Source organism: Neomonachus schauinslandi, chromosome 16, assembly GCF_002201575.2.
Source record: "Neomonachus schauinslandi chromosome 16, ASM220157v2, whole genome shotgun sequence".
NCBI classification, from domain to species: domain Eukaryota; kingdom Metazoa; phylum Chordata; class Mammalia; order Carnivora; family Phocidae; genus Neomonachus; species Neomonachus schauinslandi.
The window spans coordinates 33,523,224-33,593,597 of record NC_058418.1 but is presented as its reverse complement, the minus strand read 5'-3'; the positions used below and the strand labels follow the sequence as shown (position 1 = coordinate 33,593,597).

The window sequence follows — 70,374 nt, the reverse complement described above, 5'->3', positions numbered from 1 at the left end:
CCGCGGGAGGCCTGCTTCTCCCTCTCCCACTCCCCCTGCTTGTGTTCCCTCTCTCGCTGTGTCTCTCTCTGTCAAATAAATAAATAAAATCTTTTTAAAAAATTGATTGTAATGATGGTTATACAACTCTGTGAATATATTAAAAACCACTGAATTGTACATTTTGTGTTTTTTTAAGTTTTTTTTTTTTTTTGTAATCTCTACACCCAATGTAGGGCTCAAACTGCTGACCCCAAAATCAAGAGTCATGCACTCTTCCAACTGAGCCAGCCAGGCACCCTGACTGTACACTTTAAAAGGGTGAATTATATATTATGTGAAGATACTTCAATAATGCTGTTCAAAAAATTAAAGTCAAAACTCTCTTTTCATGCAAATCCTGTCATTTGGAGGCTGTGAACCATCCTCTGATCTAAACTTTGTGCTCAGAAAGTCTTTTCAAAATCAAGAGGAGACATATTCTCAAGGCAAAAACAAGTATAATAAATATCTTCTGCTTCCTAATTGTGCCATTTGTTTGTTTAACTCAAAGGAAGCATCTACAGAAATGCAGGCCAAGAATCCAGTAACTTGTGATAACTCTCAGCTGGAATTTACATTATCCAATTAACCTCAATGCTGGCAAAAACTATCCCTTTGTTTTGTTTCGTGGGGAGAAGTGGAGTCTCTCAGAGGTGGGGAAAATAACGACCTGTTGATTCGATGCGTTTTGTGTTAGATTAGCAAGACTGTGAAGACATGTCCTTGGGTCTCAGGTTGACTACGTTTTGCTAAGATAGGAAGGAATCCCACAAGGACACATAGGCCTGGGGCTATTTATGCTGGATTCATCACTAAGTCATCCTTCTAACAAAAGCAAATTACCTCCTATGTTGTACAAGGCCCTAAAGAAATTAGACAAGTTAGGGGTGCCTGGGTGGCTCAGTGGGTTAAACACCCAGTTCTTGATCTCAGCTCAGGTCTTTGATCATAGGGTCATGAGTTCAAACCCCACATTGCGCTCCATGCTGGGCATGGAGCCTACTTTAAAAAAAGAAAGAAATTAGACAAGTGAATCTAAGGGCCAGCCAATACTGAAGTCAAAAAGTTAGCAAGATGGCACCTCCCAGGGAAGACTTGTCTTGGATGACTTGCTCAAAAATGAGCATAGGCAATCATGATGACACACAACATTTTTGAGGGCTTTCACATACTACAGTCTCACGTGATACTCCTCTTAGTTACGGTTAGGAAACAGTTTTAATTACATTTATTTGCACATGAGGAGATGGAGTTTCAGAAACAACAGGATCATACAGCAGACAGGGATTAGCTTTTGCAGACATGGAGCTCTTAGTTCAAATGCCATTAATACAACTTATTAGCTTTCTGATTTATTGCAAGTTTTGAAACTTTCCTGAGTTTCAGTCTCCTCAACTACTAGCGATAATGATAACACATCTCTTATAGGCTTGTGTGAAATAGAGGAGAATTTATTCACACACACGTGCACATGCACATGTATGCAGGAGCGTGCACACACACACACACACACAATGAGAGGCACTTAAACAGAGTTTAGCAATTGGTTACTAAACTGTGGCTTCTGGAGTCAAGACTACTTCAGTTAAAATTGCAGGCCTGCCATGTGCCAAAGCTCACAAATTTAAGAAGTATGGCTTATCATACCACATTTCCTTACCTACAAAATGGGGACAATAGTAGTAGCTGCTCATAGGTTTGTTGTGAAATTTAAAGATGATAAAGGCATATAAAGTTCATAATAAATAGTCAATAAATTATGGAGATAAAAAGGATAGTGATAATAAAGGCAATGATTGTCTTAATTCTCAAACAATTGGTTCAGGGTCACATAACAGGTAAGGTAAAAGCAGGTTCCAATTCTAGGTCTTCTAACCTTAAATACTGATGTCTTTCCATTATTAGACAAGATTGCAAGGTCAAGAGCAAGGATACGAAATATTTTCAGATTCCAAGAAGGCTTTGGTGGCCGAAAATACTTCAACAACATTCAGGAAACAATAGATAACTTAAAAAAAAGAGAGAGAGAGAAGGGAACACTTCTTAACTCATTGAATGAGACCCATATTGTTGCCCTGATTCCAAAACTAGATAAAGACATGACGAAAAAAAGAAAACTAAAGATCAATCTCTTTTAGGAATATAGATGTAAAAATCCTCAACTAAATACTAGCAAAGTGAACCCAACAGCACATAAAAATAATTATACACTATGACCAAATGAGATTTATCCCAGGAATATAAGATCAGTTCAAAATACAAAAACCAATCAATATGGGACGCCTGGGTGGCTCAGTCGGTTAAGCGTCTGCCTTCGGCTCAGGTCATGATCCCAGCGTCCTGGGATCAAGTCCCGCATCAGGCTCCCTGCTCTTTGGGAGCCTGCTTCTCCCTCTGCCTCTCTCTCTCTCTGTCTCTCATGAATAAATAAATTAAAAAAAAAAAACCAATCAATATAATATACCATAGCCACAAAATAAAAACAAAACTACATAACCATCTTAAGAGATTCAGAAAAGGGCGCCTGGGTGGCTCAGATGGTTAAGCGTCTGCCTTCGGCTCAGGTCATGATCCCAGGGTCCTGGGATCGAGTCCCACATCGGGCTCCCTGCTCGGCGGGAGGCCTGCTTCTCCCTCTGACCCTCCTCCCTCTCAAGCTCTCTCTCTATCATTCTCTCTCTCTCAATAAATAAATAAAAATCCTTTAAAAAAAAAAGAGATTCAGAAAAAACATTTGACAAAATCCAACACCCTTTCATGATAAAAAAAAAAAAAAACTCAACAAACCAGGAAGAGAAGGAAACTTCCTCGACCTCATTAACAGCATATTTGAAAAATCTACTTAATGGTGAAAGACTGAAAACTTTCCCCCCAAGATCAAGAACAAGAATGTCCACTCTTGCCCCTTCTATTCAACATTGTACAAAATAGTACCAGAGCAATTAAGCAAGGAAAAGAAATAAAGACATCCAGATCAGAAAGACATGATAGGATCTTATACTTAAAAAACACCAAAGAATCCACTAAAACACTATAAGGGCTAATAAGCAAATTTAGCAGGTTGCAGGATACAAGATCAATACAAAAAACTAGCTGTATTTCTATATGCTAGCAATGAACAACCTAAAGATGAAATTAAGAGAATAACTTCACCTATAATAGATCAAAAAGAATAAAATACTTAGGAACAAATCTAATCAAATAAAAGCAAGGCTTATACACTGAAAACTACAAAACATTGTTGAGGGCGCCTGGGTGGCTCAGTTGGTTAAGCGACTGCCTTCGGCTCAGGTCATGATCCTGGAGTCCCGGGATCGAGTCCCGCATCGGACTCCCTGCTCGGCGGGGGGTCTGCTTCTCCCTCTGACCCTCCTCCCTCTCATGCTCTCTGTCTCTCATTCTCTCTCTCAAAATAAAAAAAAAAATTGTTGAAATTAAAGAATATCTAATAAATGGGAAGAAATCCCATCTTTGTGGATCAGAAAACTTAATATTGTTCAGATGGCAATCCTCTCCAACCTGATTTAACAGAACAGGTTCAATGCAATCCCTACCAAAATCTCAGCTGGCTTCTTTGCATCAATTAATAAGCTGGTCCTAAAATTCATAAGGAAATTCAAGGGACCTAAAATATCCAAAACATCATGAAAAGGAATGTTTGGAGGACTCACACTGCTTATTTTCAAAGCTTACTACAAAGCCACAGAAATAAAGACTGTGTGGTACTGGCATAAAAACAGACATAGATCAAGGGAAGAGCATTAAGAGCCCTGAGATAAGTCCATAAATCTATGAACAACTGTTTTCCCACAACCATGCCAAGACCACTTAATGGGGAAAGAATAGTCTTTTCAACAAATAATGCTGGGACATCTGGAGAGTCATATACAAAGGAATGCATTTGGACCTCTACTACACACCATACACAAAAATTAACTCAAAATGGATCAAAGGTAGGGCACCTGGGTGGCTCAGTCGGCAAAGTGTCAGACTCTTAATTTTGGCTCAGGTCATGATCTCAGAGTCGTGGGATTGAGCCCCAAGTCGGGCTCCGTGTTCAGTGTGGAGTCTGCTTGTCTCTCTCCCTCTGCTCCTCCCCCTCCTCTCTCTCCCTCTCAAATAAATAAAATTAAATCTTTTTTTAAAAAAATGGCGCACCTGGGTGGCTCAGTGAGTTAAGCATCTGACTTCGGCTCAGGTCATAATCTCAGGGTTCGAGGATTGAGACCCACATCAGGCTCCAAGTTCAGCGGGGTGTCTGCTTCTCTCCCTATCCTTCTGCATCTCCCCCAGCTTGTGCTCTCTTTGTCTCTCTCTCAAATAAATAAAATCTTTTTTTAAAAAAAATGGATCAAAGGCCTAAATGATAAAACTCTTAAAATAAAACAGGGATAAATCTCTGTGACCTTGGATTATAAAATGGTTTCTTAAATACAGCACCAAAAGTACAAGAAACAAAAGAAAAAATAAATTGGACTTCATCAAAATTTAAAACTTCCGTGCTTCAAAGGACACCATCAAGATAGAGTAAAGATGACCCACAGAATATTTGCAAGTCATATATCTGATAAGGTCAAGTATCCACAGCGTATAAAGGATTCTTTTTTTTTTAAGATTTTATTTATTCATTTGAGAGAGAGAGAGAACACACGAGCAGGGGGGACAGGCAGAGGGAGAAGCAGATTCCCTGCTGAGCAGGGAGCCAGACATGGGGCTCGATCCCAGGACCTGGTGATCATGACCTCAGCCAAAGGCAAACACTTAACAGACTGAGCCATTCAGTTGCCCCATGGATTCTTATACCTCAACAATAAAAAGAGAAATAATCAACTTTTTAGATGGGTAAAAGATACTTCCAAAGAAGATACGCAAATGACCAATAAACACACGAAAAGATACTCAATATCATTATTCAGGAAATGCACAGCTAAACCACGATAAGACACATCTTTACACCCACTAAGATGGCCATAATTTTCTGAAAAAAGAAGAAGTGGTGAGGATGTGGAAAAATTCAAACCTTCATACATTGCTGGTGGGAATATAAAATGGCGGTGCCACTGTGGGACACAGTCTGGCAGTTCCTCAAAAAGTTAAACACAGGGTAACCATATGGCCCAGCAATTCCACTCCTGGGTGTACCTCCAGGAGAAATGAGACATGATCATACAAAAACTTGCACATGAATATTCATAACAGCATTTATTTATAATAGCCAAAGAGTGGAAACAACCCAACGTCCATCAACTGATAGATGGATAAACAAAATGTGGTATACATAATGGAATATTTGGCCCCAAAAAGAAATGAGGTGCAGATGTATGCAGCACCATGAATGAACTTCGGAAACATTAGTGAGAGAAGCCAGACACACAAGACATGTATTGTATGAGGGGATGTGGGAAGGGAATGGAGATGACTGCTGATGGTTGGGGGTTTCTATCTGGGGTGATGAAAATGTTCTGGAATTAGATGGTGGTGACAGTCATACAATCTTGTGAATATGCTGAAAACAACTGAATTGTACACTTTCAAATGGCTCATTTATGGTATGTGAATGGCATGTGAATTATATCTCAATTTTAAAAAGAGAGACAATGGAAGCTAACATTAAGGCCAGCATGGGAGGCCTTCCTCATGGCTAGCATGAGAACTCTGAGGCTTTAACCATGTTTCCAGGGAAGCTATATTGCAAAGCCAGTGTGGTCTGTTTTGTGCAAAATAGTTGTGCACTCATACACCTTTATTCCTCCCTTGACCCCTAGCATTAGGTGGTCATTCACATCTCTAGTAGAGAATGCTTTGTCTAGGTCATTCACTCATTAATTTATTTTCCAGTACTTTCACTTGTACAAAGTTAAACAGTTTATATGTTAAGCTTCAATGTCCATATCATTGTTGGGAGACAAGTCTCCCTGGAATTCTCACTTTCTGCACGACCTGGGCCTTTTGAGCCAAAGATATGTTTGAATAGCAAACAGCCTTAGAAGTTGGAGATAAGTTCCCTCCTGAGAGATTTGGATATTACCTCCCCAGAGATGTCCCAGAGTAGTAAAGATAAGCCTTCTCTCTCCCTGGGAGATTCACTCACATTCCAGGGTAATGAGTAATCTCTCCCTCCAGAGGGGAAGATGGACAGGTCATCAGTTTCCTAATTTTAGGGTTCTTCTTCTGTGAGGCACCCCACTCCATGTGCAGGTAACACCCAGCTCTCATCACATTTCCCTGAGGAACCTGGAACATGAGGAAGTGTTGCCCCGGATCCTGGTTTTTCTGTGAGTAATAAATCTGTGTCGCTGACCCAGGGGTCTCTTGTTTTCTGTCAGTATGTATGTAAAATTGTGCCAGTCTGGAGAGTCTGGGTGGCTCAGTCATTAACTGTCTGCCTTCGGCTCAGGTCATGATTCCAGGGTCCTGGGATCGAGCTCCGCATTAGGCTCCCTGCTCGGCGGGAAGCCTGCTTCTCCCTCTCCCACTCCTTGTGTTCCTGCTCTCGCTATCTCTCTCTCTGTGAAATAAATAAATAAAATATTTTTTAAAAAAATTGTGCCAGGCCAGTTTGTAAGCTTGTAAGTAAGGTAAAATCTCAGACTTCCACAATTTCTAACTCAGTGTTTTATAAAACGGGGAATTTATTCATAATAGCCAAAGCGCGGAAACAACCCAACGTCCATCAACTGATAGATGGATAAACAAAATGTGGTATACATAATGGAATATTATTTGGCCCCAATGCTTATCCCTTAAGGGTTTGAATCAAACCATGGGAATAATGCACTTAGCTTATTATTTGTCAGTCACTGTGCCTTATTGTATTTATTAATTACTAAAAACACAAAGTTAGGGGCACAGCAGACAACAAGAAAGGGATTTGGTTCTTGGATTTCTGTCTGAAAACATGAGTTTGAGCTCTGGTTCCACCACTAACCAGATTTGTGACGAAGGACAGGTCATCTCTCTCTCTCTCAGACCTTTGTGTTCTCATCTGCAAAAGTAGAATACTGGAAAAGGTTAACATTTAAAAGATGCTTTCCTAGAAGCATTAAACTCATGAGATTATTCTAGGCGGGGAAAGGGTTCTGTGGATACAGACATTGTCTGGGAGACTTTGCATCTGATAAGTCTCCCCTAAAAATCTCTAAGGCGGGGCACCTGCGTGGCTCAGTTGGTTAGGCGACTGCCTTCGGCTCAGGTCATGATCCTGGAGTCCCGGGATCGAGTCCCGCATCGGGCTCCCTGCTCGGCAGGGAGTCTGCTTCTCCCTCTGACCCTCCCCCCTCTCATGTACTCTCTCTCTCTCTCTCATTCTCGCTCTCTCAAATAAATAAATAAATAAATCTTAAAAAAAAAAATCTGTAAGGCACAGAGTAAAAAGTCAGAGAGACCTGAAGAAAAGAAACCTGTTTGATTTGAAGTAAGCCAAAGTTTCCAAAATGTCATTTAAGCACAGACCCTTTCTTCCTCATGATAGCGAACTATCAGCCCACGGATTGTACTGTAGAAAATGCTGGACTAGGTGATCTAAGAGTCTTTCAAAGGTCAACAACCTTTTTTCCTCTCTATCATCATTTACCCTTATGTTTCTTTCTGTAGTTTCAAGCTCAGGTGTGGGAGGCAATGATCTTGTGGACCAGAAATCACACAGCACAGGCAACTAACAGGTCCATATTGACAAAGAGCCACCCAAGTCAAACACACACCCATCAGCGAGCACACAAAAGAAGACAGTCATATTGAAAATTTATTTTTTTTTAAGATTTATTTATTTAGGGGCGCCTGGGTGGCTCAGTCGTTAAGCGTCTGCCTTCGGCTCAGGTCAGGATCCCAGGGTCCTGGGATCAAGCCCCACATCAGGCTCCCTGCTCCCCAGGAAGCCTGCTTCTCCCTCTCCTACTCCCCCTGCTTGTGTTCCCTCTCTCGCTGTGTCTCTCTCTGTCAAATAAATACATAAAATCTAAAAAAAAAAAAAAAAAAAAAAAAGATTTATTTATTTAGTGGAGACTCCCTGCTGAGCTGGGAGCCCGGCTGAAGGCAGATGCCCAACCATCTGAGCCACCCAAGTGCCCCCATATTAGAAGTTTATAAATAAACTGTCCAACATTCTTACTGCCACCAAACACCCTTTGGTTTTCCACCATTCTTGGGAATGCCATTTCTTTAGTAATCAGATTGGGGGTGGGGGGTGGGGGGACATGTAATCATGAAGCTTTGTCCTGCCTTCTAAACAGCGATATCCAATAAGAATAATGGTCTGGAATCTGGAAGCTTTGGATTCTAATTCTGCCTACACCATGAACTCACTCCTGATTTGAAGCGAGTCATCCTCCTTATCAAATCATGCATTTTTTTCCATCTTGGAAGTGAGGGAGTTGAGCTAGGGGGTCTCTGTGTTCTCATGCAGTTTGAGATTACTGCTTTGTTCTGAAGAAATGGCATTTCTTCTTTTTAAGATTTTATTTATTTATTTGTCAGAGAGAGAGCACAAGTAGGCAGAGCGGCAGGCAGAGGGCGAAGGAGAGAAGCAGACTCCCCACGGAGCAGAGAGCCTGACGCCGAGGCTCAATCCCAGGACCCTGGGATCATGACCTGAGCCAAAGGCAGACGCTCAACCGTCTGAGCCACCCAGGCACCCCAAAATGGCATTTCTTTTGATCCAGCAGTTCCACAGTCAGTGCAGCCTTCTGGAGCAGCAGCCTTCTGGTCCTGTGCGTATGCATTAGCCTCGTAGCTTCCAACGTGCAAAGCTGGAAATGTGGAACAGCTCAAGCCCATCTGGGCCTTTTCAAAAAGGCTGCATCATACCTCTCGTGGTCAGTGCCCACACTGACGTCACTCTTACTCGTTGGGAAATGCTCTCTCCAGTTTGGGGGACAGCCTGTGTCTACTAAATCAATGGCCTGGATTGCTGTGATCCTGACATTTTCCTTTTTTTAATAACTTTTTAAATGACAAAAACACTCATTTAAGTTGTGTGAAGGAGTTGACTTCAACCTCCAAAAGCAGTGAGAGCTACACCTGGGCCTCGAAGGGGGAGGCCAGACACATGGCTTAGATTAAGGCAAAAGAACGGTTTCAAGTTTGAAGTTCAAGTTTGTTCTTTTGTGTGTGTGTGGCTCTGTCAGGGCCTTAGCATGATTAAAGCACAGCTTACTTGGGGGAACTAAATGATATGAATGTATACATTGGCTTCTACTTCTCTGAACTGTGCTGAGGAGCTCAAATGCGCTTAATCACTGAGCACGGGGAATCTCTCCCCGGGGCAGCTTCCAGACTTGGCTTTGAGGTCACTGACTGCACCCTCTCCCTGCCCTCCCTACTGTCAGCTGAGTGAGGCCTGGGGCTTGTCTGAATCCCCTAAGTCACCTTGTCAGGGCCACAACACTTGCAGAGAGAGGAACAAGGAAGACCTGGTTGGTTCTGACATCACTGATCTGTGACCTTGAGCCAGCCATGTGACCTCTCTGAGCCTCACACACTCTTTCCCTATAAAACGGGGCTGATAATCCTGCCATGAAAACCTCATCAGACTGCTGGTGGGACATCTCTTGCCCCTCTCCAGCTCATGTGATATCTGGGAGCATCTTGACGTTGTCCATCTACCTCGTCCCTGGTATCTTCCAGACTTGACAAGTGCTGTGCCATCATCCATGCAATGCCCTTCCTTTTTTTTTTTCCCCCTTAATAAACTTTCACTCATTCTTCTAGAATCAGGGCAAGTGTTTCCTCCTCCAAGTGATTTTTCTTGACATCCCAGGCTGATTGTCTCTGTTCTGCATTCCTCTGGCAGGAGTAGGACCTGTGTTTACATTTGCTACTGCACTTAGAGAACCCGAGATCACAGTTTCCACCTTTAAGATGCTCACAGACAGATGCAACATGTTCTTTTTATAATTGGCCTTTTTTTTGCAATGTCCCCTCAGGTGGCTAATACGAGTCTAGGCACGTAATGGGGCCACCAAGAGAGTACAAGGACCCAAGGGGTGTGGGGGCAGCACTGGCGTTGTCCAAGACATGGGAGCCCAGCCCCCTGCCTCTCTTCACGGTCGGCAGATCCCGCAAGGCCTCTCAAGGGTGATATGGAAGCGATTGGGCTCTATCTCGAGGAGCCTCTGAAGAGTTTTAAGCCAAGTGAGAGATGGGATTGGCCATATGTTTTAGAAGGATCCCATTGGCTACTATATGGAGAATGTATAGAAGGAGCAAGACTAGAGTCAAACAGTCCAGTGAGTGGCTGTTGGTGTGACTCAGCACAGGGCTGATGGTGCTGGTCATGTGGACGGCAAGAGGCAGTTGGCTTCCATTTCCTGTAATAATGAGAAAGCTGGGGCTGAAACCAGCTCTGCCCCTCCTCACCTATGGACTTCAGAGAGTGCCAACTTCATAGCCTCATTGTGAAGAATATGTGAGGGAATAAATGTTTTAGTAGTGGTGGTCTGCCAGGCATGTTCTGGAGGTCAACATGTTCTGGAGGTCAACTGGGGAATATGGGAGGTGAGGGAGAGCCAGATCAAGGATGACTCTTGGATTTCTGGCTTAAGGAAATTGGCAGATAAGTCAGAAATGACTCAACTATGAGCATGTCAGGTCTTGGGATAGGTAGGAGCAGGACATACTTGGGATCTGTGGGTGGAATGTGTTTAGGCCCTCAGATCTCAGCCCTGGCTCTGATCCCTGGTCCTCACTCCCATGGGCAGGGCAGGGTGGATGCAGCATAGGCAGCCAGGAGGGATGGAACTGACTGGAAAGAACAATAGGTCAATTAACTGAAAGGCTAGGCCCTATCAAGAGGTGCTCTGGATGGCCCCGAGTAAATCACTTAGCCGTCACGCGTGTGAAGGGGGGGGGGGACATCTGTGTCCCAGCCTGGTTTCCCAGACACTGCAAGCTGGAAAGGACAGATGATGACATTGAAATATCTCTTCATTCGAGGTCCCACTCATGTGCTATCTCTTCCACGTCACCTCTCCTGGTTCCCCAGCCAGCAGCAACCATTCTCAACTCTGGACGCCTAAAACCTGCATCTGCTGAGTACTTACAAGGCCCCTGCCCACACAGGTGCTCCTTGCCCCGTGAGCTGTTCTGCGCCCCCTTGCTGCAAGCGGCCAGTACCAGCCCGGGGCAAGTCCAGAACCCCGCAGCTCCTGCTGTCATGATCCTAGCCAACAGGGGAGCTAGCTGGTTCTCCTTCGAGTGAAAAGTCCAAGTGTGAAGCAGAACCAAGAGAAATCAAGGCATTCCCGCACAATAGGGCTGTACAACAGAGGAGCCACAGGTGGACACCATTAATAAAGTATTTTTAAATCATTTATTAAAATCCTTAGCGTTATCAGGTGGAGAAGGGTGGATGTACTTTTCCAGAGTAATTTCAGATACGCAGAAAAGTGTCTGCAGCCACGCTGTGAGCCAGTGGGAGAGATTTCCAGAGGGTCCACGTGTCAGAGACCAGGATACTCTGGGGGGGGCTCCAGAGATGCTCTCCCACCCCGAGGAGGGCCCCAGTCACCAGAAACTACCCACTCTTGCCTCCTGCTAGGAGGAGGCTGACGGTGGCAGGGCGCTGCCCTCCCCTAGACATCCCCCAGCCGTTCTTCTGAGGCTTTGCATTTCTCCTGGGGCAGGCTGGGCAGAGAGGGCAAGGGTCGGGAGGATACAAAAGACTCCGGGCAGTCCAAAGAAAGGGCTACCTCTTCAGATGAGAGTGGCCCTCTCGACCAGCACTATCCCTTCTCCACCCAAGGCCGCCGAGGCAGCCCAGCACCCCCTACCCTGGCTAAGCTGGCCTCCTCTGTCCTCCTCAGGGACGGGGGGCCACAGAGCTTCTTGCCTGATGGGTTCGAAAGCTGGCACACAACCAGTCCCCACCACTGCCACATACCGAATACCCGCATGCAAACGGGCACACACAGACACCCTCAGAGACACACACCACTCACTTCCACATATGCACACAAAAGCCAAACACAGGGTCACACTCAAACACAATCACCCCAAGTGCACATGCATGCCCTCCATAAACACCAAAGACAGGCATGTGTATCTACAGCTATACACACACACACACACACACACACACACACACACACACACAGAGGTACTTCGAATATTCTCTCCTTAGAGGTTCTATATACAGTTATGTACCAGATGCTGTGAGGTGCTGCTCAGGTCCCCTGGCCCCTCTTTCCACTGCAGCATTCATTTGCCCAGGCAAGGTCACTCAGCGGGATGGGGTGAGAGGGAGTCTGGGAGGGGGAGTCGATGCAGAGGTATAAAAGCCAGGCCCCATTGCCCCAGTTCAGGACAACTCTTTGGGGCCATTACAGTCTCAGATCCTTATTACTGCTGTTGGCACAGCTTCTCCTTCTACCCAATCCTGCCTCCTTCAACCATCCAGGCGTTGATCATCAGAGGGCTCCCCAAAAGAGCCATGAGTCTTTGCAGAACTCTCCCTTTCTTTCGGGGTCTTCCATCCTCTAGACTGGGGGAAACCAACTCTTTTCTGCCTGCAGCCTGACGGCTGACCCACGGCATCTATCCTCTAGCTTGGATTCCTGGGCAGGTGACCAGAGGGCTGACTCAGGGCTGGGAACAGATTTAGGATCCTCCCAAATATCTGTAATTGGTGCTGAAATTGGTAAAAGGAATCTACCCTTCATCCGTGCTTTTAATTCTAGTCTTAATCCCCAGCTGGCTATGTAACCTGAAGCAATTCTTCCCTCTCTGGCCTCAGAATTTCCATGTATGTAGTGGGAAGCCTGGAGATGGGGACACAGCTTCCTGGGACACCTATAAAGGGCTGGCAAGGTATGGTTTAGATCTGTGCTACTCAAAATGTGGTCCACTGGCCAGCAGCATTGGCTTCACCTAGAAGCTTATTAGAAGAGCAGAACTGCAGGCCCCTCCCACGACCTGCTGAATCAGAATCTGCATTTTAATAAGACCCCTGGGTGGTGCTGATGCACACTACAGTGTGAGAAGCACTGTCCTAAATGAGCTCTGAAAATCTTTTCAGTTTCTAGAGTTCTAGAAGTTATGACTTTAACAGCACTGGAGTAGAGAACGTGGGGCTTTGGATTGAGAGGAGTTATTAATTTGCCAGTGAAACTTTTTCTTTGTCAATCCCTGTTGACACGAGATAGCTCCCTGCTAGAACTGAGTCCTCCCCCCTGGGCCCTCCTTGGGCTCCCTCTCCTCCATCTGATCTTTACCATGTTCTGTCTCCTCCTCTTAGCGCCTTTCAAAAATAGCTAGTGTGGGGCGCCTGGGTGGCTCAGTCGGTTAAGCTCTGCCTTTGGCTCAGGTCATGATCTCAGGGTCCTGGGATCAAGCCCCACATGGGGTTCCCTGCTCAGTGGGGAGCCTTGCTTCTCCTTCTCCCTTTCCCCTTTCCCCCTGCTCATGCTCCTGCACTCCCTCTTGCTCTCTCTCAAATAAATAAATAAAATCTTTAAAAAATTAAAAAATTAAATATCTAGATAGATAGAGTGAACCCTTTGCACTGTTATCTTTTATCTTTGCCCCTTCCTTGAGACTCCTGCCTGGACTGGAGACATGTCGCTAAAGTTGTTGCTACCACCTCAGAATACTGGGCGATGGCCACACCCAGGGAGCTCCAAGTCATAAGCCGGAAGGACCTGGGTCCTTGAGGACTTTGTGGGCAGAAATGCCGTGCCAGCCCCGGACTACTTATCTCTGGATTTTTATGTCAGAGAAGTAAATTTTATCTCCTTCAAGCCAATTATTTGGGGTCTCTATTACTTGTAGACAACCCCAATTTTAACTGATATATTGGCAATTATTTTGAACCCCTTTTCCACCTCTTCCTGCATCTACTCACCAAACCCTTTTTATCTACCTCATCGATATATCCCAGATCTGTAACCTTTTTTCCGAAATTGCTACTTCCACCTGAACTCAGGCAATCAGAATTTCTTGCCTGGATTACTGCATCAGCCTTCTCTCTACTTCATAAGAGTTGTCCCTCCCCATCTATCTTTCCTACCAGTAACTCAAATTAGCTGTCGTATGAGAAAGTTCAATATATATATTACAGAAACCAGTATAACAAATAAACACACCCAAAATGATGACTGTTGTTAATATTATCTGTAATTTTTTATGAAGCAAATATGACAAAGTTGTGCCATCCCCTCCACAAGGGCAAACACCCTATTATCCCCTCCTGATCCTGTATTTTTTTCAAACTTATACATACTTTAACGAATGAATATATGAAATGATTTTGCATATGTTAAATTTGACGTAAAGGGTTCTGCAGCTTGCTTTTTTAATGTTTTTGAGGTTTATCTATGTTGATGCCTATAAATTGAGCTCATTCAGGGGCTCCTGGGTCTTTCAGTTACTGGATATAAAAGTAAACTAGTGGGACGCCTGGGTCGCTCAGTTGGTTAAGTGTCTGCCTTTGGCTCAGGTCATGATCGCAGGGTGCTGGGATCGAGCCCCGCATCGGGCTCCCTGCTCAGCAGGGAGCCTGTTTCTCCCTCTCCCTCTGCTCCTCCCCCTGCTTGTACTCTCTCTCTCTGTCAAATAAATAAATAAAATCTTTTTTAAAAATTGAGCTCATTCACATTAGTAGTTCTATAGCGCTCCATTATGTGAGTATAACAGCACATCTGTTTAACTGTTGATGAGCCACTCGGTTGTTTCCTGTGTTTTTCTTTTGTAAACAATGCTTCACTAACATCCTATATATGTGTGAGGTCTCCAAGATCTATACTTCGAAGTATAATTGCTGGGTCTTAAAGATAGTAATTGTTATGGGTTGAAATGCATCCCCCCAAAGTATAGGTTTAAGTTCCAACCCCAGGTACCTGTGAATGTGACTAATTTGCAAGATGCCAGCAACCTTGGTTACTGGCAACTTAAGATGAAACCATTAAGGTGGGCCCTGATCCAATGTGAGTCATGTCCTACAAGAAAAAAAGAGACCCAGCCATACACACAGGGAAGAAAATACCATGTGAAGACAGAGGCAGAGATTGAATGATGTATCTACAAGCCAAGGAACTGCTTGCTGGCAAGGATTGCTGGCAACTGTCAGAAGCTGGAAGAGAGGCAGGGAACAGATTCCCGTCCCAGAGACTCCAGAAGGAATGAACCCTACTGACACCTCAATTTTGGGCTTCTAGCCTCCAGAACTGTAAAAGAATAAGTTTCTGTTGTTTTAAATCACCCAGTTTGTGGTACTTTGTTAGAGCAGCTAATCTAGTGGTGGAATCCAAAGTTGTGGCCTGGGGGAGCACAGTTTGAGTTCAGGGAGAGAGCAAGTGAGTCTGAGTCTGAGACAGTTAGCTGGGGCTAGACTGGGAAGGGCCTAGAATATGACCTTGGATAGGTGTTTGGATTTATTCATTCAGGCAATGAGATACCACAGGAAATAAATTAAATCGGGGGCGCCTGGGTGGCTCAGTTGGTTGGGCGACTGCCTTCGGCTCAAGTCATGATCCTGGAGTCCTGGGATCGAGTCCCACATCGGGCTCCCTGCTCTGTGGGAGGCCTGCTTCTCCCTCTGACCCTATCCCCTCTCATGCTGTTTCTCTCTCTCTCTCTCTCAAATAAATAAATAAATAAAATCTTTAAAAATAAATAAATAAGAAATAAATTAAATCGGCAAGGGACACAGCTCTACTTGGGATTTTTAGAAGTGTCAGAGAAACAGCCGTTCTTTAGAGCGGACTTGTTTGAATCGTTCTTCAACTTCTGATATCTCAAATTCACTCACTTTTTCCTTTAAAAGTGATTAATCCCTTCCACACACAACTGCAAGAATTTGACAAACTCGAGTTTGTCATTAGTAACCACGGGTTATCTTGTGCTACTAAACCAGGCTGTTTTTAGACATAATCGGCTAATCTCACTTAATCCTCACAAATACCCCCACGGGACCCGCCCGTTATCCTCTACAAACAGGGATTAAAGAAACTCAGGAGGAAGGCGAGGTGATTTGCCCTTAGGGAAATATCCAGCTAAAGATTGAGGACCGGCAACCTTGGTTACTGGCAGTAAGGCAGGAGGCAAATTACTTAGCCTACACCAGCCTACATTTTCCCAGCTTTCAAACTGGCACGATAGCAGCTCTATTGTCCGGTCCGTCGTGATTAAACGAAAGCTTTTCAGGCGCTGCGAACCGCGAAAAACGGCGCGGTCACCGTTCTCAGGAACCACGTGGTCCCGGGGATGCCAACTCCGCGGCGAGCCCACACACACCGCTCGGTGCAGGAGGCCCCGCCAGGGTGCGCTGTAACGACCCTCGGGCCGGCGGGCGGCCGCTCTAGCCGCCCCCGGGGAAGTCGCTGTCCTTACCTTCAGCCGGAGCCCGCGCCTCCGTGTCTACGGCCGCTGGCCCTGCGCTCCGTCTTGCTGCGACCCACTGCCTTCTTGCCGCCCACCATGGCCCTGCTGCACTCCGGCCGCGTCCTGTCCGGGGTCGCCGCCGCTTTCCACCCGGGCCTCGCTGCTGCGGCTTCTGCCAGAGCCAGGTAAGCAGGGGAGACCGAGGCGGAACTGGGGACAACAGGCCTGCCCAGCCGGGTTGCGGACGCCCCAGGACATCTCCCCGCCGCCCCCAAGCACAAGCGCGAGCACCACGCACACACTTTCTCTGACACCCGCTCGGCTTCCCTGGGGGCTGATAATTGAGCGTCGGCGCCTCAAAGTGACCGTCGGGGTCCTACATCCCTCCCCTCCCTTGCCCCCAGGACCGTAGGAGAGCGCGCCAACGCGTTCCCCCGGGGTTAGGAAGTGTGGCCCTCTACGGCACCCGGACTCCCATTCAGGGGTGGGGGGGTCACGAGACGCGGATTCGGCGCCGTGGGGGTGGGGGTGGGGTGGCGAGGGGAGAACACACGGGGCTGCGGTGCCGGCCGGCCTGGGGCCGATTGGCCGCGCAGCCGAAACTGCCTCGCGCCGATTGGCCGCGCAGCCGAAACTGCCTCGCGCCGATTGGCTGCGGCGCGGAGGGGCGCGGGTGCCCTTGATGGGCTACCCTGGGGCATGGCGGGGCTCACCTGTCCTGGCCTCTCTCGGCCCTGAGCAAGGCTGGCAAGGCCGCGCCGTGCTGCCGGTCGTGGGTGGGGGGATAGGAAGTACACGGCGGGAAGGCTCCTGGGGGGCTCTGGCTTTCAGACCCACCTTTCGCTTCTGCATCCCCTGACCTTGGTGTGTGGCATCCTCCCTCCCTTCCTCCCCCCCACCCCGTCCGTGTTACCGCCTGAGTCGCCGGTGACCCCTGGGCCGCGTGGCCTTTGCATAGAGAAGGGTCAAGGTGTAGTTTACCTTCTTTTTGTTTGACTGTAGGGAAGTCGCCGTTCTTCCTCTCCCCCTTGCTCTGCACTCGCTTAGTAAATAGTTTGTCGTCTCAGTTTCTCAGAGCCAGGTGCTAGACCAGATGCTAAGTCTGAGGGAGAGACAGATGTCACTCAAAAAACTGACAAATATGGGGCGCCTGGGTGGCTCCGTCGTTAAGCGGCTGCCTTCGGCTCAGGTCATGATCCCAGGGTCCTGGGATCGAGCCCCGCATCGGGCTCCCTGCTCAGCCAGGAGTCTGCTTCTCCCTCTCCCACTCCCCCCGCTCGTGTTCCCTCTCTCACTGTCTCTCTCTCTCTGTCAAATAAAATCTTTTTTAAAAAATGACAAATATGTAATTTCACACTGTGTGCTGAGTGTTGCAATAAAAAAGTACCGAGTTTAAAACGAATTAGTAATTCCTGAGGACCTGAGCCAGACAATTAATTCACTCAAGAAGGCGATTTGGGACTGTATCCTTAAGTACCACCTAATGAGGAACCTAGTGTCCAACCCACCTCCAGCCAGGTATTGACTAAAGCAGCAGACAAAGCCTTGGCCTGTTAGGCGTGCCTCGATTGTTTGCATGTCGTCTTCAAAGCCCGCAGGACAGTTTGTCCTTTACGCAGCCTCACACTGTTGGCAGTACAGTTTTGCTTGGGCTTTCACACTTTATCTCTCCCTGATTTAGCTCCTCCTTGGCCCCCTGTCAAGGTGTGCTCTTTAAGCCAGCCTATCTAGTGGACCAGAATTAGAGAGGGGTTATCATTTACGCAGCACTTTTGGAGAAGAGAAAGCGGTGTCTAAAATTATGGGCAAGAGAAAGTCTTTCAACATTGTAGTGGTCTTACAGTAATTATTGTTTTATAGATTTGGCTGGGTAGCCTAAAGCTTTACTTAAAGTGCTTGGTGAAAATCCCTATGGGTGTGACCTTTTAGTCATTGAGTTTGAGTGGCTGACTCATTTTTCTTTTCTGTCTTTTCACAATGAGAATGTAAGTTCCATGAGAGCAGAATCCTTACCGACTTTGTTCATTGATGTAAAGTCTTAAAATATTTGAGCATCTGCAGCTGAAAAGGTGTTCAGGTTTAAACAATGATGTATGATTGAGTGATAGAGCCAGATGCGGTATCTAGCCTGGGCTGGTATCTGTTCAGGTAACAAGGAAGTGAGAACCTTCACTGCTGCCACTGTAGAAGTGATCTTTAACAAAATCCAAAGGGAAAACGTTTAAAATAAACTCAACTAATTGAAGTTTCTTTTTTTTTAAACAGCTCATTTTAATACAATTCAACCTTGGCAGTCAGTATTCTGAAGAACTGAGGATTTATCCTATGAAATACTTAATTGGTGTTGGGTCATTTAAAGGGAACTCTAAGTTCAAATGTTTCGTTTAGCTGCATTTTTTAAACAGAAAGGACTCAACATTTAACCTTGTCTTGTTGACTGTGCTGTGAAAACATAGTGACGTGAAATCAAGCTTAGTCCCAGGTCAATGAAGAAAGGAAAATATGCTAATGTATTTTGATTTACAATGATCTGTTCTTAATTATCCTGATTATTTAATTTTTAGTGAAATAACTGAAGGAGAACATGATACCCTTTAGTAAGTCAGCATGCACTCGCTCTCTCTCAAATAAATAAAAATGTTAAAAAAGGGGGATACTCCTGGGTGCCTTGGTTGAGTGTTTTACTCTTGTTTTCAAGTCAGGTCATGATCTCAGGGTCATGGGATTGAACTCCGAGTCGGGCTCTGCGCTCAGTGGAGGGTCTGCTTAAAGATTCTCTCCCTCTGCCCCTCCACTCGCACGCACGTGCTCTCTTCTCTCTCTCAAATAAATAAGTAAAAATCTTAAAAAAAAAAAAAAAAGGCAGTGTGCAATAGTGGCATAATAACCAGTATTAGAAGATCACAACTGTAGTACCATCTTTGCCATTTTTAGTTCTGTGATCATGAGCAAATTAACTTCTCTTCTTATTTTAAAATAAGAATGTGAGGGAGGGGCGCCTGGGTGGCTCAGTCAGTTAAGCGTCTGCTTTCAGCTCAGGTCAGGATTCCAGGGTCCTGGGATCAAGCCCTGCATCGGGCTTCCCGCTCGGCAGGATGCCTGCTTCTTCCTCTCCCACTCCCCCTGCTTGTGTTCCCTCTCTCGCTGTGTCTCTCTCTGTGAAATAAATAAATAAAATCTTAAAAAAAAAAAAAAAAAGGAATGTGAGGGAAAGCATGTTTTTAAACTACAAAGCACCAGAGAGGTTCCCAGAAAAATTGCAAGGCATTTGAATTAGAAATGCTTATCTGGATAGTTTGTACCTAACATCTTTTGGTTTGCTAGTCAACATTGCTCAATGGCTGAGGCTTTGCACTTATGTCCAAAGTACATTGGTAGGAATCGGTTTGGAGGCCACAGGTTATCAGCATCAGTTTTGTCCCTAGAGCACTCTTGTTTTCATCTATTACTATCCCTTGAAAACATCATGGTTCTTATATTGTGGGCATAAAGTCTTTACCCTTTTAAGGAATGGAGTGATGAAGGGCACAAAGGTTCTGAACATGATTACTAATGTAGAACTAATTGAATTGAGTATCCCTGCTCCTATATTTAGATTAAGATTCAATATTATGAAATTGCTTTTAGAATTCTTAAAATATACCACTCTTGATCAGATCTCTGCCAAAAGACTCAAGGCCATGGTTTCTGAGAAAATCTCTGTGCTCAATAAACTTTTGAAAGAACTCGATGAATAAGTGTTTTTCACACCATTTAATAAGAATGGTGCCTTCTGGGGCGCCTGGGTGGCTCAGTTGGTTAAGCGACTGCCTTCGGCTCAGGTCATGATCCTGGAGTCCCAGGATCGAGTCCCGCATCGGGCTCCCTGCTCAGCAGGGAGTCTGCTTCTCCCTCTGACCCTCCTCCCTCTCATGCTCTCTGTCTCTCATTCTCTCTCTCTCAAATAAATAAATAAAATATTTAAAAAAAAAAAAAAATGGTACCTTCTGTCCTGTGGCTTGGGGCCACAGTCCTGTCGTTGTTGATTAAAGGCCTTAGAGACAGAGATATCTTTTTTAAAATGAAAATTGCTTACTGGAAGTTTTCTATAATATGTCATTGACATTCAAAGTATTCCTTTCACTCATCAGTTAATGACAGTGATGTACAGAGGCAGGTGGCTACATGTCTTCAGGGTCTGAATGAATTGTGGGTAGGAAGTAAAGGAAGCTTTCTTCAGGCCCAGGTCAGAAGTTGCTTCAAGGTATCTGTTTCATACTGTTGCTTAGACACTGGAACAACTAAGCAGCCTACATCAATGAAAAAAAGGGGGGAATTTGAGTCCTGGCAATAGAACTAGTGAGGGGAAAGGATGGTAATACTGTCTCCCAAAGCTGTAGAAAAACTAAGTAGAAATAATTGAAAAGCAAGAAAGACCTGTATTTGGTCGTAAAGTTATGACCATATGCTTCTTGAATTATCTACATACTTGCCTCACCAGTAGTTATAAATGAAAGCATAGAAGTAATAATTTAGTAGCAATGATACCAGCTAACAGCAAGCACTCACTCTGTTCCAGGCTCAGAGTTATATTTAATAACTCCTTTCATCCTTCTAACAACCCTGTACAATCGGGACTGTTATGCTCTCATTTTACAATAAGGAAAGTTGAGATTTAGAACTTAATTGGCTTGCCTGTGCTCACCCAAGCTGGTAGGCAGCTGAGCTGTTATTTGAATCCAAGCAGTTTGCCCAGTACTGACATTATCTAAGGCAAGCGAATAAAAGCCTAGGAAATCCAAAAATGGAATAATCTACCCTTCAATAACAGAATTAACTGTATGTAACAATTATAGCTACTAATACTAAGGCAGTTTTCAACGTGTCAGAAGAGCATGAATTTAACTCTGTAATGCTGTGCTAAGCCATCCAGTGTGCCTCATGGAGGAGTGAGGTGTACAAGTGCTGACTGGCCACTGACGAGTTCAACAAGAGAACCATTTTCGAGAAGGAAATTCTCACTGAGCTTGTCAGCATGGTGAGCACAGAGAACTCTCACTGTGCTGTGCTAAAACATTCGATTGGTTGAGATTGGATAAATGATTACTAAGAGAACCTGAGCTAGTTCCCTGGGTAATTTGGAACCTTGCTTCCCTAGCTTCCACCTGTCACTGCAACACCACCACTCCCCAAGCTCTTTTTCACCTTTAGCCTTTATTCTTATGCCTCTGCTGGGAATGCCTTTTTCCTCCTGTCATCCTTAGCACTCACCTCATATGTCACCTCCTCCTGGAAGCCTCCCTAATCCTATTCTTTCTCCCCCTTCCCCAGGTTATTAGGTCCTGTCGTCAAGGCTCTGAAAAATATTATGTGCTCTGAGCCTGTCTTTTTCGCTGTACATCATCCCCCACCCCAGCCTGCATTGTTTAGAACTCCCTACGGGGTCACCCCCCTGGGCTAATGTGGTAGTGAGGAGTTGTTCTACTCTTCTTTATATTCCCAGCTCTTAGCACATAGCACATTCTCAATGACTGATTTAGGAGATCATAAAGACTTTGTTTTCTGGGGCCCCTGGGTGGCTCAGATGGTTAAGCATCTGCCTTCAGCTCAGGTCATGATCCCAGGGTCCTGGGATCGAGCTCCTCGTGGGGCTCCTGCTCCGCGGGAAGCCTGCTTCTCCCTCTCCCACTCCCCCTGCTTGTGTTCCCTCTCTAGCTGTGTCTGTCAGATAAATAAAATCTTCAAAAAATTTTTTTAATTAAATCTTAAAAAAAAGATTTTGTTTTCTATAATATAAAACTATAAAAAGCTTTTTGCTTATTTGCCCTGCAGAAAAAGGGTAGAATAATCTTTTTCTCAGAACAGTAATTTACCCTGAGGTAAAGCCTCAATTTTGATACATTAATGCATCCTGCTGCCAAGAGAGTGTTTATTGGAAACATGGATGGTGCTTCTTGGGTGCCCTCTTAGAAATCTCAAAGTAGCTCTAGGTGAAAGATCACCTGAAGGTTTTATGTTTTCTATATTTAGGATTCAATTTGGGAAGGCTGAATCAAAAAAATTGTTAAATATTTGATCACTTGATTAAGATAAGATTGTGAGTGCCTGAGAATTAATCGTTGTTTATTTAATTATAATGACAACATTAAAATTAAACATAACATGACTGTAAAGCCATTTCATATGTGAGGAACTATGTTTTGTGTTTTGTTTTTTAAGGAAAAAACAAGGTTTCAGGCCCTCAACAAGTTTTAAGAATAAAAAGAATATTTTAAGAATACAAAGGGATCCAGGGCGCCTGGGTGGCTCAGTTGGTTGGCAACTGCCTTCGGCTCAGGTCATGATCCTGGAGTCCCTGGATCGAGTCCCGCATCGGGCTCCCTGCTCGGCGGGGAGCCTGCTTCTGCCTCTGACCCTCCCCCCTCTCATGTGCTCTCTCTCTCTCATTCTCTCTGTCTCAAATAAATAAATAAAATCTTTAAAAAAAAAAAAAAAAGAATAAAAAGGGATCCAAAGACCAAAATGGTTGAGGACCACTGCCTTAGGACAACACAACTTTTTTCCTTGAAAAACAAAAACATATACAAAGTTGCATTTCTCTGTGATAGTTGATCCTAGTATATTCTCAACCGCTCATTAATAATAACTTTTAACCAAAGTAACTTCCATTTTACAGACAAAACCAAGGCGAGGGCACTGATGTCAATCCTACATAAGCATTTTAGCAGACTAGTGGATGCACATAGTTCAGCTTCTACAGCCACACATATATCCCTTTTATATACTTTCTTTATATATATATATATATGTATGTACTTTTTTTTTTTCCCCCTTAAAATGACAACAAAGAACATGTTCACTAAAATGACCCAAAGCTCTGGACTTCTAGTTTCTAAAACTGTGAGAAAATAAATTTGTTGTTTAACCCCCCCAAAAAAATTTTTAATTAATAAAATGACCCAAAGCTATAACCTCTCTAGCACATATAAAAATAGGAAATAAGGGCGCCTGGGTGGCTCAGATGGTTAAGCGTCTGCCTTCGGCTCAGGTCATGATCCCAGGGTCCTGGGATCGAGTCCCGCATCGGGCTCCCTGCTCCTTGGGAGCCTGCTTCTCCCTCTGCCTCTCTCTCTCTGTCTCTCATGAATAAATAAAATCTTTAAAATAAAAAAATAAAAAATAAAAAAAATAGGAAATAAAAGTATATAAAAATTATGCTTAGTAATCAATGTGTCTGTATCCTGTCTTACTTAGAAATTATCTAGGTATCCAATAATTAAGTAACCCATTAATTAACTCATATTAGTCCAAGATTTTAAGTTACTTAAAGATCTTAGAAATTATCTTCAAGTGGACATACTACAAAATAAAATTACTCTTCTCCTAACCACCCATAACTCCAGTCTAATGAGAAGAATATCAAAGTCCAGTAGAGGGGTATCTTGCAGTATGCCTGACCAGTACTCCCCAAAACTGTCAAAGTGATCAAAAACAAGGGGTATCTGAAACTGCCACCACCAAGAACAGCCCAAGGAGACATGACAAGTAAACGCAATATGATATCTGGGTAGGCCTTTAGAACGGAAATAGGCATTGGATGAAAACTAAAGAAATCTGAATAGATTGTGGATTTAATAATGTGTCAGTATTGGTTCATTAGTTGTAACAAATGTACTCTACTAATATAAAATGTTAATAATAAGAGGAAACTCTTCAGGGGCAGCTGTTGGGAACTCTGTACTAGCTGCTCAATTTTCTGTAAATCTAAAACTGTTCTATGGGATGCCTGGGTGGCTCAGTCTAAGCATCTGACTTCAGCTCAGGTCATGATCCCAGGTTCTTGGGATTGAGCCCCACATCAGGCTCTCTGCTTAGCAGGGAATGTTTCTCCCTCTCCCTCTCTCACTCGCACTGTCAAATAAATAAATAAAATATTTTTTTAAAACTAAAAAATTTAACCTACTGGGGTGCCTGGGTGGCTCAATCTAAGGTTAAGCCTCCAACTCTTGGTTTCAGCTCAGGTGTTGATCTCAGGGTGGTGAGTTAAGGCCCAGGTTGGGCTCCATGCTGAGGGTGGAGTCCAAGAATGAATGAATGACTCTAATAAAAGAGAAAAAATAGGGGCGCCTGGGTGGCTCAGTCGGTTAAGCATTTGCCTTTGGCTCAGGTCATGATCTCAGGGTCCTGAGATAAAGCCCCATGTCTGGCTCCCTGCTCAGCAGGGAGTCTGCTTCTCCCTCTGCCCCTCCCCCCACTTGTGCTCGCTCGCTCGCTCTCGCTCACTCTCTCTCCCCCCCTCTCTCTCCTCAAATAAATCTTTAAAAAAAGGGGCACCTGGGTGGCTCAGTCGGTCAAGTGTTTGCCTTCGGCTCGGGTCATGATCTCAGGGTCCTGGGATAGAGCCCCACATCGGGCTCCCTGCTCAGCAGGGAGTCTGCTTCTCTCTCTCTCCCTCTGCTCTTCTCCCCACTCGTGTGCGCGCTCTCTCCCACTCTCTCCCTCCCCCTCTCTCTTTCTCTCTCAAATAAATAAAATCTTAAATTCATATTTAAAAAGAAAAAATATGTAATTTTTATTTTATTTTTTTTAATTCAAGTATAATTAACATACAGTGTTATATTAGTTTCAGGTGTACAGTATAACAATTCAGCAATTCTATACATAACTCAGTGGTCGTCAAGATGGGTGTGCTCTTATTCCCCTTCACCTATTTCACTCACCTCCCCCACCCACCTACCTCCCCTCTGGAAACCACCAGTTCTTTATATTTAAGAGTCTGGTTTTTTGTTTGTCTCTTTTCTTCTTTGCTCATTTGTTTTGTTCATAAATTCCACATGTGAGTGAGATTATATGGTACTTGTCTTTCTGTGACTGACTTATTACACTTAGTATTATACTCTCTGGATCCATCCATGTTGTTGCAAATGGCAAGATTTCATTCTTTTTTGTGGCTGAATAATACTCCATTCTACCACATCTTCTCTATCCATTCATCTATGGATGGAGACTTGGGCTGCTTCCTTCCATATCTTAGTTATTATAAATAACGCTGCAGTTCACATATGATGACATACATCTTTTCTAATTTTGTTTTATTTTGAGTAGATACCCAATAGTGGAATTGCTGGATCATATGGTGATTCTATTTTTAATCTTTTTTTAACTTTTTTCTTTTTCTTTTTTAAATAATCTCAACACCCAGTGTGGGGCTCAGACTCACGACCCTGAGATCAAGAGGTGCATGCTCCACTGACTGAGCCAGGCAGGCGCCCTCTATTTTTAATTTTTTGAGGAACCACCATACTCTTTTCTTTTTTTTTTTTTAATTTTTATTTATTTATTTGACAGAGAGACAGCGAGAGAGGAAACACAAGCAGGGGGAGTGGGAGAGGGAGAAGCAGGCTTCCCACCGAGCAGGGAGCCCGATGTGGGACTCGATCCCAGGACCCTGGGATCATGACCTGAGCTGAAGGCAGACGCTTAACGACTGAGCCACCCAGGCGCCCCTACCATACTCTTTTCCACAGTGGCTGCTACACCTTGGATTCCCACCAGCGGTGCATGAGGGTTCCTTTTTCTCCATAAGCCAATGTTTGTTTCTTGTGTCTTTGATTTTAGCCATTCTGACAAGTGTGAGGTGAAAATATGTCACAGTAATGATTAGTTGAACACAAATTTACATTTTTCATAATTTTAAACATTATATAGGAATAATGTTAGCTTATAGTATCAGTAAACCAGTATAAGTTTAGGAAAAACAAAGCCACAGAATAAAATGTATACTTGTATCATGCTTAACATGAATAAATAAAAGGCATAACTATTTTTATTAAATCAGTTCAGCTAGTCTCAAAGGTTTATATCACTGATGTGAACTTGAATTTTTTAAACATTTGAGTTAGTTTCTTTAAGAAAAAACTTTTGTGTAGCACATTTAAAGTACTAGAAATTCAGTCTTTATAACACAGTCAGACCAGAGCACCTTTGAGATTTTTTTTTTTTAAGTGGAGCCCAACACAGGGCTTGAACTCACAACCCTCAGATCAAGACCTGAGCTGAGATCAAAAGTCGGGCGCTTAATGAACTGAGCTACCCAGGTGCCCCAAGATTTTTATGATCTCAATTTATCAGTACCCTATAGAGCTGGAAAACATTTCACATTCAGACACTGAGAGGTAAAACAAAAAAGCCTTTCTGAATTACTGACACATAGAGATCTTATAGCTCTTTTTTTTTTTTAAGATTTTATTTATTTATTTGACAGAGAGCGAGGCAGCGAGAGAGGAAACACAAGCAGGGGGAGTGGGAGAGGGCGAAGCAGGCTCCCCGCCAAGCAGGGAGCCCAATGCGGGGGTTCAATCCCAGGACCCTGGGATCATGACCTGAGCCGAAGGCAGACACTTAACTGACTGAGCCATTCAGGCGCCCCTCTTATAGCTCTTTAGGTTTACAACTTCAGCCACAGGCCAAAAATAAATACAAAAACCTCACAGTTCTGATTTAAAAAAAGAGCTGCAAGACTTTTTTTTAAAAGATTTTATTAAATAATCTCTGTACCTAACGTGAGGCTCGAACCCACAACCCCAAGATCATGCTCCACCAGCTGAGCCAGCCGGGCACCCCAGAACTGCAAAATTCTTGATTTAAGCTTCAAATAAACAAAGTCAAACAAACAACAAACCAAATTATGTGTCATCTCTCACCCGACAGAGAATAGATCTCTGCTACGCATTTTCAGAGATTACTGAATGGTCAGATCCTAAAACCAGATTCACAATCATTGCTGCCAATGAGGACTAGCTTACTGGCCATAGCTGAACCAGAAACCAAACCCCAAATCAATAATGGGTAGGGACAAACCAGAGAAACAGTTTTTGCCTTGGGCTGCTTCCTGGAGACCCGGGTGTGGAAGGGAGTGCCCCGCCTCCAGCTGGCAGGGCTTCTGAAGCCAGCAGGATGAATGTGGGGGTGGTGCACAGCAAAGTAAACCCCAACACTCGAGTGATGTAATAGCGCATCTGGCTGGCCTACATTGTCTTGGTAGGACTGCCACATGTTCTACTCAGCATCCCCTTCAGCATTCCTGTTGTCTGGACCCTGACCAACGTCCTCCATAACTTGGCTATGTATGTCTTCTATACAGCGAAAGAGACGCCCTTTGAGACCCCTCACCAAGGAAAGCCTAGCTACGGACACACTGGGAACAGATGGACTATAGGCTCCAATGTAAATTCCTCAGCATTTCTCCTATTGTCCTCTACCTCCTGGCCAACTTCTACACATCATCTACACAGCCTAATTGCTCAGGGTACTGCTGCCAAAGTTACCCCAATTTCATGGGGTTCGTGTCTTTGGCATCAGCAAATCCTGAGGGATGGGCCTGGGGATAACACTGGACCAAAGGGCTGTGACATCCTTTCCATCTCCATATTGCCTTCTGTATCTTGAAAGTCTAAAAACTACAACTTTTCCCAACCTTTCTCTTCCCAAGGAAGAGAACAGATTGGAAAATGGGGCTCCCTGGCCCAGCCTTGCTAAGAACAGGTTTCTTTGAATCAGGAAAAGCAGGAAAGATAAGGGCCAAATCACTCTCCCCCTACAGTAGGAAGCCATATTTGGGCAGCTTGTTTGCTCATTAAGTTTTTCCAGATCTTCCACCCCCACCACCTTTCAGCTCTGTTTTGCTGTGTATTTTTCTTATAATAAAGGTAATCTGACGGGGCGCCCGGGTGGCTCAGTTGGTGAAGCGTCCAAGTCTTGATTTCGGCTCAGGGTCGTGATCTTGGTCATGAGATCGAGCCCCACATCAAGCTCGGCACTGGATGTGAAGCTTAAGATTCTCTCCCTCTCCTTCTGCCCCTCCCCTACACCCCCCCACACACTCTCTCAAAAAAAATAAAGGTAATTTTTTTTCCAAAAAAAAATAGTTGTTTTTTTTTTTAAGATGTTTTTATTTATTTATTTGTCAGCGAGAGAGAGAGAGAGAGAGCACAAGCAGGGGGAGCAGCAGGCAGAGGGAGAAGCAGGCTTCCTGCTGAACAAGGAGCCCGGACTCAATCCCAGGACGCTGGGATCATGACCTGAGCTGAAGGCAGATGCTTAACCAACTGAGCCACCCAGGCGTCCCAAAAAATAAAGTCCTATTGCCTCTTGAGATTACCTCGGGACACCAAGGAAAGATGAGGCGTACTTACCTAGCAATATAGTTCACCTGACCCAGGTGGATGACCTCCTCCCACAAGACTGTTAAGAGATAATTTTTTTAAAACATTTTTTAATTTAAATTCAATTAATTAACATATAATGTATTATTGGTTTCAGAGATGCAGGCCTATGATTCATCAGTCTTATATAACACCCAGTGTTCATCACATCATGTGCCCTCCTTAATGTCCATCACCCAGTTACCCCATCCCTCCACCCCCCTCCCCAAGGGATAGTTTTTTAAGGCAAAATCATGACTCATATAAATATAGAATAATGAACATTGTCCAGCATTTTAACTTAGTAAGTAGTGAGGAAATCAGTAGGATGTTATAAGTAGTTCTTGTTGATTTTTAATTCCTAAATACCTTGAAATTCTGTCTTCCTCTCTACCCCTACTACCTCATCCTGGTTTAGGCCCTGATCCCTTTATCTCTTTTGCTAATTAATGAACCAGTGATCCTTCTGCATCTCCTCTTAGCACTCTGCATTCAGTACCCCACCTTGTGACCAGATGGGCTCCAAAAATGCAAGGCTATTCATGTCACTCCCCTTACCTGATCAACCCGCCTCCCCCCACCCCCAAAAACAGAGAATGATTCTACATGTTCTCACTATATCCAAGATGGGACACAGTTTTTAACAAGTTCTCTAAATGCTACCCTTTAACAAGTTTGAGAACAGGATAAAACCCAGGCGCCTTGGGGGAGAAGGGGGTCACATAATACTCTTGCAGTGGTCCTTGCTTGCTTCTCTTGCATTGTCTTTTACCACTCTCGGTTTCTCACAGCCAAATTACATGAAATAGTCTTTGCCTGGGAATTTAGATCAGGTTTGGACTGTGAAAGCCTGTCCTCCCCGGGATGATTAGGGTATCCCCCTTCTCATTGCATTTGCACTAAAACCTTTGGTCTTCTGCCCTCCTCTGTGAAGTGCTTTGGCAGATTTGAGATGTCTCTGGCCATGGAAATCCAGCTACTGTGACTGATTTCTTTTATTTCTCATTTCAGCTCCTGGTGGACCCATGTGGAAATGGGGCCCCCAGATCCCATCCTGGGAGTCACAGAAGCCTTTAAGAGGGACACCAACAGCAAAAAGATGAATCTGGGAGTTGGTGCCTACCGGGATGATAATGGAAAGCCTTATGTGCTCCCTAGTGTCCGGAAGGTGAGTTTGCCATCTTTCTCCTGCCTTCTTGGGATGAATAAACTGAAGAAAGCTCCTGGAGAGTGGCAGAAAAAGTGCCAGGCTGGGAGTTAGGAGACCTGGCTTCTAGTTCTGGCACCAACTGCTTGAATCACTTGTAAAAGTGACAGATTGGAACTATGTGGTCTTTTTCAAGATTGAACTTCTGTGATCATCTATAAAGCAGGCATAGTGTCATGTTTAATCCTGAAGGTGCACAAAAGGACCAAGAGTTTAAACATTGCCTCTTGGTTATAAGAATAGCCCTTTGTGGATGAGGCTTACTGCCGTTATTTTCCATTTCTCTCATGTTGATTGCCTTAATAAGCTCTCCTACACAGGCATGCTCTGTCCCTTCTTCATACTGAACTATAGAGTAATTCGCTTTATTTTTGTTGTATTTTTATCACTAGTCTTTCTATTGGTTATCACTATAACTTCAAATAGTTAATCCCCTTAGAACAGTTTTTTAAAAGGAAGTGTGTGTTTCCTTTCCATCTACACCTCCTCTGTTGATATATGAATGCTTCTTTGTCACTTCCAAAAGTGGGGTGGTGATGTGTCATTCCTCCATAGAGCAGAACTGGGCACAGTGAGTGCAAGTTACAAAGGAGTACTTCAGGTGAGGGTACGGCACTCCGGAATCATCTGAGCTGCACCGCCCTGCAACCAGCTGGCTCAGGCCTCAGGAGCCACTGAAGTAAGAACATGGGCTGAATGAACCCCTGAAAGAAAAAGTGGGAGTGTGGGTTAAGGGTTACCTCTAGAACTCTCTGAGTAGAAAAAAAGGGCTCGAGAAACCATTGTGATGAGAAGACCTATTGAAAACTGCTGGCTGCTGGGTCTCAGGTCATGCAGGGATTGCTTTGGTCTCAGTCAGTTTAAAGTATTCAGCAAGTATTAGTCAGCTATTTTGTAAGCTGGAATACCACCACACGCTCCTGTACATTCCTTCTTCAGGTCTTCAGCTAGTCGTAAGAGCTATAGCAGCTGTTCCCTGTTCAGCAGATGAAGAAACTGGGGCTCAGGAAGGTTACTAAGTTGCTCAGGGTCACACAGCTAGTAAGGGGCAATCTCACCTCTGTCTCCAAAGCACGAAGAGATGTGGCTGCTACTATTAACTCTTTGAAGTTCTTAGACTGGCATTTTACCTTGAAATACTTTTTTATGTATTCAGTTTGATTTTATCATCTTATATCTCTTTTAAGTGTTGCTCGTAAATCTTGTTCCTGTGCATTCCAAGAATGCCGTATGTTAAATATTAACCAAGAAAACATTGTGTGCCCATCCATATAAAACCTAACTATAAAAAAACAATAAAATATAATTTTAAAAATTCAAATATTTCTGTTCTACGGTATAAAATACCAACTCTTTTTTACTGTAGGTTTTTGTTTTTGTTTTTTTGGGGGGTATGTATTTTCAAGTTTTTATTTAAATTCCAGTTAACATACAGTGTCATATTAGTTTCAGGTATAGCACTTACCCTTTTTCTTGGACAGTATTTCCAAATAAAAACAAGGCTTTACTTCCTTTGTGTTTAATATATAAACTGAATTTATAAAACATTAAATACTAATCATAGTAATTCCAGGTAAGGAGAAGAAACTAGGCAGATACCTTTTCTCTTGTCTAGGCAGAGGCCCAGATTGCTGCAAAAAATTTGGACAAAGAGTACCTGCCCATCGCGGGACTTGCTGACTTTTGTAAGGCATCTGCAGAGCTAGCCCTGGGTGAGAACAACGAAGTGTTGAAAAGTAGCCGGGTAAGCAGAGCACACTCTGGCATCATACAGAGTCTGTTTTTAAATTAACAGTTTAAACAAATTTGAAATAATTTAAATAAATAAAAAAAGATACATCACTTTGTGTGTGATGATTATTTTGAGGTGACTGCACTATTGCTAATATCTCTTCTTTAGAAAGTAAGCTGGCACTTATTAAATAAAGGATTTCATGTAACACCCATTGTAAAAATGTAGCAGTAATCCTGAAAATGGAATAGTAATTTGACTGAAGAGTTGACACTGTTCTGTGTGCTTATGTTCATTTTATACTGAATATGCTTTAGAAATGCCAAACTAGGGGCTCCTGGGTGGCTCAGTCGTTAAACGTCTGCCTTCGGCTCAGGTCATGGTCACAGGGTCCTGGGATCGAGCCCTGCGTCGGGCTCCCTGCTCGGTGGGGAGCCTGCTTCTCCCTCCCCTCTGCCTCTTCCTTCTACTCGTGCTCTCCCTCTCTCTCTCAAATGAATAAATAGATCTTTAAAAAGAAGAAGAAGAAGAAATGCCAAACTATGCCCAGTTTTAGGCCTATAATTAGCCACTACCCTCATGTTCTCGGCTTCCAGCTTGGATGGAGGAAGCACACAGGCAAGGCTCTTGGGGTCAGGACCAGTCTGGCACTCCTCTGCTGCCCCTTCATGGCCAGTTTGGACATTAAAAGAGAGCAGACCGTGCTCCCTTTTGCTGCCTCCCTCGTCTCTCAGTTCCAGAGAGCATCGTGCAGCCACGAGGGAGAAGCACACCTGTCTCCTAGTGTCTCCTCCTTCCGTCTCCCTGGGGGCCCTCTTATTGTAGAAGAAAGATGGCACTGAACACAGACTTTGCACAAGCAGATGGCTGTGTGCACCCGCAGAGTATGCACAGCCTCAGCACTTAGAGTAGAAGAGGAGTAGCGCTGGGCAGGCGGGATGCTTCCAGGCCAGTGAACAGCCCAGTGACATGTGGCCTCGGGCACTATAGTTTACTTTCCTTTGAAACAAATGTGTTTATTAATGGATACATTCGTATGTTTAAACATCTATTTTTCTGGGTAAGTCTGGAGAAAAACATACAAAGTAGCAGAACTAAGCCAACATTTCTCCCCTTCCTCCCCCAAGACCAGAATAAATACAGTTTATTCATAAGGCTGGTGTAAGTCCACGTTAGTTCATTAACTCAAGAGAAAAGCATACAACCTTCACCACAGGGTGAGACAATAGTGATCCTAATCCATGGTTTGATTGATACCCAAACAATCAACCACTTATTAACCCCTCATGGAAGCTTCCATATTTTCCTGCAATTTTTGCTTAGCTCTATCTAGCTAAAATAACAACAGCTTGTTCATAAATTGCTGTGCCTTTGTGGATTATTAGTATTATCAGATCCACAGTTAGGTTTGTTTGGTTTTTGTTGTTTTTTTAAGTAATCTCTTCACCCAACGTGGGGCCCGAACTCACAACCCCAGGATCAAGAGCCCCATGCTCTACCGAGCCAGCCTGGTGCCCCCGCAGTTAGATTTTTATTTCTGTCACAGCAAAGTTTGCAGGGACAAACTTTGGTAAAGAGTTTGTTAGGTTCCCCCCATTTCTTCTACTGCCCTTCAGGGCAGAAAATAGGTTTATGTTTCAGAGACCTTAAATTTCTATGGTGCCTTAAAAAAAATCTGTGGTTTCTTATTCCTTAAAGTTGACTGATTTGAAGAAACAGATTTACCTCAGGCACCTTCCTATCACTCAAAAGATAATGTTTTCATGGGGCACCTGGGTGGCTCAGTTGGTTAAGCGACTGCCTTCAGCTCAGGTCATGATCCTGGAGTCCCGGGATCGAGTCCCGCATCGGCTCCCTGCTCAGCGGGGAGTCTGCTTCTCCGAGCTCTGACCCTCCCCCCTCTCGTGCTCTCTCTCTCTCTCTCTCATTCTCTCTCTCAAATAAATAAATAAAATCTTTAAAAAAAAAAAAAAAGATAATGTTTTCAGACTATGGAAACTCACAAAGTGGAACTTCTGAGCCTTTAAAATGTAGCGATCCTTATTATTCTAATAATAATAAGTTGACTTGCTTTTCAAGGAACTTTGATGTTCAGAGACTCATTCAATTTTGTATAATTCTGGAATAATATTTTAGTGTACTGACTGTTCTTAGTGTCTTTTTTTTGTCTGTATAAATCAGCTCTTTCTCATGTGGGGGAAGAGGTTATATCCTGAATGTTCCTCCTGCAATATGGTATGATACTGATAACAAGCCGTGAGGAGTTAGCTTCTCCGTCAGCAAAGGTGTGGGAAACTGAAGAGATGGCTCTTTTGAGAACTCACGAGGAGAGTCAGTCTGTCTCTTAGCAAATGGGGAAATGAAACAATAGTGCTGTTCTCTCGTTTCTGAATACCGTTTGGAAGGTTGTCTTCAGCTTCTGAAGAAGGAAGGGCTCTGCTCTGTGGGCTTGGCCTCCGTTCTGTTCGTTGTGGACCTGTAGAGAGTGTCCCACCTCACTGACCGTGTGTCTCTCCTTCAGTATGTCACCGTGCAGACCATTTCTGGAACTGGGGCCTTGAGGATTGGAGCCAGTTTTCTGGTGAGTCTGAAAACTCCTGCAGGAAAGAGCTGTAAGACAGTCTGTAAGTTGAGGATGGTGGCGTTTCCTATTGCATGTGTGTTTGCTGACAACTTTCCACAAAGTTGGAAGAGTTCCTGTTCTCTGATAAACGGAGTCGGGGGTAAGAAAAATGAAAATACTTAGAAGAAATTACAAGGAAGATAGAATGATAATAATAATAAATCTAATTTATTGAGCACCTGTCTGTCACTACCAGCTTTTGTTTTAACTCATTTAATTCTTTATGAAGGAGGCTCACTTACCGCCATTTTACAAATGAAGAAAGTGAGGCCCAGACAGGCCCTTGGCTACACAGCAAATTTACTTGTCAGAGCTTAGATTCCAACTCACACAGTCTTGCTGCTGCGTCGTTAACTATCTCTCATTCATAAAGATAAGCTGAGTTTCAGTAGAGGAAAATGTCTTCCTCAGTAAAATATATCAGCTTTTTTTTTTTTTCCCCTCTTCCTTCTTCACTTTTCCACTCCCTTTCATCCCATTTTTTAGCAAAGATTTTTTAAGTTCAGCCGAGATGTCTTTCTGCCCAAGCCGTCCTGGGGAAATCACACGCCGATCTTCAGGGATGCTGGCATGCAGCTGCATGGTTACCGATACTATGAGCCCAAGACGTGCGGCTTTGATTTCACAGGTGCTATAGAGGACATTTCGGTAAGTGTGACTTTCAGGACAAGGGGGTGAAGGGACAGGAAGCAAACCTCCTTGTGGAGATGTGATGCCTCCCAGCTGGGTCTCAATATCTGACTTAAAATACTGGGGATGAACTAATTCCCAGATCTCAGGTTATCTTTGTTACTGATCCAAAATAGTGAGCCTGTGGCATTTAAGGTAAGTTATCGCCTTCAGAGCTGCAAAGTCACCTATCTTTTGGTTGTCTCTTTTTAGAAAATGCCACAGCAAAGCGTTCTTCTCCTGCATGCCTGTGCCCACAATCCCACGGGAGTGGACCCCCGTCCTGAGCAGTGGAAGGAAATAGCAACAGTGGTGAAGGTAAGGAGAGTGAGCTGACTGGCGACAGTTTGTGTTCAGTAACTGGCCATAGATGCTTAACTGGGCAAGGTCTTCACAATGAGAATTAATTACCCTTGAGCCCACATTGTTAAGTTGTCAGGAAAGAGCTGCTTATTTGCATAATTAGCAGTTTGGGATTGTTTTGTTTTTGTTTTTTAAGATTTTTGTTTATTTGAGGGGGGAAGCACACGCACATGCATACAAGTGAGGCAGAGGAAGGGAGAGAATCTCAAGCAGACTCTGCTGAGCGCAGAACCCAATACGGGGCTCAATCCCACAACCCCAAGATCACGACCAGAGCCAAAATCAAGAGTCAGTCGCTTAACTGACTGAGCCGCCCAGGCGCCCTGCCTAATTAGCAGTTCTTAAGTAGTGGTACATGAGCAGCTTGAAAATAATTTCTGTTCTTCAGCCTGGATGCTGGGTGTAGGGAATTCTGAGGAACCTTGTCATTGGCTAGCCTGTACAGTGGGCATCCACTGGCCGCAGGGTGTCTCTCATTGGCACCTACATTTGCCCTGGCCAGGATTACTTGTTCGTCCTTTATACACTTTGTCATGTCTCCTGTCCTGGCCTATTTCCTTGGCATGGCCATTATCATTCACAGGGTCAGCTGTCAGAGAAGGCACTAGTCAAAATTTCAAGGGAGCAGGGGCGCCTGTCTGGCTTAGTCGGTAAAGCATGTGACTCATGATCTCAGGGTTATGAGTTCAAGCCCCACGTTGGAGGTAGAGTTTACTTAAAAAAAAAAAAAATTCCAACAGAGGAAAATACTCCTGTTGCCTTGTACCCCCATTTTCACTTCTTTTGATTTCCCTTTCTTTACGTTCTATCAAACATAAGATGCAAACGGAATAAAACAGAGGGGAAAAAAAAGAGAAAGAGCATTCAGAGAGCACTTTGAAGATGAGATGGTTCTCATGAGTCCTGGGTATGAGACTGCCAGAGTTACATTAGCCCCAGAAAAGACTGATGTTGGTCCTGTATTGACTGGACCAGAGTAATTACCCAGACTCCTTTGGGCCTGAAAAGAGCTTCCTGTTTGATCAAGCAGCTTTCTGGGAAGATTGAAATTAAGAGTATCTTTTCTTCTCGAGGGACCATATCCACCAAAGTAAAAAAATATATATGACGATGTCTTAACTCAAGGAAAATTAAACCTCTCGAGGCAATCCGGGCCCCATTGACTGGAGGGTTGGAATACATGGGACGGATCAAGATCTTCAACAGTGGCAACACTGGGGGAGAAAACTGTTGACCCTATGTGAGGCAAACATCGTCCCAATAAGCACAGGCAAGCATGTGGAGCTTCTTGAGAGGGACTGCCTAAAGCTTTGCTCTTCTCTTTTCCTTCCCAGAAAAACAATCTCTTTGCATTCTTTGACATGGCCTACCAAGGCTTTGCCAGTGGTGATGGTAACAAGGATGCCTGGGCCGTACGCCACTTCATCGAACAGGGCATTAATGTTTGCCTCTGCCAATCCTATGCCAAGAACATGGGCTTATACGGTGAGCTAAAGGACCCAGTGCGTGATGTGTGTGTGCTGATAAGATTGAAGAAGTTCTGGAAGAGGATGCCACAGCGATACCAATTTGGGGGGTGGGGTGTATGCTCTGTGTGTGTGTGTGTGTGTGTGTTACCCAGAGAAGAAAGACAGGTAACATGGATTTTACTGATCTCAGTCACATCTTTCATGTCTCTGAACTCCTCCAGCAGGGAAAACTAATGACTGCTTCTGTAAACAAGAAGTGACTGCTCCACAAGCCAAGAAGATGGATATAATAAAAAAAAAAAAGACCTTTGAGTCCTCGAACTTCCTGTTGTTTCTAGATTAACCATACTGGTTGTTGAAAGCTTTTAATTTGTGACAGATATTTTTGTGGCACTTTTTTTTTTTTTAAGATTTTTTATTTATTTATTTGACAGAGATAGCGAGAGCGGGAACACAAGCAGGGAAAGAGGGGGAGGGAGAAGCAGGCCTCCCATGGAGCAGGGAGCCCGATGCGGGACTTGATCCCAGGACCCTGGGATCATGACCTGAGCCGAAGGCAGACGCTTAACAACAGCCACCCAGGCGCCCCCTTTTGTGGCACTTCTGGTGGAAGCATAACATCTAGCAAATTGAATCATGATTTGCTTTAGCATGTTAGATTGGAAAACTGAAAGACGAGATCCATGTGTGTCTTTCCAGGTGAGCGTGTGGGAGCCTTCACTGTGGTCTGCAAAGATGCTGATGAAGCCAAAAGGGTGGAGTCACAGTTGAAGATCTTGATCCGTCCCATGTATTCCAACCCTCCAGTCAATGGGGCCCGGATTGCCTCGACCATCCTGACCAGCCCTGACCTGCGAAAACAATGGTAAAAGCACATTGTGGCTCCCCAGCCATCTGCCTTTCCCACCACTGATCTTTCCAAGCTCGTTTATAATCGGCAGGTAGTGACATACAGTATCACCCAGCTTCCATATGTGGAAGGGGAGGAGGGGAGAGAGGAATGTGCATTTTGGTAGCCCTTTCAGATACATTGGAGACAAACGTAATTCAGAAACGCAGGGGTTTTTTATTCCATTATCTCCACGCTAAGTTAAACCTCCCCTCTCCTCAACTGAGGTTCAAATTGAAGTAACTTACATAGGAAAGCTTTTTTAAGAACATCATATTTTTGGTTCTTATCCCAATAATAGCTACCATTGAATCACTATTTCTGCTTATTTTTTATTTTTATTAGCCTTACCACCTGAATCTCTTGGCACCTGTGCTCTAACTTAGTGTTACTCAGTCTCTTGGACGATAGTCCACAAAGACAGATATTTTGTATCATGACCCTGAACACACATTACCTATAAACATATATGCAAATGAAACTATTGTCAAAAACTCAATACTTACACTACATGTGTTCCAATATTTTCTAAATGTCAGTTGCATCCAACTACCTTGAGTATATGAGCTGCTAACGGGTCATGTCGCACAATTTAGAAAACTTGCTCTAGATCAGAGATTGGCAGACTGTTCTATGGGTCAAGCCTGGTCTGCCCCTTATTCTTATAAAGTTTTACTGGGACACAGCCACACCCATTTTTGATGAATTATGTCGTGGCTGCTCTTGTGCCATATGGCAGATTCTAGTAGTTGTGACAGAGAGCAAATGGCCCACAAAACCTAACACATTTGTAATTTAGCCCTTTATAAAAAAGTTTGCCATGTTAACTGTACTGGAAGTTTAAAAAAAGTTTTTAAATAAAAATTTGAAAATGAAAAGTTTGCCAACCCCTGCTCTATATAATTCAAAGTTAATAAAAAGCCAAGATGCCCATGAACAGTGTGATTTGTCAGACAAGAGTTTGTCTTTGTAGCTGGTTAATTGAGAGGCTAGATCCCTGAGCAGCTTCTCGGGGATTGTCTGTTGTTTGTAAGGAACTTTATCTGCAGCCCCCCAACTTATCACACGACTGCTATTCTTTCTACCTTAAATTACTCCCGTGAAACATTGAAGTAAGTCTGGTTCATGGTAGTTCTTTTTAGTTAAATATATCCATGCAAGGTCTACCAAAAAACTGACTACTTTTTAATTTATAATTTTTCCCATTATAAAATTAATGTGTAAGTACATTTCAGAAAGTTTTGGAGAGGGGAAAAAATTAACTGTAAATCCAGTCATTATAACCCACCTTTTGTCTTTGTTCACTATTTTCCATCATGGTAACATACTATATACCTTACTCCTATATATGTATGTTGTAGATTTGGTTTTGTTTTTGTCTCTTAGCATCATACTAAGCTTTTTATTTATTTATTTATTTTACTTCCTATTTGTAAGTGGTTTTTTCTATTTCCTAACGGTTATCAAGATATTCTTTTTAATGTGTGCACTTCAGTACACCTTTGAAGTCTGTCATGTACAAAGATAGCAGAGGTACTGTGCTAGATGAGTGAGGCATTTCTACCTGTGGAGAGTTTATAATCCGGTGAGAAAGGTACATGTACGGCATTGACACAAGAGACAAAGAATAAAGGTGGACCAAAGGAAGGGCTATTGATTCTAGTGGGGAATAAAGGATGATATAATGAAGACAGCAGCCTGTGAGCTGTGCCTTGAAGAGAGAAGAATGCCTTTCCCCCAAAGGGAATGAAGAGTAAAGGAGAACCGGACAGAGCTGTGCATGAAGACAGGCACAGGAGCACGATGTGCCTTCTCTAGGACGTGCTTCGAAAGTCCCAGGTAGTTCTTGTGGCCTCGACTCTGAGTGGGAGGAGGATAGAGAAGGCAGCAAAGCTGGGAAGTTGGGAGCAGAAGATGAAGCACCTTCACCAATATCATGAGAAGTCAGAACTTCATTCTATGGGCACCAAAGAGCATGGAAGGGCTTTGCTGGAGTTGCCCTGGATCTAGCTGTGGTCATAGCCTCCATGCTTTTAGGACCCCAGCCTGAAAGTAAATGGAGCCGGACAGATGGGACCATAGGAAATTTTTTTTTTTTTAAAGACTTAATTTATTTATTTGACAGAGAGAGAGACAGCAAGAGAGGGAACACAAGCAGGGGTGTGGCAAAGGGAAAAGCAGGCTCCCCTCTCAGCAGGGAGCCTGATGCGAGGCTCAATCCCAGGACCCTGGGATCATGACCTGAGCCGAAGGCAGACACTTAACGACTGAGCCACCCAGGTGCCCCGGGACCATAGGAAATTTAAAATCAAATGTCATCCCTAGAGGGGTCAGGAGCTCTAGCTCCAGCCAGGAATCACACTGCTAGTGAAGTGTTGCCAGTTTTTTCCAGAGAGGACAAATCCATGTTTTTATGTGCAAGTGCCCAATTTTAAATGTTTACCTGAGTCAAATAAAAATAAGACTAATTTTGTTTGACATCTAATTGGCAATTGTGACCCGTTGTAACTGTGTATGACATCATCATAGATGGTTTAAGAACATGAACACGTTAGAACAGGGAGGTAAACTCTAAATGTTTTTACAGTCGTCTAGTTGGGCAAGAATTTCCCCTAGAGCCATAGGTACAGAGTGGGAAGAGGAGATTCTAAGGAAGGCAGTGATTATGTCCAGAATTGAGTGAGCCATGTGTATCAGAGGACTGCCTTCAGCCACCAGATAGAACTGACCCTCTCTTCCTGGGGCTTTCAACACAGCACTGTTCTGTTGGTTCTTACATTGTCCTGCCTTATTCCATAGTTGGTGGTTTACACGTTTGTTCCTAGTGTCAGTTGTAAGATTTAAAAGGCAAGGACCATGTCTGAACTCTCCCTTCTCACCACCTAGCACATGGCTTGGCACATCATAGGTTCCCAATGCACTGTCTTAACTGCAAAAGCAGGAGTGTGTATTCCTTCCATGTTAAAAATAAGGTCATAGTTTACTATTTAAAACACAGCTTTTGGGGCGCTTAGGTGGCTCAGTCAGTTAAGTGTCTGCCTTCGGCTCAGGTCATGATGCTGGGCTCCCAGGATTGAGCCCCACTTCGGGGCTCCTTCACCCACTCATGCTTGCTCTCTTTCCCCCTCTCTCAAATAAATAAAATATTTAAAAAATAAAACACAACTTTTGCTCCCTGCATAAAGGATGGAGAGCCTTAGCCTTCCTAGATTTGAGTCATTCATCCATCTTTTTTTTTTTTTTTAATTCATTTATTTCAGAGAGAGAGAGCACAGGGTGGAGGTAGGGCAGAGGGAGAAGGAGAATCCCAGTGGTCTCTATGCTGAGCACAGAGCCCGACACAGGGCTCAATCCCACAACCCCAAGATCATGACCTGAGCTGAAATGAAGAATCGGATGCTTAACCAACTGAGCAACCCACATGCCCCCTCATCTTTCTTAGTAACTCCATTATGTTAATCATTAGGTGCCTCATCAAAATAGTGTTCTGATAGAAAACAATGTTGTAAAATAGCTTTTCACTTCTTGAACCAGCGACAGCATCTGACTTGGGCTAGGACAGAGAATTAAGGCACACTAGGGGAATACTCAAGGAAGGTAAAATTGCTGTGAGCTGCAGCTTATCTGTGGTGCTTGTCCAGAATTGAGCTGCATCCCAGGGGCTTTTTTTATTGTTTCTTGTTTTACAGGTTGCAGGAAGTAAAAGGCATGGCCGACCGCATCATTAGCATGCGAACTCAGCTGGTCTCCAACCTCAAGAAGGAGGGCTCCTCCCACAACTGGCAGCACATCACTGACCAGATTGGCATGTTCTGTTTCACAGGACTAACGCCCGAGCAGGTGAGTGGGCTCCGATTTCTCCTCAGCTGACAGATTGATCAGTCCTCGTAAACTAGAATTCCTCATAGATCCCCTACCTATTCAGATTACCCTTAAAACAGTCATTTTGGAGCCCTGTTAGGTAAAGGAAGAGGGTAGCATTCATTTTGTTTTGTTATTAGTTGTTTCCCTGTCTGTGTCGCCCATGAGGTTGCAAATCGCTGAAAAGCAGAGCGTGTTTTGGTCTTTCTTCAGACTACTGCTGCTTCTCTGAAGAGATACCAGAACAAGCAGGAGCCTGAATACTGATAGGAGAAATAGCTGAGCTATTCCATAGCTGGATTCTGGATCTGTTTTTTCCTACAAATGCTGGATCTAAGATTTGTTTTCACCTGTTCACACCTCAGAATTCCTCATCTGACTTTAAGATGGTTTTTTATCCTTCTCTCTATGCTAGCCCACCAAATTCTGGGAATAGGGCTTAAGTGAGAAAATAGAGTTTCTGTTATTTTCCTGTTTTACCGCCTGGGCTGGGCAAATCCCCCCGCCTAGAACACGCTCCTGTACTCTCCTCTCTGCAGGTGGAGAGGCTGACCAAGGAGTTCTCCATCTACATGACAAAGGATGGCCGCATCTCTGTGGCAGGGGTCACCTCTGGCAACGTGGGCTACCTTGCCCATGCCATTCACCAGGTCACCAAGTAATTTCCCTGGAGGGAGGAACCAGAGACAACCTTCCTGCCTATGGCCCCTGCTGTTGTGAGATTCACACGGAGAGAGAAGGAGGGTGGGTGGATGGTGGTGAGCAGGTTCTTTCTTTGAACCACAGTACATAATACTCAACCACTGAATGTGTTTCACAGAAAAGAACATGTAGTGAAATAGGGCAGAGGCATCCGTGGCAGGTGTCTGAAACTTTGTGGCTCAAAACCGAACTCCTGCTCATCCTTTAACCTCAGCTATTCCAAGAGAGTTCACATGTACAAGAAAGACATAGCCCCAAAACCATGTCGATCATGCCATTGCAATATTTCAGAAGCTTTAACTGCAGCATCTTATGGTGTTGGGGCACTTCTAGATCCAGCATGAGAACAGCACCTGCAAGAGGTGTTGTGGGAAGAGCTCGTTCTAACATTGACAGGCAGCCTTGTGTTTGTCCTCCCGCGATCGAGCAAGCTTATCAACAGACCTCGTTACAGAAATCATGTTTCGTGAAAACCAGCAAGTCTGCTGCCACTACAGTGAGGAAAATAAAAAGATGCTGTTTCCTGTCTTACTTAAGGAAAAAAAAAAAAGGTTCTTCTTTTCAATACTTTCAGGCATTTTAATGTTCCTGTTCTTTTCCTTGGGCACAGAGATCTATAACTAGCCTACATTTTCAAACTGTGCTACTGCTTGATTGACCACCTGCCCCATGCTCTAGGCTTTCCTTATTTAAAGAACCAAGAAGAAAATTTCCTACTCCTCCCGTACCCTCACCTTTCTCATCAGAGAATAGCAGAGAGTAGGTAACGGCACTTGAGTTCAGCATCGTCTTCAGTGATTGATTGTCTGCTGTCGGGATGTCGCCTCTGCCCGGTCGGATCCATTCATTCAGTACGGTTGTGCGGTCTCTCATCTCACACCATGAGCGCAATGCAGGGCAGAACCAGGCAAGCGGACCTCTGCACTTCGGTTTTAACCTCTGTGTGCTGCCAGCTGGGCTCAGGCTTCACCCTTTGGAAAGATAACCACCATCTGCTCCAATCATGTAGACTTCTTGGCAGCCTGGTTTCTCTGCTAAAATAAAGTTACCGTAGACCCCACCACTGTCTACTATGTTCTTCTTTAATGGGAGGAAAGGCTAGGAGTGGCCATATGTCCCAGAAGCCTGCAGGCCTATTCAGCTGCCCGTAAGCCAGTAGGCGTGTGAGCTGTTCCGAATGTAAACAAAACCCACATCTTCATCTTTGTCTTGCCATTCGGCTTGTCCAGTCCAGCAGTGTTGAAAACGTGGGTATAATCCTTTGGGCTCTGGCAGACAAGTGGAATACCTCAAAGGAAACTGTAGCTAGAGCAGGGATGAAGAAGCAGAGGGGCAGTGACGACTTGAGGTGTCTACAGGAGCCAAGTAGGTAATAGAAGCAAACAGTGAATGTAAAGTAAAAAAGGGATGTAAAATAGATAGATCATGACTGGTGAGCAGCCTTCATCCTCAGTGTTGGGGAGTGGTAGGGAAGTGACAGCACCAAGAGAATCAAAGTTCAGGGCTGCAGGTCTTAAGTTGTGGTTTTTTTGGTTTTTAAGATTTTATTTATTTGACAGGGAGGAACGGCAGACAGAGGGAGAAGCAGGCTTCCCACTGAGCAGGGAGCCAGATGCGGGGCTTGATCCCAGGACCCTGGGACCATGACCTGAGCTGAAGGCAGACACTTAACCAACTGAGCCACACAGGCGCCCCAGGTCTTAAGTTTATTTAAATAAAATGGAAATCCTGGTTTTTATGGGAGGTCTGTTGATGCTTAAAAGTTGGCAACTAATTCAGTTGTTTTAAAATGATTTGCTAGCAAGATGCAAACAGTAGTTTGCCAGTGTGCAACCTTTAACACGAAGTCATGTGCTGTCAGCAGACATCTAGCAGGGGCACCTGCTTAGCATCAGTCCTCCCAAGGTTATTCTGTCCCCTTGGGCTTAGTGCTAGGAACCATTCGAGATGGGCCGGCTACTGACCAGACAGACAGTGGAACAGGACTCAGGCCCAGAGCCCATCCACAGTGTTTTGACATTTCGGGGGAAAGAAGAAAGTGAGCTCTTGTTTCTCTTAGCTCCCTGAGGGACACGGTGCACAGGGGGGGGGGGGGGGGGTCATTCCTGACCCTTGGTTCTTCTGTGTTCCTGTTGCCAATGGAAATACCAAGGTGGTAAAAGGAAGTGAATGGACCAGATCACGGGGTGTCTTTGGAAATATCTTAAAAGGAAAAGCAATAAATAATATCAACTGATCCATAAAGGGACTGACTGCTAAGTCTCCTTGTCTGGAGCCAAAAGGTTGAAAGTTGGCTGCCAAGACCTCAACCAAAAAAGGAACTTAACCACCCTGCTGACTTGTTATTTTTAAACACATGTATTACCAGCACACTCTGGACCAAGTCCCATTCCTCACTGAAAACAGAGCTGGTGGGTATGAACCTGATGCTTCTCTCTACTGTTCAGACTGTTAGCTTCACCCCTTCCTAGTTTCTTAGTCAGGCTCTAAGATGTTAATGTTCTTGCCCATGATGGAGGAGGTGGTTTGCCTACTCAGAAGAGTCATGCCTTTGTTCTGTTATAATTTAAGGTATAATAGTTCCCAAATCTGAATTGATTTTTTTTTAAGATCTTATTTATTTATTTGACAGAGTGCAGAAGCAGGCAAAGCGGCAGGCAGAGGGAGAGGGAGAAGGAGACTTCCCACTGAGCAGGGAGCCTGACGTGGGACTCAATCCCAGGACCCTGGGATCATGACCCGAGCCGAAGGCAGACACTTAACCGACTGAGCCACCCAGGCATCCCTCCTTGGAAAAAAAAAAAAAATTTTTTTAAAGATTTTATTATTTATTTGAGAGAGCGAGAATGAGAGAGAAAGAGAGCACACATGAGAGGGGGGAGAATCAGAGGGAGAAGCAGACTCCCTGCTGAGCAGGGAGCCCGATGTGGGACTCAATCCCTCAATCCCGGGACTCCAGGATCATGACCCAAGCCGAAGGCAGTCGCTTAACCAACTGAGTCACCCAGGCACCCGAAAAAAAAATTTTTAAACTCTTTCCTTACTTCTAGGCTTGGGAATTTGGGGGATTTTTTTGATTTTTGTTTTTAATTTTGGAGGCTTTCAGAAATTACTAGTTTACTTTTTTTTTAAAGATTTTATTTATTTATTTGTCAGAGAGCACAAGCAGGGGCAGGCAGAGTGAGAAGCAAGTTCCCCACTGAGCAGGAAGCCTGATGCTGGACTCAGATCCCAGGACCCTGAGATCATGACCTGAGCCAAAGGCAGAGGCTTAACCAGCTGAGAGACCCAGCCATCCCACTAGTTTACCTTTATATCCAGTAACTGAAAGACCAACTTTTTCAAAACAACAATCTTATTTAAAAATGTTGAGATTAGTACTGCAAATCACATATCTGATAAGGGACTTGTATACAGAATATATAAAGAACCAGTACAAATCAGTAATACAAAGACAACCTGCTTAATAACTGGAAAAGGGGTCTGAATAGACATTTCTCCAGAAAAGACATACTAATGGCCAATAAGCACATGAAAAGTTGCTAACAGCAGGGAAATGCAAATCAAAACCACAATGAGAATCTTTTCATACCCACTAGGATGGGTATAAGGAAAAAGAGAAGATACCCAGGGTTATCAAGTATATGGAGAAATTGGGAACTCATACACTGCTCATAGGAATGTAAAATGGTGCAGCTGTTTTGGAAAGCAGTCTGGCAGTTCCTCAAAAGTTTAAACAGTTACCATTTGACTCAGCAATTCTACTCCTATGTAAATACTGAGAAATGAAAACATGCATCCATACAAAAACGTATGTGAGTGTTTATAGCACTGTTATTCACACTAGCCAAAAACTGGAAACAACACAAATGTCCAGTCAACTGGTGAAATGAATAATCAAAATAGGGAATAGCCCAACAATGGCATATTAACCAGCAATAAATATGCTCCAACGTGGATGAACCTTGAAAACAGTAGAAGGCAAAATATATGTGATGAGAAGATCACATATATTAATCTGTCTGAGGTGGATGTTCTTTTGACACAAGGTCACATATGATTCTATTTTTATGAAATGTCAAGAATGGGCAACTCCGTAGAAACACAGAGTAGTAGTTTGCAGGGGCTTAGAGAAAGGAGCGGAGACTGGCTACTCATGGTTACAGAGTTTTAGGAAGAGTCACAGCAGTGTTCTGAAATTAGGCAGGCTGCAAAACTCTGAATATACCAAAAACCACTATACTGGACACTTTAAAAGGGTGAATTTCGGGACACCTGGGTGGCTGAGTCCGCTAAGCATACAACTCTTGATTTTGGCTCAGGTCATGATCTCAGGGTCTTAGGATCAAGCCCCATATGGGGCTCCCCCCACACTTCTCCCCTAGGGCTCACTCTCTGTCTCTCGCTCTCGCTCTCTCTCTGAAATAATAAATCTTTTTTTATTTTGTTAAAGATTTTATTTATTATTAGAGAGAGAACAAGTGGAAGGAGGGGCAGAGGGAGAAGGAGTCTCCTGGCAGAGCAGGGAGCCTGACGCAGGAATCGATCACAGGACCCTGGGATCATGACCCCAGCCGAAGGCAGACGCTTAACCAACTGAGCCACCCAGTATTAAAACTAACAGGATAAGCATGGTGAGCTGGCCCGCAGAGGGTCTCGGGTCAGTGTTGCGGGGTTGAGGATTCAGGGAGCTGGTGCCCTCCAAGACCAAAGCCTGTGGAAAACTACAACTCCCAGCGCCTCCCGCGGCCCGCAAGAGTCCCGGCGGTCATGTGACCGCGGCTCACGTGTCCTTGCAGCCGGCTCGGGTGTGAAGCAGTGTAGGTAGGTGGAGGAAGGTAGAGGCTGTGCAGGGTGGAAGCTTAAGTCCCGGGGCCCTGGGGCCCCCGCTGCGGCAGAGTCCTGCCCACTCCCTGCAGGGCTCGGAAGCCCGGCGTCCTCGGTCCCCCGCCCGCCCTCAGTTGGGCCGGCTTTGCCCAGCCTAGCCCCACTGTCTCCACTTGGTGCTAGGCCCGGATCGAGTCCCGGAGCGTCTCCCTAGCTTACCTCACAGCAGCCCCTTCGCCTTGCTTCGGGCCTGGGGATCCTCTCCTCCGCTCCGGGTGCGCCCTGGCCCTCTTCCCAATGCAACCCACCCTGCGTATTTCTGGGATCCAGCCCCAGGCTGGACTGGGAGCCCGCTCCGATTGGAATGTGAGGGGGCCCGCGGCAGTGGTTACAGCTCTGGCCTGAGCCTGTGGATGTCAGGCTTGTAGTTCTGATTCTGCCAACTACCTGCTGTGACATTCCCTTTACCCTTCTCTGGGCCTGTTCCCCTGATTGATCTGGTGTCAGAGCTTCTCAGGTTCCTTAACTCTGCTGACCAGCGCAGAAACAGCTCAAACTCTTCTCTCTGCTGACAGCCGATTTTAGGTGAAGTTTTGAGAAAGAAGAGATTGGGGCCAGCGAGGGAAGTGAGGAAAATCAGATCCCAGATCTTTGGGGAGAAAGAGCTGTAAGGAGCAACACACCCTCCACCTTAGACCATCAGGTGGAAATAGCAGGTAAGCTGGGAGTTGTGGAGCTGAGGACTTTTCTGGGAAGGAGAGCTGAGAACTCTTGGACCAGTGCAGAGACCTCTGTGTCTGAGACGGAAGCAGGGTGGATGAGGAGGTCTCACAGCTCTGGGAGTGCTGACTTCGCAGGGCTCTCTCTGGAGCTATGCTGGAAAGCTGGGAGCCCCAAACTCTACCTCCACCACTCACAGCTTTGATTTTTTGCTGAGTTACTGGTTGGGTAACAGGTTGCATAAGAGGAAGCCCTGTAGCATCTGACTGATCTTTCTGGACTTGGAGCCGGCAGAGGGAAGATTCCCTCTGGAGCTGAGGTGTATGCTTGGTGACAGTTGTCTGAGAGCATCCAAATTCTTCCTTTAACCTCTCAGGAGTGTACGATTCCCACCTTTGTTCAGCTATCACCAGGAGGAGAAATGAGAAGCATCTGACTACCTAGGGGGTCTCATTAGCCATTCTAAACCCCCCAGTGTACTGAGGGCATCAGAGGGATGCCTCTCTGATGGGCGTGGTTAGGTCAGTCGCTCGGGCGAAGAGTGAGAATTAATTAGCCTTGAATTTTGAACGGCTTTGAAAGCTACGCAGAATTTAGACTCTGAGCCAGAGGGAGATATGTGGGACTGTAATACATTGAAATACCCCCAGTTCTAGGTGAGGGCTACTCTTGCAACTCTGGTATAGAAACAGGCTGAGAAGCCAGATAGATTTAGATCCAAATCCTGTCTTGCTAATATGTGACCCTGGGTCAGTGATATGATCTTTCTGAACCTTATGACCACTGTGGTAAGGACTGAATGAGATAAGATATGTCCATGATACTCCTGCCCAACGTGGAGCCTCTCTGTCGTGCTGATGTGTTAGTACTCCTCTGTTTTATGTTTATGTCTTATTGACCCTGAGGGTCTGTAAGCCTGAAGCAAGCAGGATTCGCATCGGATGTATTTCTGTCTCTGCCACCCTGCACTGTGGCACCCATCGCCGTTTTCTGCACAGAGGCACCCCTGGGTTTGAGTCTCCGCCATCTGACCTTCAGAATGTTGTTTCAGCTTTCTGTGCCCATCCCAGGGTAACAGTAGTACCTGTCTCTCCCATCTAGGTTGAGAAGAGCTGGAGCTCACAGGCCTCCTGGGATCATAGTTCCAAACAGGCTGGCACCGCCCTCCAGCTGAAGGTGTTCCCTCAGCTGCCCAGGGGATGTGATTGTGAGGCCGAATCTGCAGACCCCGCGGGAAGAGGGCTCCCGGGGCCATGGCCGAGGTCAGCATCAACAGTGACCTCGGCGAGTGGGGCTCGAGCTCAGACTCCGGGGAGCGGGCCCGTCTGCTACAGAGTCCCTGTGTGGACACAGCCCCCAAGAGCGAAGGGGAGGCCTCTCCTGAGGGTCCGGGCAGAGGCACCACTTCCACCATTGGGGCCATCTTCATCGTCGTCAACGCCTGCCTAGGTGCAGGGCTGCTCAACTTCCCCGCAGCCTTCAGCACCGCAGGCGGGCTGGCGGCCGGCGTCACACTGCAGGTGGTGAGTGTGCTGGCCGCTAGGGCAGAAATGCACTTCGGGTGCTGGGTCTGGGCTCTTCCCCCAGAAGAGAGGTTTTGCATCCGGGATAGTCAGTGCATGACACATGCGGCCACTCTCCCCACCCTCACACTTGGCAGACATTACTAATCTATTCCAGCATTCTCTCCTCTGAGCCCAGATGAGGCTTCAGAGCGCTTCCCAGCAATCAGGGAAGTTTGGACATCGGCTGCAAAATGAATAATTGTGTAGTGTATGTCTAAAAAGTGAGCCCTTTTATTTATTTATTTTTTTTAAGATTTTATTTATTTCTTTGACAGAGAGAGACACAGCGAGAGAGGGAACACAAGCAGGGGGAGTGGGAGAGGGAGAAGCAGGCTTCCCGCAGAGCAGGGAGCCCGATGTGGGGCTCGATCCCAGGACCCTGGGATCACGACCCAAGCCGAAGGCAGACGCTTAACGACTGAGCCACCCAGGCGCCCCGGGCCTTTATCTTTTAGAACTACATGCTGAACTGGGCGCCTGGGTGGCTCAGTTGGTTGAGCGACTGCCTTCAGCTCAGGTCATGGTCCTGGAGTCCCGGGATCGAGTCCCGCATCGGGCTCCCTGCTCGGCGGGGAGTCTGCTTCTCCCTCTGACCCTCCCCCCTCTCATATGCTTTCTCTCATTCTCTCTCTCTCAAATAAATAAATAAAAATCTTTAAAAAAAAAAAAAAAAAAGAACTACATGCTGAACTATTTACTGGTGACATAATTTGGTAGCCTCTATTTCCTTCCACATAATCCGGGGGGGGTGGGGGAGAGTAGCAGAAACAACATGGGCCACGAATTGATTATTTTTGAAGCCGAGTGATGGGTGAATGGGGGTTCGTGATACCATCCGGTCCACTCTTGTGTATGTTTGAAATTCTCCACAAAACTTCTGTTTTGAGAGAAAACCTCAACTCGGCAGCCTCCAGCAATCTGGTAAAGTTGCCCACAAGATGAGACTCATTTACCAAACTGGCTTCGGGCATTGGCTTAGTAAATGCTGAGCAAGACCAGGCTGCCCTTTGCTGCCAGGCCTTCCCCACACCCTCTGGCTCTGTCCTGCCTGCAGGGCATGCTGGTCTTCATCATCAGCGGCCTCGTCATCCTGGCCTACTGCTCCCAGGCCAGCAACGAGAGGACCTACCAGGAGGTGGTGTGGGCCGTGTGTGGCAAGCTGACGGGAGTGCTTTGTGAGGTGACCATTGCCATCTACACCTTCGGCACTTGCATCGCCTTCCTCATCATCATCGGGGACCAACAAGACAAGAGTGAGGCTCCCCCTCCAGACATCCTTCATCCCTCCCCCTCGGCCCTGGGGATCCCCGGGGAGGGAACAGGCACAAACACCTGCCCCGGGGCCTAGCCTGGGTCCAGCATTCTTCTGCAAATCCTCCCTCCTGGCTGCTGAGCCCATTACACTGATGGAGGCCCTGAGGCTCACCAGAGCAGGAGGGCTGCAGTCTGCAGGGGCCTGGCGTGATGTTCCCTCCTTCCTTCCTGTGCAGTTATAGCTGTGATGGCGAAGGAGCCTGAGGGGGCCGGTGGCAGCCCCTGGTACACAGACCGAAAGTTCACCATCAGCCTCACGGCCTTCCTCTTCATCCTGCCCCTTTCCATCCCCAGAGAGATCGGCTTCCAGAAATATGCCAGGTTCGGAGACCCCATCCCAGCCCAGGCCAGACGGAAGCTCTAATCACAGGCAGCTAGAGACCCAGGCACTGCTGGAGAAGCCCTCTCCTTCTGGGGCAGCAAGAGCGGGCAAGGCAGGGTGGGCCAGGGCTTGCAAAGCTTCCAGCCTAAGGTTTCCTTTTTTGTCAGCAACAAGGAAGACAGTGGCCCTTTGCATCAGTGAGAGACTCCACTCCAAATGTCCTTGTCAAAGAAGGGATGGATGATAATCAGGAGTGTGAAGGCAGCTTCCTGGCCAGGGCTGTGGTTTTCCCGGGGAGAGTGGATTTTTGATCATTTGGAATTGTCAAGCCTGGCCCTGTGTTCCATGCAGCTTGGTATGAAGGGAGAGGACTGGCTTCCTGGCTCAGGGTCTGAAAAGCTGTGTGATTCTGAGCTGTTTCCTGCGATCCATAATTGACAGGGTCGCGCTCAGCTGTCTCCAAGCTCATGTTGACATCCCAGCCCTTTTCCCTCCAGCGTCTCCTAGTTCTGAAGGGCCCTGTTCGCAGCTGTCACCAAGTGGGGGCTGCACAGATGGAAGTTAACAGATGTGCTTTCAAGCCCAGACCTCTGAGCCATGGAGCTGAACCAGAGCATTTCCTAATGGTCAGAAATATCAGTCTTGCCCCCTCTTGGGTCCAGCTCCCTCCAAGCTGTGACCAGTTTCTCTAAAACTTATTTCTTTTTTTTTTTAAGTTTATTTCTACACCCAACATGGAGCTCAAACTCATGACCCCAGGATCAAAAGCCGTATGCTCTTCTTCCTGAGCCAGCCAGGCACCCCTCTAAAACTTATTTCTTGTGCATCGTTTTAATATTTGTTTGGAATAGTCTCCCAATTCATTCGGTAGACACTGTGGTCACGAGAGCTGAGGATGGGTACTCCCTGGGTTGGAAGTAGAGAGAGGGCAGCTGGGGCTGGGGAAGAGGAAGCTCAGTCCATTCTTTCTGGCAGCTTCTTGAGCGTCGTGGGCACCTGGTACGTCACTGCCATCATTATCATCAAATATATCTGGCCAGATAAAGAGATGACCCCAGGGGACATCCTGACCAGGTGGGTAAGAACCCCCGGGGGACGCCACCACTTGGGCCCCGGGAGGTACTAGGTCAGACATCAAAAGGCCACACAGGTGCTCTTCTCAAGGCTCATTCGCCCACCAGAACTTGACTCATCGGTCATTGTAGGAAGGAGGCAGGAATCTCTTTTTATTGGAGGGAAGAGTGAGAACCAGGGATGGGGAGACTTTGCCACCAATATCCAACAAGATGAGTCATCATGAGACGAGGCCTCTGGTTATAGAGACTACCAGGGTGGACTTGTCCATTTTTACGACTTGTGCTCATCTGTAACTTCTGTATTTTCTGTATGAGGATGAAGCTGTTTTGTCATTTAAAAAAAAAAAAAGTTTCTTGTGTTTGAAAGAGAAAGAAAGGAAAGCAAAAGCCCGAGTGCAGGAGCCAGAAATTCGGGATATTGGTCCCTGGAGGGTCTTCCAGAGCCTCAGTTTACTGACCTGTGAAATGGAGAAGTGCCCTCTCCCTGTTACCAGACTTAGGGGGGTTGAATGTGTAGAATAGTGCTGGGGGAGGGTCATGGTGGGCTGAGTGAAGAGGAAGGGCATGGGGGCGGTCAGTGGCTCCGGGGGGTGCACAGGCAGCAGATCCGTGTGTGTTTGTCAACAGGCCAGCTTCCTGGGTGACCGTGTTCAATGCTATGCCCACCATCTGCTTCGGATTTCAGGTGCCGGTTGCAAGGTTCCTGTCTCGGCCTCTCAGCTTGCTCCCCACCCCAGGCTGGAACCCACATTACAGGGAGGATGGGGACATCCTGGGAGGAAAGACAGAGTTGGGGCTCTGGGACTTGTCCTGTGGCTTTTGTCCCCAAAGTACCTCCCTCTGGAAACCGGGGAAGGGGTTACTTCCCCCCATAACTGTGACCTTGACCCTAACAGTGCCATGTGAGCAGCGTGCCCGTCTTCAACAGCATGCGGCGGCCCAAGGTGAAGACCTGGGGTGGGGTGGTGACAGCCGCCATGATCATTGCCCTCGCTGTCTACATGGGCACAGGTGAGTGCTCCGCTCTGAGGGCTGGACTTGGAGTGCTCCCAATCTCCGCCTTGTCTCCGTGTCCTCTGGTCCAGCTCTCCTGGGGATAGCCCTGCACTCCCAGCATATCAAAAACACTTCTGTAGGCATTGGCTTGAACCTGGGCTGCCTTGGGCCTCCTCCCGCCCAAATGAGAGAGAGATATTCATCCATTCATTCAGCAGCTCTCAATCAGTGCCTGCTAAGTGCCAGGAACCGTTCCCAGCGTGGGGGATGCCGTGAAGACTGACAGCCATGGTCCTGCTTTCGTGGAATTGACGGTCTAGGCAGAGAGAGTCTTACAGAGTAAATGAGGAATCAGTAAGGCATTCTAGACAGTGGCGAGTGCCACCGTGACAGTCAAACAGGGAAGATGTGAATGGGACTGGGAGAGGTGGGGACAGCCAACATGGATCACAGAAAGGGGGTGGTTCACAGAAGGCTCCTCTCTCGGGGTGGCATCTGGGGGGGCCCCCAGTGATGAGGAGCCAGAATCTGAAGGGCTGGGAGAAGAGCATTCCAGACAGAGGCAGAAAATGCCAAGCCCCTGAGGCAGGGACAGAAAGGTCTGAAGTGGGGTGAGTTGGGGGCGGGTGGCAGGCAGTGAGGCCAGACAGGGAACGGATAGGTCCTATTGGGCCTGAGGACTGTTGGGAGCCAGAGAGGAAGCATTTCAAGCAGCGGCACGTCTTGGCAAAAAATGGCCATGGGCGCCATGCGGGGAATGGTTTGGATGACAGAGCAGGACCAGAAGACCAGAAAGTCCAGGCCCTGTGATTCCTTCCACAGGTGTTAGGGGGCCAGCACTGTTCTACCTCTGAAGACAAAGCCAGGAACAAGAGAGGCAAAAGGCAGAGTCCCTGTCCTCCTGGGGCTCGTGTTCTGGCTGGGGAGATACGCAATGAACAAGTGTTTAAAAAAGAAAACGCAGAGAGAGAGTAGTGCTCTGAAGAAAATAGAGCAAGGTGGTGTGAGTGAGCACCCAGGGCCAGGGGTTATGGTGGATGGGCAGGGTGGACGCGTTCTCTGAGGAGCGGACATCTGAGCTGCGACCTGAATGGTGAGGGGATGGGGGTATGAAGGGCTGGGCAGACAGAATGTTCATGCAGATGCCCTGACACAGGAATGTGCTGGGCGAGCTCAAGATGACAAAGGTGGCAGTGGGGATGGAATGGGAGAAGTCAGGGAGAAGGCCTCGGGTCCCAGCCCGACACCCTCTTAGCCTCCAGAGCTGCTCCACCGCCCTCCCCATCTGATGTTGCACCCAGGACTCAACAGTCCATCCCCTTACCCTCCCAGGATCGCCCCTGCCCAGCCCTCTTGTCCCTGTCCTCAGGCATCTGTGGCTTCCTGACCTTTGGAGCTGCCGTGGACCCCGACGTGCTCCTGTCCTACCCTTCCGAGGACATGGCTGTGGCCGTTGCCCGTGCCTTCATCATCCTGAGCGTGCTCACCTCCTACCCCATCCTGCACTTCTGTGGGCGGTGAGCCCCCTCTCCATCCCCCCCAGGCTCCTCTCTTTTTGTAAGCCCTTTGAACATGGTCCTTTGACCTTCTGTGAGTCCTCTAAGAACCTGTAGTCCAGATCCTTTCCTGAACACCCAGCCTTGTAGGTACCCAAGGAGAATAATAGTATCAGTTCCCAGGGTTGGGGGGGAGAGGAATCCTGGGCCAGCCCAGGCACTAAGCGCATCGCATCCACCATCCCAGCCAGTCCCCATGGCAACCACAAGAGGAGTCCTGCTAGGCCCATTTCACAGAACAGGGAACAGTCTCAGAGCTTAGGGCCATACCCCCAGTCTACCCGCTCAGAGGTCTGGCTCTGGGAACTGGAAGTGGGGGCCTCTGAGCCACTGTCTTCGTGGGCAGGGCGGTGGTCGAAGGCCTGTGGCTACGCTACCAGGGGATGCCGGTGGAGGAGGACGTGGGGCGGGAGCGGAGGCGGCGCGTGCTGCAGACCCTCGTGTGGTTCCTGCTCACCCTGCTGCTGGCACTCTTCATCCCTGACATCGGCAAGGTCATCTCGGTCATTGGAGGCCTGGCCGCCTGCTTCATCTTTGTCTTCCCAGGTGGGGACCCCCGGCACCCCTCTCCCCGCAGCACTGGTGCCCACGGCCTCTCGGCCTCGGCTCCTCCCTTGCTTTCCTGCTAGTGCTTATTAACCACCCACCTTGGGCTCTGTGCTAACCCCTGCCCCTCCTGAAAAGAAAGCAAAGGTGTGTTCTCCACTTTGCTGATGAGGAGATGGGAGGAAGTTAACAGACTCAGCTATTGAGTAGCAGCTTTTTTGACCCCGATCTGTCTAGGTGCACAGCCTGCACTCTTAACCTTTCATTCATGCATCTGTTGCTGCCTGCCGATGAGGAGTCAGGCTGGTTCAGGCCATGATAGCCCAGAGGGTGATGGGGTCTGGTGGCGGCACCCCGATGCAGAGGTCGGGAGACTTCAGACACGAGTCTGCCGCCAGATCCTTGGGAAATGGTCCCATGTGCCCAGCCACGAGTTCCACCTGTACCCAGCTTATTCCTCCCCGGGAGACCAGCTGGCAAGTCCTTGCCACGGTGCTTGGAGCAGTGGCGGCCACACCTGCTCAGAAGGACACTGGGAAGGGCCCCAGGTGTTGTGGGCGCTGCTGCTGAATCACCTTCCGCTGCCGCCTGTGAGCTCTGAGGCCCACGTGCGGCCCACGGGGTGCCTGTCAGGTGCTGGCCTCCAGCTGTGTGCGGAGTGGGGGCAGGGTATTATCTGGAAGAGCACACGCAGGCCTTTCTCCACTCACTGCCACGGCCTCTTGGTAAAGGGGGAGGATGGGCCCGAGGGAAGGAGCCCACCCGAGCTCTGGGGGCCTCCTCTTCTCTTCCAGGGCTGTGCCTCATTCAAGCCAAACTCTCTGAGATGGAAGAAGTCAAGCCGGCCAGGTAAAGCAGGGCACCCTGTGGTCCTGTCAGGGAAGTGCTGGATGAGGGATGGTCTGGCAGGGGCACGGGGGGCCGAAAACAGGTAGGGATCAAGAGACTTCTGTACTTGAAAAACATAAGAGTTTTCTAAATCCCTTTTTAAATGGGTGGCACATGCTGGTTGTACCAGTTCCAATGCTACTGAAGGACTTCGGAGAAGAATGTGGAAGTCCCTCTTGCCCCTACAGCCCACTCCCCACCAGTCCCTCGTCCTGAGAGAGCTCTCTGTGCATGAAGCATGCATGTGTATGCACAAGCACATGAGGCTCTGTGTCTAGTTTGGGTTTTCCAAAAATGGCTTCATGCTAGACTTTTCTACTGCTTGCTTTCTTTCACTTAACCATTTGTCTTGGAGATCACTCTCTGTCAGCACAAGAAGATCCATCCACTTCTCTTTTCTGAGGGCTGCAGAGTGTTCTGTTTTATGAATGCATGAATACTCTTATACACGGACACCTTGGCACACCTATTTTGAGGATCTTGGCAGGATCAATTCTTAGAAGGAAATTGCTGGATCATGGGACATGCTCATTTTCACTTTTGCACATGGGCTCCAATGTTCCTCTAGAAAGGCAGTACCAGTCAGAGTCCTAGCAGCAGAGAGGGAGAGTGCTCTTTTGCACAGCCCTGCCGGTATTGTATGGAAAAGCCTTTTAAGTTTTTGTTAGTCTGATAGATGAAAAACACAACATTGTTTTAATATCCACATTTCTTCGAATAGTACAGAGGTTGAAAACAGGTTGCAAGCTTTTTAAAAAAAATTATTGTGCAAGAAATATTCATTATAGAAAACTTTTTTTTTTATAAGATTTTATTTATTTGACAGACAGAGACACAGCAAGAGAGGGAACACAAGCAGGGGGAGTGGGAGAGGGAGAAGCAGGCTTCCCACCGAGCAGAGAGCCCGATGCAGGGCTCGATCCCAGGACCCTGGATCATGACCTGAGCCGAAGGCAGACACTTAATGGACTGAGCCACCCAGGCGCCCCTCATTATAGAAAACTTTAAAAATACAAGTCTAAGGAAGAAAACTAAAATCACCCTTAATCTCAGTACCCTGCTATATTCTTATAATGCCCTGTTGCTATCTTTGATACATGGATTTGCAGATGTCTGCTTTTTTTGTAAATGGAGTGGATCACACTCCATGTGAACTGCTTTTTCCTGAACATATTTCCATCAGAACACATTGCTGTGAGTAGTTAGTGAATCCCATTAGGCCTTGGTCTCCTGACCAAGTTTAGGGATCTAGACTGGTCCCACATACCTTTGTATGAAAAGTCATTTAGAAGTAGGAAGTGTTCGGGGCGCCTGGGTGGCTCAGTTGGTTAGACGACTGCCTTCGGCTCAGGTCATGATCCTGGAGTCCCGGGATCGAGCCCCGCATCGGGCTCCCTGCTCGGCGGGAAGCCTGCTTCTCCCTCCCCCACTCCCCCTGCTTGTGTTCCCTCTCTCGCTGTGTCTCTCTCTGTCAAATAAATAAAATCTTAAAAAAAAAAATTTAAAAAAATAAAATAAAAATAAAATAAAAATAAAAAAAAAAAAAGAAGTAGGAAGTGTTCTACCCACGGGAGAAGTGGTATAAGTAATTACAATAATTAACTGATATATATATATATATATACTTATATAGATATAACATACACATTTTTATATATATGTATATATATATATATATAAAAGTCTGCAAAGTCAAGTGTGGGTTGACTGACTAGGCCCCTCTCTCCCTCTACCCTACAGCTGGTGGGCGCTGGTCAGTTATGGTGTCCTCCTGGTCACCCTGGGAGCCTTCATCTTTGGCCAGACCACAGCCAACGCCATCTTTGTGGATCTCTTGGCATAACCACTGCCTCCCAGGCAACACATGGCTTTTGCCACTGGACCCAGGAACCCATCTCCTTGAGCTGTGGGGCCACCCTGAGTCCAACATCATTCGTCTTTCTTGCTGGGATGACATCTGGACATCCTTTTCCAGGGACAGTTCTAGAGTGAAAGCAGACCTCACACCTCTGGACAGCTCAAACCCGGCAGTGCGAGGATTGGGGGAGGAGGTCTCGTGTCACAGAAGAACCTTCCCTGTCCTCCAACTCTCAACTTCTCCATGCCTGAAAAACATGGGGAAAGAGGGTCAGAACATCTCCGAAAAAAAGAACCCAGCCTGACTTTGCTTTGGAGAAAGAGTGTGGGCAAAGGGCCACCACCATCCTTCACAAAGCAGCCTGTCCTGAGCAGGGGCTGCGCTCATTACCCCGGCACTCAGGGCCTGCTCCAGTTTGTCAGCCACTTGGCCCGCAGTGGCTTCTCTGGGATCTGGCAACTTCCAAAGGGAGCACAGAGGTAAATTGAGTCAGGCCCTGTCCACTCCATCCTGGGGCCTCTTTCCCCAAACCTGAGGGTCCAGGCATCCCTGTCTTCCCCCATCCGCAGACATCATCAAGTCTAATGTTTACAAACGGTGCCAGCCCGGCTCCGAACCCGAGGCCGGGGGCCGTGCCGCACCATCACGGTGCTGTGAGGACTCCTCAGTCAGCTTTTCCCTAGGCAGGACGGCTGCTTCTCTCTCTCTGATTCCAGGTGGACCCCTCGCTTCAGAGGCACGGGGTGGGTGATAGAGAAGACTGGGAGCCTTCCACACCCATGCGGGCTGGGCTGGTCGGGCTCAGGGTGAGCCTCTCTGGTAGCTTCTCTTCTGCCTGCCCTCTAGTCACCTCTCCCCTGTCACCCTAGCAGGATAGCCCACGGAGAAGAAGAGCTGCTGAGTTGTCACTGAGTGTAGTCCCGCCAGTCTGGAAATTTGCCTTCCAGTCCAGATCTTGTCTGCTCCCTCCCCACCTCATTTCTTCAGCCCCTACCCCATTTTCCTAGCTCAGTCTCTCCGGCTCACATAAGCCTGGGGGGTAGTAGGGGGTGTGCCCGACCTTCTCTTGTCAGCTCCAGGGGCCCACCAGGCCTGGCCTGAGGTTACACTGGATTGTGCCCCAGGCGAGGTGAGGAGGACACTGTTCTGGTCTGCATTCCCCTTTCTCTCTCTGGCTGTTCACTCTGACCCACCAATCCCAGGCATTGACTCGGGCTTCCTCCACCTGGAACTCCCAGCATTTCCTCGGTCCCTCTTCAGCAGGGGTGAGTGGGACCCCCCACCCAGCAGCCCACCACTCAGGGCGCTGAGATCACAGAAGCAGAGGCTGGCCGGCGGCCGGCTGGGCTTCTGCTCAGTTTCCAGACTGGAGGACAGCCGTTCCTCACATCCCCGCACCCTCGGGCCCTCGGGCCAGACCCTCGCTGCTGTTTTCCCTCAGCCCCAGCACGGTTAGGACGGTCCTGTCAGCAGGGCTGCGCAGCCTCCTGGTGTCGGATTTCAGCTGAGGGGTGGGGGATGGGGGCCACCGCCCAGAAAGAGACCCATCCGGAGAAGGAGCTGGAATCTGGCCACTTGGCCTCACCTCAGGAGCCCCCTGCCCTGCCCTCCACGCCAGGGTATTTTACTGTTTCTTTTCTACTTGTGCACATTCATACCAGAGAGGATGGTTAATAAAAGGGGGCTGTGCTGCTGAGCTGTGTGGCCTCCGTCTGGTGCTGGGGACAGAGTCCAGGCCACTGACGGGAGGGAGATAGGCTGGGTGGGGGAGGGGCTGGCGGGAGGACTTTTGGCCTTACCGACTTTGACCCCTGTCTCAGGCATGAGTGCTGCCATGCTCCCTTCACCGAGATGGGAATATATAAGTGGCTCTTGATGCTCCCCTTTCTTCCCCATCCCATCAGCACCCCCACCACCACCACCACCAACCTCCTGTCCCGCTGCCTCTGCCTTGGTTCCAGTCCTCACGTCTTCCCCACACCGCACGGCTTCAGACCAGTCTCTATGCTGTGTGTCTCGCTGACCTCACATTCTGGTACGAGCTTCAAAGTCCTGAACAACCAGCCTCATCCCTTCAGAGGCATGTGTTGAGCAGGCCCTGGTTATAGAGCCAGGCACTGCTCAGGGCCGGCAGGAAAATACTCAGCAAAACAGCAGCTCCACTCTCAGACTCCTGGGTATGACTGATGCCAAGCAAGTGGCCACGCAAGTACGTACTTGCAAGTTGTGATATGTGCCAACAAGAGAATATATAGAATGTTCTCTTTGGGGGCCTGAAGCTTGTCTGGGGAGTCAGGGAAGGCTTCCTGGAGGAAGCAGCATTTGAGCCGGCCCCTGAATGATGAGTAGGAATAAACTAAGTGGGGAGAGGTGGGGGAACCTTTCCAGGCCATGGGAACTGCATGGGGAAAAATTTCGTGTTTGGTACTTGGCATTTGAAGAACTGAAAAGTGGCCATTGTCTGTGGGGTATCACCTGGGTGTGGGAGAGCAGCCGGGATGAGACTTGCCTGTAGGGTAAAGTCTAACCAGCTCATCTTCCACCACACTCCCTTTCCCTCCTGGGAATGGGAGTGGGGACTCTCCAGAGAGAAAATACTTCTGAAGTGGCCTAGTATTTTTGAAGGGCTGGAGGGGTGAGACAGCTTTGGGCCATGCTTCACACGGGACTATGGAGACCAGAGCTGGAGGTTTGCTTTCACTTCCTCTGGGTGAACAGAGGGAAGGGTTACACCTAAGCTAAAGGCAAACAGCCGTATTCGTCCATTCATTCATTATACTCAAGACATTCCCTGTCTTGTTCACCATAGTTATAAGCACTTGATCATATATTCCCCGTTACACTGTAATCTCCATGGGAGCAAGGGCACATCCCCTGTTCAAAAAACAAAATTCAGGGGCACCTAGGTGGCTCAGTCGGTTAAATGTCCAACTCGATTTTGGCTCAGGTCATGATCTCAGGGCTGTGAGATGGAGCCCCACATAGGGCTCTGCGCTCAGCATGGAGCCTGCTTAAGATTCTCTCTCTACATCTGCCCCTCCTCTCTCTCTCAAAAAAAAAAAGTTCAACGGAGTGAAATTGAAGATCAAATAGGCTTTGTTAGGCAATTCATGAATCAGGCAGTATCCTATCTAGCAAGTACGGAGACGCTCCAAGGAGTTGTGCAAAATGGAAGGTGTTGAAGGGAAGGGGAGTGGGACAACGTGGTTATTAGCAAAAGAAAAGAAAGGATTGCTTCAGGCAAAGACACCTCTTAAAGGGAGGGGCAGGGGATCTTAGGTGGATTACTTCATCTTCCTTTGGGGGATGGAGAGGGCCCAGGTGACAGATTGCCTCCTAGGTGCTGACGAGAAATTCCTGGCTCATCAGTTAAAAGACATTTCTGCGGGAGGCTGAAACTGCATTGAAGTTTCAGGTTGCTATCCCGGGGGCAAACAACTCCACCTTGGGCCTGTGGTTTTCTTTTTAACACTTCTGTCCAACTGGAATCTTGGCCCGGAGCCTGGCACATAGTAAACACGGAGCCCGGCACGTGGTAGGCATGGGTCCTATCGTTGTGGAGCAAATGAATGAATAGCAACGACCATTTGTTAGGGTTCTGACCTCGTGCCAGCACTTCACCTGCATCATCCTTTTTTTTTTTTAAAGATTGTTTATTTGAGAGAGAGAGTGACCGCACGAGTGAGGAGGGGAGGGAGAGGGAGAAGCAGGCTTCCCGCAGAGCAGGGAGCCCTACGCGGGGCTCGACCCCAGGACCCTGGGATCATGACCTGAGCCCAGACGCTTAACTGACTGAGCCACCCAGGCGGCCCTGCATCATCCTCTTTTGATCCTTACAATAGCTCTGAAGAGAAGGCTAAGAGAGATTATCAGATAGTTTGCTCAGGGACACACAGGTAGTAAAATTGGAGTCAGACCACACTCATCATGCATGGATAAACAAGTGAGCAGAAGGCTCTCTCAGAGCCAGCCTTGTGCTTTCTGACCCCTGAAGGCAAGCTCAGGAACCTTCGATCCCTGTGCTGGCGCCAACACCAGATCTTGGAACCCTTGGATCGTCCTCCCAGCCAATCCATGTCAAGTGCTGGGATGCCTGCTGACTAGTAGCTCTGGGCAGAGTGCTTCACCCCTCCGGGCTTCTGTTTTCCCAGCTCTAAAATCAGAATGATAATCACTGACCTTATTTACCTCCCAGGGGAAAAGGGAGCCTATGTAAAGACAGTGCATGAAAAATGACAGAGTGCTTTGTAGCCAGAAATTCACGTTCACAGAATAAATAAGAGAACTCAGTGTCTCCTCAAGAAGACAAACGGATTCCCCTACCACTTCCTGGGAGTCAGGGTGCTCCTCAAGCTTTAAGGTACAGACAAAATTTTTATCTCCTTAGGATACAAATTCTGATTCAGTAGGTCTGGGGTGGGGCCTGAAGTCTGTATTAAGGTTTTAGGTTTTTTGTTTTGTTTTGTTTTTTTAAGATTTATTTATTTATTTGAGGGGGGAGGGGCAGAAGGAAAGGGGGAGAGAGAATTCCAAGCAGACTCCCCGCTGAGCACAGAGCCCTACGCGGGGCTCCAGTCTCAGGACCCAGAGATCATCACATAAGCCCATCATGACATGAGCCAATCATGACATGAGCCGCAACCACGAGTCGGACGCCTACTCCACTGAGCCACCCAGGCGCCCCGTGAAGTCTGTATTGTTAATACTCCCCCATGTTGCCCATGCTCTGGTCCTTGGACCACACTCAGTAGCAGGGGACTAGTGGACAGAGCAAGCCTTTGGTCTCGGACAGACCTGGGGTGGATTTTAGCAATGCTTCCTACGATGCAGAAACTCAGAGAATCAATTCATGTCTCTCAACCCCGCTTTTCTCACCTCTAAAGTGGGAGCAATGGTGCCCACCTTGTAGATGTCAATATTGTAAATCCAGGGACAAGTGGCGTAATAACATGCGTGAAGTGCCTGGAAGCTGGCAGGGATCATGTTGATCATGTCCCTGTGCTGGAAGGAAGGAGAGTAACTGCAGTGTCTTCCTTTGGTCAATAGAGGTCATCTTCGTGTGTTTCTTCTTATGAAAGAGGAGACTCCTCTGAGGGCTCCTGGTGATTGGCGATGGCCCAATGCTCCCAAGTGATGCCCCGATACTGGGGGCAGGACCACCTCCTTAGATTCTGTGCTCCAGTCTGGTGGGGGAATCAGCCAACCAAATAATCACAGAAATCAGTTTTGCTAGATGTAGATTAGATATTCCAAATCCAGATTTGGTAATAATTCATTGCTGTGATACAATGAAACAAATTTCAGTAGGCGTGGAAGAAGGCCAGAGACATTGTAGCCAGGAAGAAGGCAGACACACTGTCCTGTGCAGGAACACTCTGTTTCCTAGGCACAAGATTCTTTCAGTCATTCCTCCATTAAAAATGAACTTCACGTGTTTCCAGTCCAGCCTGTAAGAAGTTTAGAAGTGGCTCATCCTAACAAATAAAAAAGCTGAACAAACTGCAGAGTCAACAACTCCTCTTAGAGATCGGTAAGATATCAGATTACAGGGCACACCCCTGCCCTCCCCCACCCCCCGCCCCCAAAACCGGAGAGAGTGGCAGGCAAGAATAGGGCAGAAGCCCACAAGCAGAAAGCTCTGCAGGAACCCATGTCAGGGTAGAGCCCCCAGAGCTCTAACTGATGAATTGCTGAAGGCTCAGCATGCACAAATCTGAGAGAGAAAAACACAGGGGGGACCCAGTCATGGGAAGGGGGCCCACTTCGGTGCATTTTACCTCCTGGAACTCTACAGGTTCTCATAGTAAACAGCAGAGAAAAATCCCCTCGAGTTTCCAGGAGGGGAGAGGAGAAGACACCATTTTGAAACGTGCCAGAGCATTGTGTTCTTTAACAAGATCTGCCCTCAAGGGAAACTTAAAATTTAACCAGAGCCTATCCTGCTGGGATTTTTATCAGAGCCTAACTGACCTAAGGGAAGGCACATACCCAACTCCAGCCCCCTCTAGCCTTCCATGTGGAGGAGAGGAAATAGAGAGGTCCAGCCCACTCTACTGGCCCTGTGCCATCTAGAGAGGACAGGAGACAAGAATTAAATGATTTGAGAACAATCAACTGCATAAATATTAATATTTTAAAAAGAAAGTTAAGTTGTATTTTGGTAATTCACAAACTATCATGCAAATAAAAACTCGGCAAGCAGAGAGGACAGGAGAAAATGAGAAGGGTGTGTGGGGCACACAGAAACACTGAAGACTGTGGTTGAGTCATAGGACTACAGAATGCTTCCCTTCCTCCAGTACCTGGTCACTGTTTTATAAAAAGCCTATTTACAGCAGTTCCTTTTACCTAGTCCATTATGTCCAGTTATCAAGAAAAAATTATGAGACCTATTAAAGGCCAAAAATACGGTGAGATATGGCAAGAGTGATGGAATTAACAGACAAGGAATTTATTTTTTTTTTAAGATTTGATTTATTTGGGGCACCTGGGTGGCTCAGTGGTTAAGCGTCTGTCTTTGGCTCAGGTCATGATCCCAGGGTCCTGGGATCGAGCCCCATGTCGGGCTCCCTGCTCAGCGGGAAGCCTGCTTCTCCCTCTCCCACTCCCCCTGCTTGTGTTCCCTCTCTCACTGTGTCTCTCTCTGTCAAATAAATAAAATCTTAAAAAAAAAAAAAAAGAATACATGGACAATGTACGCAGAAAGATGGAAATTCTAAGAACCAATTATAAATGCAAGAGATCAAAAACACTCAAAGAGAGATGAAAAATGCCTTTGATGGGCGTATGAATCGATTTGATACAGCTGAGGAAAGACTCTGAGCTTCAGGATTTCTCAATGGAAACCTCCAAAACTGAAGAGTAAATAGAAAAAAAGATTAAAAACAAAACAAAAACAGAAAAGAAAATCTAAGAACTGTAAGGGAGTACCATATACATCATGGGAGTACCAGAAGAAGAGAGAAAGGAACAGAAAAAATATATATATTTGAAAAAATAATGACTGAGAATTCCCCCTAAATTAATGTCACACACCAAACCACAGATCCAGGAAGGTCAGAGAACACCAAGCAGTATAAATGCCAAAAAATATGACCCCTAGGGGCACCTGGCTGGCTCAGTTAGTAGAATATAGGATTTTTTTTTTTAAGATTTTATTTATTTATTTGTTTGTCAGAAGGAGAGAGCACAAGCAGGGGAAGCGGCAGGCAGAGGGAGAAGCAAGCTCCCTGCTGAGCAAGGAGCCCAATGCGGGACTCATCCCAGGACCCTGGGATCATGACGTGAGCTGAAGGCAGACACTTAACCAACTGAGCCACCCGGGCGTCCTGAACATAGGGTTCTTGATGTCAGGGTTGTGAGTGTGAGCCCCACATTGAGTGTGAAGATTAGTTTAAGAAAAAATGACACCTAGTCATATCACTTTCAAAATACAAAAAGTCAAAGATAAATTTAAAAATCCTTAAGGAGCTAGGGCCAGGTGAGGGGGGAGGTAGGGAGAACACCTACAGAGAAGCAAAGGTAAGAACCACATCTGAGGGGCACCTGGGTGACTCAGTCGGTTAGGCGTCTGCCTTCAGCTCAGGTCATGATCCCAGGATCCTAGGGTAGAGCCCTGCACTCGGCTCCCTGCTCAGCGAGGAGTCTGCTGCTGCCTCTCCCCCTGGCTCATGCTCTCCCCTCTCACTCTCTCTTTCTCTCATTCTGTGTCAAATAAATAAATAAAATATTTTTTTAAAAGAGTATTAAAAAAAAGAAGAAGAAGAAGTTCTTTAGAGGTGCCTGAGTGGCCCAGTCAGTTGAGTGTCCACCTCTTCGTTTTGGCTGGGCCATGGTCTCACAGTTGTGAGAATAAGCCCCACGTTAGGCTCTGTGCTCAGCAAGGAGTCTGCTTGGGATTCTCTCTCTCCCTCGTCTTCTGCCCCTCCCCCTACTTACACACACACTTGCTCTCTAAATAAATAAATAAATAAATAGTTAAAAAAAAGAATAAGCAAAATGAAAGCTAGCACCTAAAAATTAAAAGTATGATAGCTGAATTAAAAAATCAGAAGAAGAGGGGCGCCTGGGTGGCTCAGTCGGTTAAGCGGCTGCCATCGGCTCAGGTCATGATCCCGGGATCCTGGGATCGAGCCCCACATCGGGCTCCCTGCTCGGCGGGAAGCCTGCTTCTCCCTCTCCCACTCCCCCTGCTTGTGTTCCCTCTCTTGCTGTGTCTCTCCCTGTCAAATAAGTAAATAAAATCTTTAAAAAAAAAAAAAATCAGAAGAGGAGAGGCGCTTGACTGGCTCAGTTGGTAAAGCATGCTACTCTTGATCTCAAGGTCATAAGTTCTTGATGGTCAAGCCCAAAATTGGGTGTAGAGATTACTTAAAATAAATAAATAAAATGTAAAAAGAAAGTTAAATTGGGGAACCTGGGTGGCTCATTTGGTTGAGCAGCTGCCTCTTGGTTTTGGCTCAGATCATGATCTCAGGGTCGTGGGCTTGGGTCCTACTGAGCTGGGAGCAAGAGGTGGGGCTTGGATCCCAGGCGCCCCTCTTTATTTATTCTTAAAGATTATATATATCTTAAAATATATATAAAATAATTTTTTTAAAGGTTTTTATTTATTTATTTGAGAGAGAGAGAATGAGAGAGAGCAAGCACATGAGAGGGGGGAGGGTCAGAGGGAGAAGCAAACTCCCTGCCGAGCCGGGAGCCCGATGCGGGACTCGATCCAGGGACTCCAGGATCATGACCTGAGCCAAAGGCAGTCACTTAACCAACTGAGCCACCCAGGCGCCCTATAAAATAATTTTTTAAGCTTTATTTCATTTTCCTTTTTTTTTTTAAAGATTTTATTTATTTATTTGAGAGAGAGAGAATGAGAGAGAGCAAGCACATGAGAGGGGGAGGGTCAGAGGGAGAAGCAGACCCCTGCCGAGCAGGGAGCCGGATGCGGGACTCGATCCCGGGACTCCAGGATCATGACCTGAGCCGAAGGCAGTCGCTTAACCAACTGAGCCACCCAGGCACCCCCTTTTTTTTTTAAGTAATCTCTATGCCCAATGTAGGGCTCGAACTCATGACATTGAGATCGAGTCGCATGCTCCACCAACTGAGCCAGCCAGGCGCCCCTTTTTGCTTTTTATTTTATTTATTTATTTTTTTAAGATTTTATTTATTTATTTGACAGAGAGAGACAGCGAGAAAGGTAACACAAGCAGGGGGAGTGGGAGAGGGAGAAGCAGGCTTCCTGCGGAGCAGGGAGCCCAATGCGGGGCTCGATCCCAGGACCCCAAAATCATGACCTGAGCTGAAGGCAGACGCCCAATGACTGAGCTACCCAGGTGCCCCTCTTTTTGCTTTTTAAATTGCAAATGCAGAGGTTTGTTCTTTCTCTTGCCATGCCACACTTTGTTGGAGTATGGGTTTTTCTCGCTCTTTCTGGGCTATAAAGTTCTTTCCAGGCTACTTCGCAGCAAGTTGAGTCTTGAGCATCACCTCCCACTGGAACCCGAAGATCTAGGTGGAGCTTCAGTCTATGACTAGGCTTCCAGTGGATTCGCCAAAGCAGCTTTACCCAACCTGAGCCCCGGGATCACTCAGATGCCCAGTGAAGAGAATTCCCAGGAGGGCTCAGGTGCCTCTCAAACTATCTCCGAAGTATTAACAAAGAACTTCGGTAAATTGACTCTCGACTCTAATATCGAACTCCCTTCCCCTCTACCAGAATATCCATCCCAACAGCAGGACAGAGAGAAAAAACCACAGGGGCTCGCTGAGCGCATCCTCAGCAGCAGCAGGGGTAGGGCTGGAGTAAGGACTTTGTTAACTGCTCGGAAAGAAAGGATGGCAAGGATAATTCGATTGATTCAATACCAGCACTACCTCAACCCCGGGTCCCAGAAAGCTTCAAAAAGATCTACAGCAGAAGGAAACTGAGGAGGGTTAATCAAGAGTGGAAAGATTTCAATGTCGCTGTCATTACTGCCTGTATCATAAAGATCTTTCTGAGGATACCAGCATGGAGAATAATTATGATGGGGAGCCAATGTAAACGTAAACTTTATTCTTGTACTGTTTCTTCTGGCTGGTGATTTTAGGATCATTTTGCAGCAGCTTGGGAAAGCTGCTCTATGTTAGGGCAAACTGTATAATATTTTGATAATCTATGATATTATAAGATCTGTCTTTTTTATATCTTTTCTACCTTGATACCAGTAATTTGCGAGGAATCCTATAGTTTGCATTTGAATGACTTCCGTATATTTCCACCTTTTGATTTGACCTAAGGAAGCACTAATAGGTTTTGAGTGTTGCCTGTGTGTTTGAGAGGACTGAAGTCACTAAGATGAGACCTAGAGGGGGGACTAGAATTCAGTTTTTTTGTGTCTAAGGGCAGGGTTGTGCCCCTGGCTGTACAGCGTCCTGGGAGAAGGACCCTGCCCCCTGCCCTGCCCTAATCCAGAAGAAACCTACAAAGGCCTTGGCAAAACTCTCAGTGGACAGGCCCTGACCCATCAGAGAGAACATTCACTCTGTTGCAAGAGATAGGACCGTCCCCAATTTCACCTGCAGCATTTGCTGTCACACAGCACCTGTCTCTCTCACCCAAGAGGGTGTACCTGTCTCTCCCACCCAAGAGGGTGTACATATCTAAGTGCAAATAAGTAAGAGTTAGTCTAGGGGTAACTCTGAATTGACTCTGATTTCATTAAGTGATACATGCAAACTACAGCACTCTATGATTTTTTTTTATTAAAGATTTTATTTATTTATTTGAGAGAGAGAATGAGATAGAGAGCATGAGAGGGGGGAGGGTCAGAGAGAGAGGCAGACTCCCTGCTGAGCAGGGAGCCCGATGTGGGACTCGATCCCGGGACTCCAGGATCATGACCTGAGCCGAAGGCAGTCTCTTAACCAACTGAGCCACCCAGGCGCCCAGCACTCTATGATTTTTTAAATAGGCTGCACACCCAGTGTGGGGCTTGAACTCAGGACCCAGAGACCAAGAGTCACATGCTCTACCGACTGAGCCAGCCAGGGGCTCCAGCACTCTATGTTTTTAAACAAAATAAGCAGCAGGAGGTCTCTCGCCAGGAACGGTGACAACTCAGGGGAGATGGGTGCCCTGAGCAGTGTTTCTGCCCCTGCTTCCCGGTGCTGGGCCCTCAGGGTTCTGATGAGCCATTGCAGGAATCCCAAAATAGAGAGTGCCTCACCCTTTTATTTGTTTACTTATTTGTTTTGTATTTTTCCGCAATTTCATTTGACCTTTGATAAAGGACTACTGTATACAGGGAGCTATTCCAGGTCACCAAACTTTGGTTTTCAAACAAGAATAAACACTTGAGGAGAATTTACCCGGCACTGGAGTTCAGATTTCTGCCAAGAAGTTTGGCAGCCACGCAGCCCAGCCCAGCTCCTGCTGCGCATGCGCGAGCGGAGATAGACGGAGAGCTACAAGAAGCGGGAACCCGTGGGATGAGAGGACCCGAAAGCTTTTGCCCATGTCTCAGTGAGCCAAATTGTCAGACGTGAATCGTGAACTCCGGCCCCTAGATCAGAACGGAGCACACTGGCCTGTCAAAGCTGGGTGGTACTTGGTAACTCTCTTCCCCGGGGAGGGTTGTCGCAGTGCCTTCAGCTCCCCATCCTGTGGCATGGAGGTGTTCCCGGGCTCAGAGGCCAGAGGGCGCAAGCTCAGGTCTCACGTGCTCTACTGTAAGTTTTCAGCATGTTGGGTGTCAAAGTAATTGGACCCTATGGCCAGAAGTGTAGCATATTGTGGTTTTTTTTTTTTGTTTTTTTTTTTTATTCATGAGAGACAGAGCGAGAGAGAAAGGCAGAGGGAGAAGCAGGCTCCCAAGCAGCAGGGAGCCCGATGCGGGACTCGATCCCAGGACCCTGAGATCATGACCTGAGCCGAAGGCAGACGCTCAACCATCTGAGCCACCCAGGCGCCCACATATTATGTTTTTACCCTTAACCCTGGAAGGACCTTGGAATGACTCCTCTCTGCAGGTGTTAGAGGCTTCCCACGTGCTTCCGGGCATTGCCTCAACACCCTCCACCTCTACTCACCCTGCTGGGGGGGGCACATGGCTCCCAGTGGCGTGGCGCTGCCAACATGGGCAACCTCGTCTGAAGATACCAGTGCCACATGGCCACCCGGGTAAGTGGTTGGTCAGGTGGGTGTAGACGATGAGGACTGTTCCCTCTGGTCTGGAGATAATTATTACCCATATCGCTTCTCTCCACCTTCACAACTAGTCCAGCCCACCATCATCTGTTGCCTGAACTATTGTAATATCCTTCTGATTTGGTGATTCTTTTTTTTTTTTAAGATTTTATTTATTTATTTATTTATTATTTTTTAAGATTTTATTTCTTTATTTGTCAGAGTGAGAAAGAGCACACACAAGCAGGGGGAGAAATAGGCAGAGGGAGAAGCAGGCTCCCAGCTGAGCAGGGAGCCCCGTAAGGGACTCGATCCCAGGACCCTGGGATCATGACCCCAGCCGAAGGCAGACGCTTAACTGACTGAGCCATCCAGGAGCCCCTAATTTGGTGATTCTGAAGCCGCTGCCTTGGCCCCTCCAAAAAAGACCCCTTAGTAGTCTTTTTTTTTTTTTTTTTAAGATTTATTTGTTTATTTGAGAGAGAGAGGGGGCGCACGCAGGAGCCGGAAG

The 70,374-nt window shown here is 46.6% G+C and overlaps 2 protein-coding genes and 1 pseudogene across 4 annotated transcripts; all 3 read left to right on the top strand.

The window, feature by feature from the left end:
* The first annotated feature begins 16,308 nt into the window (after positions 1-16,308).
* GOT2 (glutamic-oxaloacetic transaminase 2) lies at positions 16,309-43,089 on the top strand. 2 transcript variants are annotated; one of them, XM_021704231.1, is made up of 10 exons: positions 16,309-16,517; positions 29,526-29,682; positions 31,337-31,465; positions 33,975-34,034; positions 34,563-34,724; positions 34,959-35,063; positions 36,443-36,593; positions 37,277-37,442; positions 41,156-41,306; positions 41,867-43,089. In XM_021704231.1, the coding sequence occupies exons 1-10, from the start codon at positions 16,429-16,431 to the stop codon at positions 41,987-41,989; spliced, it is 1,293 nt and encodes a 430-aa protein (XP_021559906.1). In that variant the 5' UTR covers positions 16,309-16,428; the 3' UTR covers positions 41,990-43,089. The 2 variants fall into 2 exon arrangements, with proteins under 2 accessions (XP_021559906.1, XP_044767235.1); XM_044911300.1 differs by lacking the exon at positions 31,337-31,465 and having other exon boundaries at positions 16,342-16,517; positions 41,867-43,083.
* LOC110593690 lies at positions 27,268-27,682 on the top strand (annotated as a pseudogene).
* Positions 43,090-46,815: 3,726 nt separating the features above from the next.
* Positions 46,816-58,012, top strand: SLC38A7 (solute carrier family 38 member 7). Of its 2 annotated transcripts, XM_021704243.2 has the most exons (12): positions 46,816-46,853; positions 47,432-47,572; positions 48,678-49,099; positions 50,196-50,394; positions 50,632-50,776; positions 51,753-51,851; positions 52,481-52,538; positions 52,750-52,864; positions 54,219-54,366; positions 54,752-54,951; positions 55,746-55,800; positions 57,580-58,012. In XM_021704243.2, the coding sequence occupies exons 3-12, from the start codon at positions 48,830-48,832 to the stop codon at positions 57,680-57,682; spliced, it is 1,392 nt and encodes a 463-aa protein (XP_021559918.1). In that variant the 5' UTR covers positions 46,816-46,853; positions 47,432-47,572; positions 48,678-48,829; the 3' UTR covers positions 57,683-58,012. The 2 variants fall into 2 exon arrangements, with proteins under 2 accessions (XP_021559918.1, XP_021559926.1); XM_021704251.2 differs by lacking the exon at positions 46,816-46,853 and having other exon boundaries at positions 47,307-47,572; positions 57,580-57,777.
* The last annotated feature ends 12,362 nt before the right edge of the window (positions 58,013-70,374 follow it).

What these genes read in the sequence shown, in the direction of transcription:
- SLC38A7 (XM_021704243.2), top strand. Translation starts at nt 48,830, where the DNA reads ATGGCCGAGGTCAGCATCAACAGTGACCTCGGCGAGTGGGGCTCGAGC. An exon ending in CGCTGTCTACATGGGCACAG is followed by an intron (nt 52,865 to 54,218) that starts GTGAGTGCTCCG and finishes CCCTGTCCTCAG; the next exon opens with GCATCTGTGGCTTCCTGACC. An exon ending in CTTCATCTTTGTCTTCCCAG is followed by an intron (nt 54,952 to 55,745) that starts GTGGGGACCCCC and finishes CTTCTCTTCCAG; the next exon opens with GGCTGTGCCTCATTCAAGCC.
- GOT2 (XM_021704231.1), top strand. Translation starts at nt 16,429, where the DNA reads ATGGCCCTGCTGCACTCCGGCCGCGTCCTGTCCGGGGTCGCCGCCGCT. An exon ending in AAGTGTTGAAAAGTAGCCGG is followed by an intron (nt 31,466 to 33,974) that starts GTAAGCAGAGCA and finishes TCTCTCCTTCAG; the next exon opens with TATGTCACCGTGCAGACCAT. An exon ending in GGATTGGAGCCAGTTTTCTG is followed by an intron (nt 34,035 to 34,562) that starts GTGAGTCTGAAA and finishes CCCATTTTTTAG; the next exon opens with CAAAGATTTTTTAAGTTCAG.